The 72,089-nt window shown below is 39.4% G+C and overlaps 1 protein-coding gene and 1 long non-coding RNA gene across 2 annotated transcripts; both read left to right on the top strand.

Annotated features, from left to right (window-relative positions):
• Positions 1–13,378: 13,378 nt before the first annotated feature.
• LOC135730167 (uncharacterized) lies at positions 13,379–16,191 on the top strand. The gene is made up of 3 exons (XR_010525915.2): positions 13,379–13,508; positions 13,985–14,058; positions 16,113–16,191. It is a non-coding gene; the product is annotated as an uncharacterized lncRNA (long non-coding RNA).
• Positions 16,192–44,133: 27,942 nt separating this feature from the next.
• LOC135729894 (taste receptor type 1 member 1-like) lies at positions 44,134–62,613 on the top strand. Its single transcript, XM_065247783.1, has 7 exons — positions 44,134–44,249; positions 44,454–44,751; positions 51,798–52,538; positions 57,233–57,445; positions 58,135–58,255; positions 60,448–61,023; positions 62,258–62,613. The coding sequence occupies exons 2-7, from the start codon at positions 44,482–44,484 to the stop codon at positions 62,611–62,613; spliced, it is 2,277 nt and encodes a 758-aa protein (XP_065103855.1). The 5' UTR covers positions 44,134–44,249; positions 44,454–44,481.
• The last annotated feature ends 9,476 nt before the right edge of the window (positions 62,614–72,089 follow it).

Raw genomic sequence — 72,089 nt, 5'->3', positions numbered from 1 at the left:
GCCACCTGTGAACGTGATACCTGCCCAGAAAGCTGTAAACAGCAGAGCCGGTGAGAGATACTCGAAGTCTCAGTAACAGTGTCTTTGTGTTCTAGCGGCCACCTGTGGAGAGAGAGCAGAACGAGAGTAAATTATTGAAGAGCCACCTGTGAACGTGATACCTACCCAGAAAGCTGTAAACAGCAGAGCCGGTGAGGAATACTCGAAGTCTCAGTAACAGTGTCTTTGTGTTCTAGCGGCCACCTGTGGAGAGAGAGCAGAACGAGAGTGAATTATTGAAGAGCCACCTGTGAACGTGATACCTACCCAGAAAGCTGTAAACAGCAGAGCCGGTGAGAAATACTCGAAGTCTCAGCAACAGTGCCTTTGTGTTCTAGCGGCCACCGGTGGAGAGAGAGCAGAACGAGAGTGAATCATTGAAGAGCCACCTGTGAACGTGATACCTGCCCAGAAAGCTGTAAACAGCAGAGCCGGTGAGAGATACTCGAAGTCTCAGTAACAGTGTCTTTGTGTTCTAGCGGCCACCTGTGGAGAGAGAGCAGAACGAGAGTGAATTATTGCAGAGCCACCTGTGAACGTGATACCTACCCAGAAAGCTGTAAACAGCAGAGCCGGTGAGAAATACTCGAAGTCCCAGTGACAGTGCCTTTGTGTTCTAGCGGCCACCTGTGGAGAGAGAGCAGAACGAGAGTGAACCACTGAAGAGCAAACTGTGAACGTGATACTTACCCAGGGAGCTGTAAGCAGCAGAACCGGTGAGCAATACCCGAAGTCCAAGTAACAGTGTCATTTGTGTCCTAGAGACCGCCTGTGGAGAGCAAGGAGAAGCAATTAGGAAACAGACTGTGTAACGTGATACCCACCCAGAGAGCTGCAAGCAGCAGAGCCGGTGAGAGACACCTCAAGTGCAAGCTAACAGTGCTTTTGTGTAGCAGTGACTATCTGTGGGGCATAAGGAGAACGTGGACGGACGTACGACAGGGAACGTAAAGGCACGTGGGGCGAGGACCCCCTGCCGGCCCGAGGAAAGGTACACCGACAGTGGAGATCTTCCTTACCAGTCACACCAAAAATTATTCTGCCTCCAGGACGGAAGAAGGAGGGCGCCACGGTTAGCAGGGCCCAGGCCGGAGCCTGACGTTTCCCTTTTTCCCCAGCTTATGGTGGTTGACACCCTTGCGGCCCTTGGCCTGTCTGCCGTGGCTGCAGTCTCCCTGGAGGGAGAAGAAGAGCCCTATTAGTTTTAATTTCCCCTTACCCCAAATTCCCAGTTCTTTTAAATATTTAAACTAAATAAAGCTTGTTTTAAATTTTACTTACCTGTTCCCGTGTTTGTCTGGTCATTGGGTTGGCTTTGGGGACCTCCTCGAGGTGGGAGTTGCAAAGGGGCGTGGCTTTAGTTTAAAACAGCCAGCCCCTGGTGGTGACGCAGTCACAGCAGCATGTGACACAATACATTTATGAATCATGAAGACATTACAATTATATTAGTATTTAAATATTTTAATTTAAATTTGCTTCAAGAAATGTTTAACAACATTACAAATAAGTACATACATTTATTTTACACGATTTTGCACCATCTTGATTAAGTTTCAACATGTTAATGAAATAGACAAACGTAGTGCTATTTAAAAAAATAAGATGATGAGTCACATCATTTAGATTTTACTCACAAGCTGTTTATAAGAAAATACTAAAGTTTGCAAACACTTAGATAAAAATACTTTGATGATCAAGCCTGAACAAGATGATCAAGTTAAGTTGGATTTCTCCACTTACACACCACTGAAATGTTTCCATCTTTGTCACTTTCACATTTTGCTTGCTCATTGCTAACATTATGTTTTGGGTTAGGGTTTTATACTCTATTTATATCACTTTACATGTAATGATGTCACTGCAACTTTGTAGATACTTCGCAATTTTTATTGTAGATTTTATTTACATTTTATGGTATTTTATTTACTTATCAAACTGTAAAATGTAAAAGTGGCTCTACTTAAAAACTTACTTCAATTGGTAACACCTAATATTTAAACATTTTTAACTTTTATTATTTCACTTAAACTGAGAAATTTAAGTTGAAAAAACATAATTTTTTTTAGGAATTATCAATAATTTGATCCAACTTTAACTTTTTACAGTGTATATTAGTCAAATTTATATACCATTTAAGTATATACCATTGCTGTCTTGATAATCCCATAAAAAATCTTGGTACTGTGCAAGCACTTGAATAAGTTTCACTAATATACATCTTATACTGTATATTATATTGTGTAATATAATATACATTGTATAAAAACCCTATACTCTTTATATTCCATGTTATATTAATTCCTATCTACTGTCTATATACTACTAACATGTATATATTGTACATTTTCTGCTCTGCAACAATGCAACAATAATTTTTTTCAAAAGTGTTATCGAAATACATTTGAATTAAAGTAATTCTAACACATTCTTTGTTGTAAAGTGCATGATATTCACCTCTCTGCTGCCCTCTTGTTACTCTTAACTAGGTTAAGAGACCTCTCTAGCTCTTTTAAATAATTTAGGAGCTGAGACCTAGTCTTAACACTTAGTAGGCTTTATAAATCAAATGTATTTTTAAGTCTAGGAATAAGAGTAAAATGAGTCCATTCTTAGAATTTTGACACACTTAAGACTAAAATTTTACTTTGAGCGGCTTTATACATACGGCCCAGGTGTGTTAAATAAAGGAGACATACAGAATGTGCAGAGCAGTGGGCCTTGAGGAATACCGACGAAAACCACTGTTCTATAACAATACACAAAGTGTGTAAAACAATCCAATGAAAAAATATGATGTTGACAAATTACATTTTGATAAATGTACATTTAAATTCCATAATATTCCATGACTTGGAATAGACTTTTTAAAATTCCATGATGTTCCAGTATGTCAATGACACCTAGTGGCCTTTCTTGGTAAAACCAATATAAGTTTTATGTTGGTTTATTATTATAAAACCAATAAACAACTTTTTTTTTGTAATTTTATTGTGACATTATGATAGATAAAATTAGTTAAGATTTAATACATTTTTAGCATTGTTTTAACATAAATATGGAACATTATTATAATTTGTATTTCAAATATATATTGCATAATATTTACTTATTAACAAAACAAATGCCTATAACTATTTTTGTATTTCTTAAGAGACCAATCCTTAATACCAACCGTTTACACCAAGATGTACAGAACTGTAAAATGCAGGACATTCTAAGAAACACTTAGAAACACAGCCATCAGAATACATAAAATACATTAAAAAAATTCACCATGTCTTTGTTTGTTGCAAATGTCTTTTTACCTTTTCCACCCTAACAGAACACTTATAAATAAATTAAAAAAATGAAATCTCCTTAATGATAAAAATGCTTTTGTGTCAAATACTTATTTTTCCCGCTGTAAATTTGGTAGGAGCACGGTCATATCATACCAATCAGCACGAAGAGGTGCCTATAAATAGAAGTGCCTCACTACTATTCCTCACTCCTCACTACTATACTATAGGACTGATAAAAGCTTTGAAACGAGCACTATTAAACTAACATTTTCACGCAGGTTTAACACTCAGTTATATGACTGTCTCCTTTCAGTCTACTAACCATTTCCCATTAAGCCTCTCTCGTCCTCATTGAGTAAGCAAGGTTGCCGGGCCCAAATTTTGTGTCCTGCAGCTTCCACCCTACTCTGCAGAGTACCAAGTTTTTCCTTTGGGGTCTCACCACCGGTGTCAGGCGCTCGGCAGATCTGGGTCCTAGAGCACCAGCTTCAACCAGTTCCCTCGCCCGCATAACTGCGGGTCCTGCTTCCATTCCACCAAAGATTTCTGTTATATCCACCAGTCTGATCCTTCATTAACTTTTCCTCAGCGGTATTATGTGAAGCGGTAGGTGAAGCAGTTGTCAACAGGAGTCCACAGAAACATGTAAGTGTATTTGATTTTAGACTTGTGAAGTTTTAGCGCAGTGTTGTTGCTAAGAAACACTCTCTTGTTTACCTTTTACCTTCGCTTGCTTATAGAGCCTTATGTACCCTCTCGATCACTGCGCTCTGCCACCGAGCGACGGCTTGTGGTACCATCTCAAAAAGGGAAGAAAACACTAACGCGTACCTTCTCAGGAACTGTCCCACAACTGTGGAATGATCTGCCGGTCGTGACACGATCTGCTGACACTGTAGCTGTCTTTAAGACTCGGCTAAAAACCCATCTCTTCCACCATTACCTAACTTCCTAATTACAGGTCTACTATCTTTCTTTAGTTACCCCTCTCTTTATCTCTTTCTCTATTTTACCGTCCTCTTTATCAAAAATAAAAAAAATACTAACATACCTTTGGCTATGTATATTGTGTTGGACTTGATGAGGTTGCAGCGTGTAGTGGTATTTGAAACAAAGGTTGGACTATTGACGTCATCAGAGAGAGACTACTGACGTCATCAGAGAGAGACGTTGAGAGAGAGACGAGGAGAGGAGTCGCAAGCCCGAAGCTCCGTTGAGCTTATCAGCTAAATCCTATTTTTTAACTATGTTATTCCTATCTATATAATATATCTTATTGTTTATCTTAGGAATACTTTACCTATTACTAAGCGAAACGATTTTATCACTAGTAACACCCAGTGTTAGCATATAGCCCGCTAGCATCACCACTCGGTGCCGGTTAAAGCTAGCATTTCTTACCGTCTGTTTACTTAATCCTGCCTTCGTTGGCGATCTAATGGCGGATTCATCCGAAGTATGCTTTTCTGACCTGTCCACACCAGATCGGGAAGCTGTGAAGGAGGTGCTGCCGGCCTTCGCAGAGTCAGCGTGCCTCACATCACCCTGACCACAGACGCTCGTAGGCGGCTGAGGCCTGCTGCGAGCCAGCACCTGTCTCGATGCAGCTTCACGGACCGCGTTCCGGCGAACGGAGACGCCATCGCCCAGCATGAAAACGGTAAGACTCCGCTTGTCATTGTAACCTGCACCACTTGCCACATGTACAGTTTAGCTTCTTCCGTCAGCATAGAGGGGTTTACATGTGCTAAGTGTATTAAAGTAGTAAGGCTGACGGAGAAGGTTGCAGAACTAGAAGCGCGCATCCGAACGCTAGTTGAGGACAGTAAGACCGCTAATGTTAATGTTACAAACACTGTTTCGGGTGCGCCTAGTGTTAAGCGTAATACACATGGCTCGGTTCCGACTTCAGAGTCAAGGCGGCTGACTAACTGGGTGACTGTCAGGCGGCATAGTCGCATTCGGCACCCAAATCACGCTCCTGTTTTAATATCAAACAGATTTTCTCCACTCAGCAATACACCGGCTGAGACGTCTGTTAAAAGTGCCCTGGTTATTGGAGATTCTATACTCAGGAACGTTGACATTAGAGATCGACCGATATATCTGTTTTCCGATATTTTCCCCGATATTTGAGCATTTTCCGATGATCGGATATCTGTTTTGTAATATCGGATTGACCGATAAACAAGAAAATTGCGCGCTGGACGCATCTGAGGAGAGGAGCTCACAGCAGCAGCACCGTGCACAGCAAATATGACGGCGGAGTGACGCGACTTTATTAAAAGGACTTTGAGTATACTTACTTTGCATATGAGGCATTTATAGCACAGCTTATTTGTGCATTAATGTATGTTATGTTAAATAAGTTGATATATTAAAAGCAATGTATGCAGCTTGTCTAAGAATAGAGACGAACTCACAGAGTCACGCTGGCTGATCCATCAAATCCGGTCCCAATAACGACGTAGCTTTGCATGAATAAAACAGCCATGAATTAATGCTTTGTGGAATTAAAAACGCTAAATTAAATTCGTTTTTCTGTTATTTATGCTTATCATTAGCATCGTAAAATCACGTTCATATTGCTGATCACTTACCGGAGGCTAAAGCACATCTACCACTTTTAACAAGATTTACCCTATTAACATTTACCAGATAAACATTATTTTGCTAAAATATCTAAATAAATGTCTGTGGATATTAATTAATTATTTATTACCTCCGCAAGCGGTCACAGTTTAATACAGTTAATGCGCGAGTAAATGCATAGATAAACAGCGCTGTCTACAGCCATTTCATAAGCTAAAACAACTAAATATTAATTATTCTGAAATCAAATAATGTTACCAGTTAAGAAATTTGATGATATATAAGCCGTTTTGTTTGTTTCTTTCCTGAATGTAGTATTCCAGTCAGTGATATTATTTGTAAAATCTCTTTGCTAACTACTGGTTGGATTGCTGAAGGCTCAGGTTGCTGGTCAAAACAACGATATTATATCCCAAAAAAGGCACTTAATCCAACTGTTTTACTCTATAAACTATGTATAACAAGCAGCCAACTCCGCTATACTTTTCTCTCTCTCCCGCTCTGTTACCTGAAAACCGCAGCGCGAACTTTGGATCAGTCCATTTCTGACGAAATGATAGGGGTGTTTGGAATAGTCCATGTATTGGGAATATAGTTTCTACATTATTCATTAAATTAATATTATTCTTCACTCTTTAGACCCCTCTATTTATGACTTTGTATGCAAAGAGGGAGTGATTGTGATGATGATTATTATTATAAGGGTTTGTTCAGTTCAGTAGTGTAGTAATTATTATGTCAAAAACAGAAGTATAACAGTAAATAAAAATCGGTTCAGCATATCGGTTATCGGGCACATAAGCCTCCAAATATTTGTTATCGGCATCGGTTTGAAAAAATGAGTATCGGTCGATCTCTAGTTGACATTGAGGCACCAGCCACCATAGTCGATTGTATACCGGGAGCCAGAGCGTCTGACATTAGATCAAAACTTAAAGTGCTGGCTAATGCTAAACGTAAGTTTTCTAAGATTGTTATTCACGCCGGCACGAATGACACCAGACTCCGCCAGTCGGAGATCACCAAAGATACTATTAAAGAGGTGTGTGAAATTGCAAAAACAATGTCAGACAATGTAATTTGCTCTGGTCCCCTCCCCGCCTACCGGGGGGATGAAACTTACAGTAGATTAGTGTCTCTTCATGGCTGGATGTCAAAGTGGTGCCCTCAGCATAACATAGGGTTTATAGACAATTGGAAGCATTTCCGGGGAAGACCTGACCTGCTAAAGAGAGATGGCCTCCATCTGTCTCCGGAAGGAAGTGCTATACTCTCTAGAAATCTGACCAATAGTCTTACTTTTGATATTGTCTGACTATCCAGGGCCCAGGTCAGGAAACAGACAGATCGGCTTACCCATCAGTCTGTTAGCTGCCTTGACATGTCAAGATCACATATATCCCAGCACATAGAGCCTTTTTTACCAGAGTACCAACACATCTCGACTGTGTCTGTTCCTCGAACAAATAAATACAGAGCACCGTTTACCTCGTCGCGTTCAAATCTTATTAACATAAAATTAGAACACAATACATTAACAGATGAAACTCAAATGTTAAAATTCGGCCTTCTTAACATTAGATCGCTTGCCAATAAAGAACCTATTATCAATGAAATAATTACTGACCAAAACTTAGATGCACTCTGTTTAACAGAGACCTGGCTTAAAGCAGACGATTACATCAGTTTAAACGAATCCACCCCAGAAGACTATTATTATAAACACGTTCCTCGTCTAAAAGGGAGAGGGGGTGGTGTAGCTTCAATATACAACAAAATGTTCAAAGTAAACCATAAATCAGAACTAAAATTTAATTCGTTTGAAATAATACTGTTAAACATGGAAATAACTGATCGTAACAACAAACAGCTTTCGTTCATTTTAGCTACCATATATAGGCCTCCGGGCCACCACACAGATTTTCTAAAAGAAATAGCAGACTTCCTATCTGAGCTTACAGTCACTGTAGATAAAGCTCTTATCGTTGGTGATTTTAATATCCATGTGGATAACTCAAAAGATGCATTAGGACGTGCGTTTATGGATGTTCTAAATTCTCTCGGTATTAAACAAAACGTGTCAGGGCCCACGCATACTCGTAAGCACACATTAGACTTAATTCTGTCACTCGGACTCAATATTAATGACATCGAAATATCACCCCAGAGCGATGCCGTTTCAGACCATTGCCTTGTGTCATACACAATACTTCTAGATAGGACCGCTCAGTCTACAACATGCTACAGATTAGCCAGAACAATAATTTCCACCACTAAAGATAGCTTTATTAGCACTCTTACAGATCTGTCTCAGATCTGGTTGTTTCTGTAAACACATTGTTGGGTTGTTTATGCTGGGTCAAAATTCTGGGTTGTTTGGAGTACTTTAAACACACTGTTGGGTTGCTCATGCTGGGTCAAATGAAATGTAGTGGGTAATTTACAAATGAACACCTGGTTGGGTAAATTTGACCCAGCAAATGGTTTATTTTCCTTTCATTGGCCGGCCGTTTCTCAAGGCAGCCTTCACAATGTTTAAAATATTATCATTTAAATATTACCAAATGTAGTTTTAAGAGTTTTTTAGGCGACAATGTATGTGTGTAAAGTTCAAAACTTCGAGCGGTTTTTGAAGATAGCATATATTTAAAAATGTGCTCCGACGATGTCGAAGCTTCGAGATCCAGGCAATCACTGGGGGCTCTGCGTTGATGTACCCGTCCAACACAGCCTCACCTCGGCAAGTCATTCTGGAAATCACCGCTGGCTATGATGTCTCTGTAGTGTTTAGAACGGCGGATTTATTTTATTTCGGGTCTCATAAATCTATTATTTGTTGTGTATTTGAAAGGATGCAAGTTCTGCCATTTTTTGTCGAACTTTCTGGAGGACTCTTCATTTCTTCTGAAGCGAGGTGCACGCCACTCAAAGCGGGCAGTATTTTATGGTAAGTTGATGTCAATTTTTATAATATAAATGTTGTAGTTGTGGTAGGGGCAAGCGCATTGCTATTTTCATTCGCTTTTCCACAGATATGGGGGTAACGTTACTGTATGTAGGCTATGTTTGATAAAGTGCGTTTCATATTTAATCCAGAAGTTTGATCCATAGTATATGGTTTCGGAAGCGCGTTGTCACAGTAACACAATTTCAACGTAGTACGCTTAGCTACGTGGTGTGAACTCATGGTGTGAACTAAGGTAATTTATTTTTTAAATAATTTGCTTGTTATCAGACATAATCTACTCTCAGTTGACTATTTTGTTAATAATTATATACCGGAAGTTTAAAAGTTCGGATCACAAAAGCCTGTTTATGGCCGTTTCTGCCTGCAGCCTTCGGATGCCGCATTTGTTAGTGTTTGTAAGCTGCATACGTCATTATGACTGTCTTATTATAAAGTTGACTATTATTCTTAGTTTATTAACTGTAAACTGTTGTAATATGCTTATGACTTGCGAACCTAATGCTCAGTTAACTTAAATAAACAAGGCTTGATGACGTATGCAGCCTGCATATGCGACCTCCGCAGGCTGCAACCTTCGGATTGAGAAACGGCTTGTTGCTGAAACGAAACCGTCCGGTTAGCACACATGTAATTCCGGAGGTAAACATAATATTCACTACAGTTGTGTGCGGAAAGTATGTTGGCACATCTTATAGTTGTCAGAGGAAGCGATTGGGGCACGTTTAATGACAGTGTCTTCTGTTTCTGTCAAAGCCAGGATCATTTTAAAAAACAAACACCTGGTTGGGTTATTTTTGACCCAGCAATTGGTTTATTAATTGCCGCACTTTCTGGATTCTTCGCTTCTGACTGGATCACGCTACTCGGACCAGGTGGTATTTCATGGTGAGTTAATGTGAATTTTTACTTATTTTTGTAATAAGTTGTCGTAGGACAAAGCATATTTTATTGTTCAGAATAAATGCTTTGATGTGGGGGAGTGGGGTTAATGTTTTTTGTTCTGTGCCAACAGTTATGAGAAACATGCCTCATCGTTAAGTCTTAGTTGAAACCGAGCTATATCTGCATTCTTTTGAAATATTCAGTAAGTTATGTTATACATTATAAATTAATCACTACAAAATCGTATTTATCTATGAATAATTAAAAAAGTAAAAGGGGAATTCGTGTTTCATATTAAATCCAGACGGAGCGCTGTAAATTACCCCTTACCCTGATAGCAATAGGCTCCGGGGCGGATCCGCAACGGATCCAGACCGGAGCTGTCGGCTTCGGAGCAGATCCGTTGCAGATCCGTTCCGGAGCTTATTGCTATCAGGGTAGCCATCACACGTTAAATCCTGAGGTAAATTAACAGTCAGAAATATACACAGAAGTTCAATTTCACCATAGCGAAAACACGTTTCGTATTAAATCCACAAGTAGCTACTTATTTTAAATCGGGCGGGAAACTAGACTCAATAGTAAGTTGTGTGTGGAAAGTATTAGGGGAGTTTGATTGACAGGCGCCTGACCAATCATAACACTGATATTATTTGCCCCCGTTGCAATGCGCCATTTTGTCCGATAATCAAACCACAAAGTAGAGTAAGAGTTACACCGGCTGCACGCTAGAGTATGTGATTTTAAAGGGACACTCCACTTTTTAAAAAATATGCTAATTTTTCAGCTCTCCTAGAGTTAAAGCATCATGAAACCCCGAAAATATAATATTTTATTTAAACAAAGGTCAAGTAAACCTGTTATAGTTGAAATAAGAGCGTGTTTGAAGATAAGCAAAAGTCCTCAGGACATATCATAGTCCACCTGCCTCCCGAAGCTTTCCTGAGCAAATTCAGTTGATGGTGAGTCTAGCCCTGACAGCATCGCGGGGAAAATTATCCAACGTATTTACAGAGTGTGCGTAATGGCGCAGTCACATTTACTTTACTATACAGAACCGTATCCATGTGCGATCCTGAGCCCCAGACACCCCTCCCCCGACTGACCTGGCCGCACGGCGCACATGCACGCGCGCACACAAAAGCGAAACGTCTTCGCATTGGATAAGAACATGCTATCTTATAAATTATAAGGAGACACCGACAGTCAAAATGTACTAAAATGTTTATGCAATATGGAGTTTAGACCCGGAAGACAAAAATATCACAAAAAAGCTAAAAATTAACTAGTTTTGATCTAATGTTCAAAATTAACCGATACTAACATGGTCTTCTATGATGTGCAACACAACTAACTCTGTAAACATCTAAAAATGTTGGTTAGTGTTTCATGACGCTTTAAACATTTGATTCTTACCATTTTGAAATCGATTCAGCCGATCTCCGAGTCTGGCGCTACCACTTTTAGCATAACTTAGCACAATTCATTGAATCTGATTAAACCATTTAGCATCGCGCTCAAAAATAAGCAGAGTTTCAATATTTTTCCTATTTAAAACTTGACTCTTTTCTAGTTACATCGTGTACTAACTGTGCATTCAAACCGCCACCGGCGAGAGCGTCCAAGTGGCCGGAAGTCCTTCATTTTCAATGAGAGCCGGCGGCGAGCTCCGACGAGCAGCGGCGCGGCGCGTCATGTACAGCGTGAGCGTCGAGGAGAGTTGAAATCAGCTCAACTTTATGGTAATGAGATATGACGCGGTTCGGCGGCAACCAATCGGAAGGCGGAAATGTTCATCGGCAACCAATCGGAAGGCGGAAACCTCCGCCTGAGAGGAGTTCAGAGAATGCATTCGAGCGTCAGAGCATCCACAACAACTTTTCTTTAGCGTCGTTGTCAGGGCAGCCAGAGCTTTTATTGACGCTCTCGCCGGTGGTGGTCTGAATGCACAGTAAGACTGACGGAAAATTAAAAGTTGCTATTTTCTAGGCAGATATGGCTAGGAACTATACTCTCATTCGGGCTTAATAATCAAGGACTTTGCTGCCGTAACATGGCTGCATGTTTGCAATGATATTACACAGTGCCCGAAAATAGTCCCCTGCTATTGAAAGATACTATGGGGACTGTTTTCAGCTGCGTAATATCATTGCGCCTCCTGCAGCCATGTTACGTCCTTGATTATTACGCCAGTATGAGAGTATAGTTCCTATCCTATTCAATGGATTATGCTAAGCTTTGCTAAAAGTGGTAGCGCCAGACCCGGAGATCGGCTGCTGGATTCCAAATAGGGATGTCACGGTACCAAAAATCTAGTAGTCCGTACCAATACCACAAAAAGTACACGGTACTCGGTACCTAAGTCGGTACCACAGTGTGTAAAAAAAGAACAATCATACTTAAATATTTTTTTTTTTATTAAAACATTTCAACATTATAGAAAACTTTTGAGCCTTCTGTTTAGGTTGTCTGTGTTAATGTTTGTTGACTTTTCTCCTGACTCTCTAGGTGTACATCCTCCTCTGGCTGATACTGTTAAAAAGAGAGAGAATAAGAAATATATTTTATTTATTTAACATAATGTCTGACAATGACTAATAAATCAGCTAAAGCTACAGGTGCTAAGGTGCACTTATAAACACACGCACGTGCACGTGCACATACACATACTGTGAATGCAAGCATTAGTTTAATATCACTCACATTGTTGCAGGATGAAAATAGTTATTAAAAACCCTTAACATTTTAATACTTCATCCAGTGACATTAGGCTACATTTTGCTGACAGGATGACTAAATGGCGATGCATGGTCGCCCATTTAGTTTATAAAGTTGCAAATGCAGCGTCATTAACAAATAACTGACTTACACAAAGCATAACATCTAGCATAAAGTTAGCTGGTTACACGGCATTAATGACAGCTGCCTCAAACAAACATAATATAGGGTCTGGGTTTCAGTATAAAAATAAAGTTTTACAGTTTATATATAATGTTAATGTGAATTAAAACTTACCTTGAATTCTTTAAAGAGATCGGGGGGTCTGTCTTTCAAGAGCTTTGCCAAATTTTATGTTTGATAGCGACAAACTACTTCAGAGATATTCCCGTGTGCTCGTGAGAGGCGTTCTTCCTCATCTTTAACTCTTGTGGAGCGTCAAATACACACGCGCGTATATGCTGCCCCCATCAGTCCCGGAAGAGTATTGCAGTCTCGGTACCTCCAGTACCAGAGAAAGCAGGTACCGTCATGTTTAAAAAAATGTTGGTATCGACTTGGTACCGAAGTATCGGTTCTCGTGACATCCCTAATTCCAAAACATTAAGAATCAAATGTTTAACTCTAGGGGAGCTGGAAAATTAGCATATTAGCATATTTTCGAAAAAAGTGGAGTGTCCCTTTAAATATTCTTTCTTGATTTTTGTTCAATCCACCAACAGGGTTCAGTAGAATCCACTGAATTGACCCCAACAGATCATATCACCATGACAGTGGAACTTTTTTTAGCATTTGTAAGTATCGACTTTATTTGTATTGGGTATTAACTGAATAAAATTTCAATTCTAATGGACCTAAAAAGACATTGATTTTTGTTCTGTTTTTATAGGCAGTTCGTCAGATTTTGGAACGCACCCCTGAGAGGAAATCCGTATTAAACCGTTAGTGCAAGCAATTACCACCAAGCAGAGGAGGCTACTTGTGAGACTCCTTGCATCCCATCTGCTGGAAACCAATGGTGAAACGTGAGTAAGCTACATTTAAATAAGCCTGCAAACATATAGTAGCTAGCAAATGCTTAGAAAACGTAATTGACCAATCTCTTTTTTTATAGCGAGTCTTATGGGGGCGTACACACCAAACGCAAATTCAAAGATTTGCGCAAGTAAATTACATACAAAGTCAATGCAAAGACACAAACTTGCGCGTGATTGCCGCAAACATGTGCTATTTGTTTCAAACTTATCTGACACAATATATTCAACTCAAGTGGAAAATGCGCAGGACACAAAGTTAAATCTTGTAAGTAATCTTGAGTAAAGAGCTAGGAGCGTGATGCTTCAAGTTTGGTGTGTATGCAGCATTAGTGTTTGAACATGAAAATACCAACATTATTTTTAAGTAAATTCTGAGTAAGATCACACAGGCTTCTGCAATAGCTTACCATATTGCTGCTTTTTTGACAAAAGTTCATCATCAACTGCTATTGTCTACATAACAGGCCATCATCAGACACTAAGAAGGCCCGTGACAAGGCATTGGTGTATGAATTTCCTTGCCTGAAGGATAATACAGGTAAAACTGAAACTTAATATTTACACTTAATATTTACGCTTACACTTTTGGCACGTTTTTGCGCTGAAATACTGCCAAAAGCATTGCAGGTCTGCAAACAGTGCCGTGCAATCAAAAACACAGTTTCATGAGCGGCAAATACTAATTAATCGCGCATAATCTGTTTCTTTGTGTAAAATAAACCAGTTTTAAATGTGTAAATGACTTGTTGCGTACAGAGGTCAAAACATTTTCTGAAATAACTAGGGGTGGGAATCAATTGGACCCTCATGAATCGATTCGTAATCGATTTTTAGGGTCCCGATTCGATTCAGAATTATTCTTGACGTACTAATTTGCATATCTGTGACGTCATTACGTCACATTTGCTCTCAAAGCCAGGTTAATGTTTGCGCTTTTGCTACTAGTCTCTTAACTGTCATATACTGTACTTTAATGCAACTATGGGATAAATAATGTCATTCTTATATACATATATGTCCTGTTTCTGTTGTAAGACATTAAAACCAGTAAAAATAGTAATTAAACGTGACATATTAATTCTATATGTTAACCGGCATTAACTTCCACGAACTGACTAACGTTAAGCGTCTAATCATCATCATTATACACAGTGATTGGCAGCATTACTGTATTTATATAATGCAGCGCACCCAGTGACTGAATAACAAACTATGTGCATATTTTTACAGAAGTATATTCATGTTATATCTAAACAGTCAGTGGATGGTTTAGGGCAGGGGTGTCCAATACGTCGATCTCAAAGGCAATGCTGGTAGATCGCACATAAGTTAACTGCTGCTCCACGCGCGAAATTGTCATTATGGTCTTTTAGAGTAATTGTGAAACACGCAGGTCTTTTTGAGTTGCTGCGCCTTTCTTCTCAACTGTGTTTTTATAAATCTTATGCCAGGCCACTGCAGCTCAGTCGTCTTTAACTTCCAAAATTCACAAAGATCCGCATTCTTGCCTCACGCAGGAGCTGATCCACTCGCCCGGTGTGTGTGTGTGTGTGTGTGTGAGCGAGCAAACGAGAGAGAGGCAGCGTAGCGCTGATTTGTATGCTTCTGATACTGTTGTAATTTTCTAGTTTGTTTTACTAAACCGCATCTCCGCTATTTTAAGGAGTACTCGACTTGTACTCAAGGATTTTTTAAAACTCCTCAAAAAGAATAGAGTAATGGTGACAGCCCTAAATTCAATGTAGAGATATATGCAGTATAGTCCTACAAGCATTTAAATTTATCTTTCTCTTCTGCTCTTGTAAGCTCTGCTATGTGCTCTTGCAGTGCGCGCTCTGTTAAGTTGTCCGTGTGCATCACCGCTCCCCCAGTTGAGTTCCGCCTTTTGGTTCTGATAACGTCACTTTATTATTTTGTAAACTAACATTTAAGAATCGATTCTTGACATTTGTGAATCGATTCAGAATCGGCCCATGTCCGAATCGCGATTCATCTAAGAGACGATTTTTTGTCCCACCCCTAGAAATAACCCAACATCTACTGGTCCCTCTGTGCTTACAGTTTTGTCACGATTCTCTCACTCATTTGAGTTTGGAAGCGCGATTGGGAGGGCGGGCTATCAAATAAGGCTCCTGATGACTTCACACAGGGCGAAAGTGTTAACGCTTCTCATTTACTTTTAATGGGTGACGTCATGCGTTTGCCGAACTGAATTGTGGATCCACCAACTTCGCATCACTGCCGTTACTCACAGCAGAAGTTGAACATTTCTCAACTTCTCAAGCACCAAAGCGTGTGTCATCCAATCAGATCACCTTATGCAAATAACCTAGTGCGAGCCAGCCAATTATGTTTATGCAAGACCAGAGCATGTGTTGCGGCCACTGTGATTGGCCGCAACACAAGACAAGCCTTCCGTCAAGCGTTGACCCTTTCGCCCCGTGTGAATGCACCTTTATTTTTTTCTCTTTTCTGATTGGTTGAATAATGCCTGTGGTTGTCTCAGTATTACTACTTCATAAATATGAATTGTTATATACAGCAAACTATTTAAATGTTATTGAAACACTGTATTTGCTCAAAATTATTTAGCTGCTAAAGGGGAAACAGCACTGAAGATGCCAACTCTGCTAGCTCCATCCATTTACAGGGGAGGAGGAAAAGTCTTCAGATCTACCACTGTGGAGGCCCAGAGGTCCTTTATTGACATGCAACCTGTACGTTTTTGCTTAAGTGTTTCTACTTTGAAAAGGGTGGATGTTAGGGCTGTAACAATAAATCGCGTGTCCTATTAATAAGACCTGTCTGAAATCGATTCTGAATCGCAAGGCTGCGATTCTGTGTTTCATGTGCAGCTTGTGCGTGTACTATGGCGTTTTGGTCAGTAGGAAGTCCTCATCAATCTAAAATCATTTTGAGTCGGAGTCGTTTATAACGTGCATTACAAAATCATTCAAAATATTCTTTATTATCATGAAAATACCTGAAACAATCTGAAGAACGGTGATATAAATATTCTTTTAGACATTTCCTGGAATAGGGTTTGTAATGCTAGTTTCTGCATGAGAGCGCCCTCTGGCTTTTGGATGTGGCGGCATTTTACCGTAATTCATTCAAATTCATTCATTGAGAAAACGCGCATTTTCACGATTTATCGTTACAGCCCGTGCATGTTTGTAGTTATTGATATGTTTCGCATAATAGCCTGCTGTATATTTTAAAGGGATAGTTCTGCCAAAAATGATAATAAATCCATGATTTACTCACCCTCAAGCCATCCAAGATGCATATATCTATTTATCGGATGATCACATTTTTATTTTTTTATTTTTTGAAAATTCTAAAAGTTCTAGCTTTGAGAGTGTACGCACTTTGCAGTCTTTGCTGCTGCTCTGTGCCTCCGCATTTGTCATACGTCACAAAAAAAGTGCGTAGACTACACTAATACTCTCTCCTGAAAGAGGGGTGGTGTTACCAGAAGCTATTTATCTTAGTTTGTAAAGTTTTAAATATGGATATTTCTATCACAAAACCGCATGGATTACCCTCAGAAGGCCTTTGTTTATCTTCATGGAGCCGGTTGGATTACTTTTGTAAAGGATGGATGCACAATCTTTAGGCTTAAATGAGGTGTTTTAACTAAAATCTTTTAATTGTCTTCTAATTATAGTTTCACTGTAATATTAACATAATATTATATGTATTGTGATTATATTAATAATCCATAATATCATAATATGAGCAGTGAAATATTATACTTAATTAATAGAACTATTTTAATAATAAAGTTAGAATGAATGTTTGCAGTTTTTTTACTATATTTGTATTTTTTTGATACTTTCACAAAAATGCTTAACTTAAATCATCAGGTGTATGGCAACACTAAGTTGTGGTGTGTACTCAACAGGTGTGGACCAACATGGTGGACTATCTGCAAAATCAGAGATGACTGGAGCACTGTTGCATGTTTTGTGCCTTGGGGACGAGCCAAGAAGGACCTGCCAGACCTTTGCCATTGTTGGAGGCAATGCCTTTGAGACAGACTCTATGGTGAAAGATGTTGTTAATTTTTTTTGTCTTTGATGTTAACTACACAAAGCAATGTCTTCCCACCTGGGAGTTTCACCAGAATGCCATTTATCAGATTGATGGACATGCCTCATCTGTTAACATTTTGAGGACAACATTTAATCACTAATAATTAAAGAGCACCTATTTCATTGCTATGTTTGAAAGATTCGCCCACAATGCAATGCCAACAGGAGTTTACTTACAGGCTGTGAGTTCAAGCGGGAGGAATTATGATAATGTGGGTCTTGTCTACGTCACCAATCCCGGGAAGTAAACTGTTGCCTACAATCCGTGTGTTTGTTGTAGCGCAAGAAAAGAGATCACTTGCATCATTGTTTACTTTGGGGTTTGTACTAGGGATGCACCGATAGGATTTTTTTGGGCCGATACCGATACCGATTTAAGCAGACAACTTATGGCCGATACCGATGCCGATACCGATATTAAACACTTTTAGCCTACAATATTATACAGTTTGTCTATTAGCTAGTTTATTTCTGCATCAAATTATTTTTACTAAACATGGATTGGATCTAATTAACATTCAACTGACCAACATAATAAGAGGCACAAATTAAGCTAAAACAAATATAATAAGACAACATGACAACCTTCAAAGGTGGTTTTTGCTATTCAGCATTTCTTTTATTAACAACATTAACTAATTTTTTTTACATATATATTTGATTTCTTTAATAAACATAAATAATGCCAGTGCTATTGCTTTAAACAGAGTATAAATATTGCTACTTCAAAAAAGTTGGACTTCTTGCCCCACTAAAGTGCAGTCTGTTTCTTTTATTGTCCAAGACATTTGAGCCAGCTCAACAAAGGTTTTCTGTCGGTGCTTAAGTATAGTGCACACTAGGGCTGGACCAGAATGTTTGAATATTCGTTCCGTTGGTTGACATTCAATTTTCAGTTTTGAGATTCGAATATATATAAATATTTCACAGCGTTAATGCAGAGCTTTTGCCAAGCAGGAAGTGCGCTTCACGCTCCCGCTCTATAGGTGGCGCAGAGAGACCAACATCCATAGCAAACAGCCATCAAACGCCACCAGTAGAAGAGATCGCCTCGAACGGAAAGCGCGCTTCCTGCTTTGGCATTCACGCTAATAGTGTTGTAAATAACGTTCAGTTTCTTGCAAAAACTGATTGATTTCCTTCACAAGACATCAATATGTCACACGGAGTTATGGGGGATTACTTTTGTATTAGATATACATGTTTAAAGTGGCGGATCGGTTGACTTGCATGACGGAGCACTGGGGTTTCTGCAAAATATCTTCTTTATTGTTCTACTGATGAAAAACGTATTGGATGGTGTAAGTGTTAGTAAATAAACTTGATTTTGAAAGTATGCTACCGTTTTATTACAGTTTGTTGAACTTCATTCATTCGTTCATTTATTTACGTTGTTTTATTTAAATGGCCTAAGTTACCCTTTACGTTATCAGTAATTACTATGCTTCTAATTTCTGATACGGGAGTGTTTGTTTGTTAGAAAAATGTTAGGCTAACGTTACCTTATTAAAAGTATTGCTTGTGTTTTGTTTCACTAATGCTGTTCTCGCAGCACGCGTGACAGGCACGCCGCTACATACGCACACAGATTCCTGCCTTTATTAAAGAGAAAAATATGTTCAGCCCCTCCTTCCGAAGCTTTGAATATTTGATTTGATTTCTACTAGAGCTTTGAAGCTCAAAGAATTGTATTCGGAACAGCCCTAGTGCACACCCAAACATTAAATCATTTTAATTGAACAACAGACATGCAATTCATTGACTTTATGCGGTTAATTAATAAACAATCGGTATCGGCCTTTCTCGTGCTATTGCCGATATGCCGATGGTTTCAAATTCATCAAAAATCGGCCGATAAATATCGGCGGCCGATGCATCGGTGCATCACTAGTTTGTACCTTTTGCATATCGTTAACATGAACTAATACACAATTACACACCAAAGGAAATGTAAAAATGTGAATCGGACCATAGCTGCTCTTTAAAAAAAAAGTTTTGTTGCAGGGCTTCTTGTTTTTAAGAACATTTTTGATAAATGAAAATGTAAAGTAAATTAAATGGTAATCATAATAGTTTAAATATTAAGAGTTATGAAGTCTGTGGGGATTGTTTGATGTCATATGGGGGTTGTAACTTTTGTATTATACAAATATACAAAAATGTAATTAAAACATTGTATTAAATGTAAAAAAAAAATTAAATGGAATTTAAATCACATTTACAGGGGCCTCTCAGTTTTACAGGGGGTATTTGTTACATTTATTTTATATCTAACAATTTGTCACATTGGAATTTTAAGGTTCAATCTGACATTTTTGTCAAAATTCAGTTATTCACATATTCTTAATCTGTAACAATTTATTTACATTATGTGAAGTTATGTACATTTTTTGGGATGTTTTTTAGAAAACAAAAAGGTTCTGTCCAGTAAAACAAATGGAATGGGACAGCAAGAGTGTTAATTTTACCCACTGGTTGTGTCAAATTAAATAACCCAGCACTTGGGTAACATTTAACCCAGCAAGAGTGTTAATTTTACCCACTGGTTGGGTCAAATTAAATAACCCAGCACTTGAGTAACATTTAACCCAGCAAGAGTGTTAATTTTACCCACTGGTTGGGTCAAATTAAATAACCCAGCACTTGAGTAACATTTAACCCAGCAAGAGTGTTAATTGTACCCAAATGGTTGGGTCAAATGAACAACCCAGAATTCTGGGTTAAATGGTCTAACCCAGCAGTTGGGTCAAGCCAACCCAGCGCGTGTTCTGTCCAATAGTGACCCAGCAGTTGGGTTATGGTTGGGTTGTTTTTTAACCCAGCAGTTTTTAGAGTGTAAAGACAGGCTATTTAAACCGCCAGATCTACCTATCTCAGTACGCTTATTAAAGAAAATCATAACAACCCTCGTTTCCTCTTTAGTTGCGAAACTGACTAGAAACAAAGAACAAACAGAAACCAATAGTAAACTTCAACACAATAGTAACGACTTCATGAACTTCTTTACTAACAAAATTATGATTAGGGAAAACATAGAAACTAAGCAAGCAGCCACCACTCTACCCAATAGTACATTTACCACTAGATTATCATATGGACATTTTGAGTAATTTAAACCTACTACAATAGAAGAGCTCTCTAAATTAGTAACATCATCTAAATCATCTTCCTGTATATTAGACCCCGTTCCCACAAAATTACTAAAAGAGGTATTTCATGTAGTGTCCGACACGGTACTAAATATCTTTAACTCATTGCTAGAATTAGGATACGTTCCAACAGCTTTCAAACTAGCAGTTATTAGACCGCTCATTAAAAAACCAAACCTTGACCAGGGAGATCTTAATAACTTTAGACCAATCTCAAATCTATCTTTTCTTTCTAAAATATTAGAAAAAGTAGTAGCAAGCCAGCTACGCACATTCATAGCGAATAATAATACATATGAAAAGTTCCAATCAGGATTCAGGCCCCACCATAGCACAGAAACAGCGCTGCTTAGAGTTACAAATGACCTCCTATTTCGTGGTGAAATCTCAATCCTTATATTACTAGACCTTAGTGCAGCCTTCGACACAATAGATCACAGAATCCTACTCAATAGACTAGAAAACTATGTTGGCATCAGTGGTCAGGCGTTAGCCTGGTTTAGATCGTATCTAACCAATCGATATCACTTTGTTTATGTAAATGAGGAAGAGTCCTATTACTCCCCCGTTAAATACGGTGTACCTCAGGGATCAGTTCTAGGCCCTATCCTATTCTCGTTATATATGTTACCTCTAGGAGACATTATCAGGAAACATAACATAAGTTTTCACTGCTATGCGGATGATACCCAGCTTTACATCTCGTCACATCCGAGCGAAACACACCAGTTTGCTAAGCTAACAAACTGCATTAGTGATATTAGGGACTGGATGGCACATAACTTTCTTATGCTAAACTCCAATAAGACTGAGATACTTATTATTGAACCAAATCGCTCCAAACATAATATGTCAGATTACAAGTTGCCCATAGATGGCTGCACGGTGGTGCCATCTTCCACGGTTAAGAATTTAGGCGTAATGTTTGACAGCAATCTGTCTTTCGATAGTTATATCTCCAACGTCTGCCGCACAGCATTCTTCCATCTTAGAAATATCTCAAAAATATGCCATATGCTGTCTGCATCAGATGCAGAAAAGCTTATCCATGCTTTTATGACCTCTAGAATAGACTATTGTAACTCGTTACTCGGGGGATGCAATGCAAATCAGGTAAACAAGCTACAGCTGGTTCAAAATGCCACCGCAAGAGTGCTTACTCGATCTAAAAAGTATGACCACATTAGTCCAATTCTGGCATCTTTACACTGGCTACCAGTTAAATATTGCATACAATTTAAAATATTACTAATCACCTACAAAGCCTTAAATGGCCTAGCGCCCTCGTATATTAAAGAACTACTATCAGAATACAATCCACCACGTAAACTGCGATCACAAAATTCTGGTTACTTAATTATCCCTAGAATATCAAAAGTGTCTAAAGGTGGTAGATCCTTTTCCTACTTGGCCCCTAAGCTCTGGAATGACTTACCAAAAAATGTTCGAGCATCAGACACAGTCGAGCAATTTAAATCTAAACTTAAGACATTCTTCTTTAACAAAGCATTCACATAGAATGTCCAGTAAATGTACTTTTCCCCGCAGTAGTTATTTTGTCTAGAACAAAGCACTCACATACCTCATATGGGTAATTTACTCTTGCCGCAATAGTTAGCCTGTCTGGAACCGAGCTGAATTAAACCACTATAATGTATGACACTTGCATTACATGCGAACGGCCCCTACGCTAATAGACTTCTGTTTTTGTCTCCCTGTCTCGTCCTCGACCCCGAGGGCAATGAGACAAACAGACCCAGTTCCTGCTGCTGTGAAGGTCATCGCACCACTGATCTACTGGCTGTCCTTCAACGTGATGCCCAGCCGATGCGCGACCAACGACCACCGGCTGAACCAGTTTAATCCGCTTACCCGCTTCCTATCCCTACCGTGTCTATATATATATATATATATATATATATATTAATCTCTCCCTAGGGTTTTTTGTCCTTCTAGGATTTTTTCCCATTGGGTTTTCTCCTAGAGGGTTTTTTAGTCCCAGGGAGAGTCAGCCAACTTTGGCTTAACTTAGCACTTTACTGTAAACGTGACATTATTAATACGCTCGCTTACACGGTTTATCCTTAGCCGCTTTATTCTACTTCTTATACTATGTATTGATTTTCAGTGTTCTCCTCTACATCTACTCATGTAAAGCTGCTTTGCAACAATTAACAATTGTGAAAAGCGCTATATTAATAAAATTGAATTGAATTGAATATTTCCAGTGCATTTATGTAGTGCTGTTCTTATGTTGCCATAATTGCTTCTATTGTTTATCTCACTTGTAAGTCGCTTTAGACAAAAGCATCTGCTAAATGACAAAATGTAAATGTAATGTAAATGTATTATTCTTTATCCAAGACCGTTAACTTCAGGTGCTTCCTAGCGTGAGGTTGCCTCTGCTAGCGGCTCAACCCCTGACGCCACATTATCTTTTATATTCCACTGTCTTCACTTCACTGCTCCACGGCGGAGGCCCTCTGCTACTCCACTGTCCCGGCCCGCCCTGCTCCATGGTCCAGGCCTAGCATAGCCCCTCGGCTGAGGCCTGCCATAGTTTCATGGTCATTTAACCATTAATTTTTTTTTTTCAAGGAAACCACACCTGGAGTTAAATAATTTGCTTGTTTCCAACACCTGAGCATTCCTGATGTTATCCATCACATTATCATGCCACATTGGTGGTGATGAAGCTGGCAGTAGGAACATGCCAATTAAAATGTGTTGCTAACACAGTTAAAGCCATTCATGCTACCTAAGTGATATTAATTTTTCATAAAATATCAAAACTATATTTAGATATAAGTCCACCCGCCCAGACTCCAGGCATCCAATTACAATTGTCTAGGTGCATTTTCACCCTTTGGCTCGTCTACCACTCCCTCTACTACTCCGTCCATACTGCCGCATGCTGGACGTAGTGTTCATTTTGTGTTTTTGTTTTCGGTTTCCTTTGCTGCCCCGAATATGCAGTCACCTCAAATTTCAATCTAATCATCCACCCTACAATTTCAGATTAAAAAGTTTTAAAACCTCGATACCATCAAATTTTTCATCAAACGAAGTAAGACTTTCCAAATTAGGAAAGGACACTTTGTCTTTTTTCAATTTGCCGAACCCCATACAATCATATAATTCACGACTAAATTATCTGCAGTACAGACGATCCTGGTCAAAACTCCTCACGATCTTCCTTTTGTTGACGACTGTAATCAATAGGCTACAAGATTTTGGTTCCAAAAACATTTAAAATCAGTTTTAATCCAGTGTGGTATCCCATCAAGTTCTGCTCATTCGTTCTGCATCGTTGCCACAACCACTGCCGCTCAAAAAGGCTTCTCACATTTACAAATTCAGGCCTTCAGTCGCTTGTCATTCAAATCCTACATTAGATTCAACCAATTCCACATCAGAAAAGCTCATGTGTCACTAGTTTGTTCAACTGTGCATTCATTGAAATAAATAAATAATTGTATGTTTAATTTTTTATCTGCCTTTGCGTTTATACTCGTGAGAATATACTGTATGTAAAGTATATGTATATATATTTATAACCAGTTTATTTTTCACACACTTTACTGTGCATGTCGCTGTGTGGGCTCCCCGTTCGTAGGCTGTGCGGAATTTTCCTTCACCATTTTAAGTCTCGCCCCTTTGAATTGCTGGTCCAGCCCCATCACTCATTTTCATACCTTTGCTTTTTTCATTCGACTGCAACAGGACCTACCCGCCTGATGCTGTAAGCATCCCCGCAAAAGCTCCCATCGGATGCTACAAGGGTCCTCCTGGTCGGAAACAAAAATTTTTGCTCTTTTAAACCCTATTCTTGAGCATTCCTGTTTGCCTGCAGGCGGGACCTACCCATCAGATGCCGCGAGCATCTCAGCTCAAGCTCCCATCGGATGCTACGAGGGTCCACTCGGTTGGATGCTTAATTGAGCTTTTTTTTAAAACCTTATAGTTGATCATTCCCGTTTGACTGCAGGCAGGACCTACCCGTCCGATGCCCTGAGCATCTCAGCCAAAGCCCCCATCGGATGCTCCCTGGTCAAACGCCTAATCCAAATGTCTCGTTTCGCTCATCAAATTTCTCACTGTCCACACTAGCATTTTCCAGCTGCACGCAGAGCCATCTCATCCAATGCTGCAAGCATCTTAACCAAAGCTCCCGTTGGACACTGCGATGGCCTCCACAGTCAATTTGCCTAAACTTGTTTAACACCGCACCTCATTCTAGTTCATGAATGCGCTCCCCGTTTGACTGCCGGCGAGGCTTTTTCATCAGATGCTGCGAGCATCTCGGCCAAAGCAGATGCCTCGAGGGCCCTCCCAGTCAAACCACTTTTCGTAGGTCTTTACTCATACATTTTTGGAGATGTTTTTCTGGCTGCTGTCCATCATTTACATGGCTTTTTGGGGAGTACTCTGGGCTCGGGCTTAAATTCCAATCTCGGAGCCTTCTCCTCAGATAGCACGCCAAATATGCTTTGTCTCATTCCCTATTGATTACATGATAATGCGAATGCATGAAATGAAGTTTATTTATCTAAGTTGGTGCCTATAAAAAGCAGTCCCTCACCTCTTTCCCGTGACAGATTTTCTGCAACATCCCTCCTCCACCTCATCACCCCACTCTCATCTAGTTTCCTTTATCCCAGTTAAAGAGGGGGGAGTAGTCTGGGTTCGGGCTAAAATTCTGAGCTCGGAGCCCACTCCTCGGACAGCACGACAAATTATTTCATTTCCTATCGATTACATGTTAATGCGAAATAGCCTACTGTGTGAATCTTCTAAAATGACAATAAAAAAATTCAGAATTTGCAAATACATGTCTTAAGTACTTTAGACCGTATTCTTTATTGTTACACTTCCCTTGAATGCCGTATGTCTTAGCTGTGGCAATGTAGGCTACGCGTAGGATTTCATATATACTTTTATGTCATTTTTTTATAATTACATGTCATTTTCTTTCATGGGCTATGGAACCCCTTCAATAGTCTTGGCCACCCCATTTATAAAATTCTAGTTCCGCCACTGCATTACTGAGGTTTTATTTCAGCATATTAAAGGTGCAGTGTGTAAATTATAGCGGCATCTAATGGTGAGGTTGTGAATTGCAACCAGTGGCTCAGTCCACTGCTTACCTCTTGCTTTTGAAACACATAGAGAAACTATGGTAGCCGCTACCGGACAAACATGTCATCGCTGAAGACAACTTAGTAAAAAAGTTTGTCTGTTAAGGGCTTCTGTAGAAACATGGCTGCACAAAATGGCGGCTTCCATGTAAGGGGACCCTCTGTGTATGTAGATAAAACGTGTCATTCTAAGGCAATAAACACATAATGGTTCATTATGAAAGGTCTTTATACACCCCTGATAATATAGTTTTGTATATTATTTAGCATTTCTGTCAAGAGATCCTTCTAAAAATTACACACTGCACCTTTAAGTGTATAATAAGTGTGTGCATATTGTAAATTTATTATATAAACGTATTCTTGGTAGCCTTCTGTTAATTCACATGTCTAAGATAATTATCCTATATTCAGTTAGCCTATGTTTACTTTACAGCCCAGTGTGCCCAGGATGGTAAAATAATTATTACAATGTATTCCTAATAATCAACACACGTCTTCTGCATACGGACACGGTTTGAAATCTATAGTTATTTGATTCTTTCGTTCTCTGACGTATTAAAATTAATATATGTAGAGCATATGTGTTTGCTTTTTGTAGATGGATAAATAAAAAATTTTAAATGCTGAAGAGTACAGGGAGAGCAAACAGGTCTAGAAAGAGAAAGAGTAAGAGAGACTAAAGGGGTCAGAGACAGGTAGAGATGATGAATAATGTGAATGTAGCAGTTTCATATTCATGATACAGGTTATTAGCATCTAAAATAAACACCATTCCATTATTTACCCACCCTTATGTTGTTCCTTTTATTTTTTTTGGTCAGGAACTAAAGGGGTCATGTATGATTTATAGATGTATGTGTATAGTTTATGAATCAGGCTATGCATGCTACAGCATGTTAAGATTTCACTGGAAAGTAAAAAATGTGATTTATATAATGTATAAGAGAAGTACAGTCTGTTTTCATATAAGTTGTTTGTAAATATAGTATACACTATAAATTTACTGTACATACAATTAAAATAATCAGTAGTAAATCATAGTATAGAATAACTTTTATACCTTTATAGCTGTTTAAGAGCTTTGGTCACCATCACTACTAAACAATTAATACTAATCAATTAGATAATACTGCTCCCCATTTTAAACAGGCATCACAATGCATTTTTCACATCATCACTGAGGGCTAAGCCCCCTAAGAATAAAATGATGGGCTAGCAGCAAAGTTGGCCTGATGCTTGATGCGACTCTGCAGACCAGAGATACCACAATGCTCAATCTGTAAATTTGATTAAAAGGTAGTTAGATGTTTTTATACCATAAGCAGAGCCCATACAGTGCTCCATTCTGGGAAATCGCAAGGCTGTATGAAGCACTATGCAAAAGCATGCAAACAAGAATGGTGGTCACAAGTGAAGAGGAATCACACTTCAATGTGTGATCAGTGTGTTGGATAAAAACCACATGGCCAAGCCCTCTGCTTTAAATGGGGACAATGAAATGAGAGAACTGTGTGACCTTTTATAAACAGGATTATCTGGTGTTAAGCAAAGTTTAGGGATCATAAAGAGAATGTCAGAGTATCATTGCCAACGCCTCTTCTGAAACTTAAAGGTGCCATAGAATGAAAACTGTATTTAGTTAGGCATAGATGAATAATAAAAGTTTTGTACATGGTATTAACATATTGTGAGCCTCAAACACAATTTCCTCTTTATTTAAACTTTGTGCATAAAAAGACTGCTGGAAAACAGGGCAATCTCAACATAACACCAACTGTGGCGTTATAGTCGAGATGTACGCCCCAACAATAAATTACACATTAAATTAATTACAATGTTGTAACTAGGTGTGAAACAGATCACACTCGAACTGTGATACACACGGAGCAGGCCCCACGGATCAGCACGCATACAATCCGCAGATTAAAACGCAAATTTGAATAGGGAAATTTTATAATTTGCACGTGTTTCAAAGGCTTGCACTTTTTTATTTTAAACAATGTGATTGTGATTTTAAACAATTTAACCGCAAAAAAGGGACTAAAGTGACCAGTTTTTTTGATGCACAGACTCACATGCGGTTGAATTTGTCCAGTCCAACTCCAATAAGACGTCATCATCCCTATGCCCTTCTGTGGGGACACACACACTCACCTCAGTTTTATCTTTATTTAAAGATAGAAAGTTATGGGCTAGCCAAGCTTTAACTTCATCTAAACACAAAAAGAGAGACACCATGGATGAAGGGTCATTTTACTTAAAAGTAAGTAGATGTGGGTATCTTCCACATAAAGTGAAACGACCCCCATATTTCCTCAGAATGGTGCCGAGTGGTGGCATGTACAGGGAAAACAGAAGGCCCAAGAATTGAGCCTGAAGAAAGACCACAAGACAGTGGAGGAGAAAAATCACCCAGTTTAATTACATACTTTCTGTTTGATAGGTATGACTGAAACCATTTTAGAACCGTGCCTCAAGCAATAAGTGAAGAGTGGTCAACCGTATCAAATGGTGCAAATAAATCCAGTAAAAGCAAAAACCACAGAATCTCCAGAGTCAGTAGCTAGGAAAATGTCATTTAGCACTGTCAGAAGGGCAGATTTTGTGCTATGAGAAGTTTTAAAGCCATATTGAAAATTCTCTGATAAATTGTTATGGGTGAGAAATGACTGAAGTTGGTCAGAGACAATTTTTTCTAAAATCTTTGAGGTAAAAGGTAAGACAGATTTTTTTTTTGGGGGGGGGGGGGGTTAAGATAGATGGATCAAGTGAAAGATTCTTGAGAAGAAGGGTAACAGTAGCCACTTTTAAATCATACGGGACACAGCCAGTTAAAAGACATTTGTTGAAAAAGCTAAACCTGGACCAACCAATTCAGCAATCATTTTTAGAAATTTTGGATTAATGACATTGAGGGGAGTAGGGGGTGGTTTAATTTAGCGATGGTGTCCTTGGGTAAATTGAAGAGAGATTAGCCTAAAAGTGCCCCACGTGGCAGACGCCAGTTGAAGGTGTTATTTGTTCAATGGATAATGAGCTAGCTGTAGATCTCAAGATTTTTTTTTTCATTAAAAGATCTCAAGTACTGTAGCTTTCACAAAGAGTGTCAGAGAAAGCAGATAAAGTTCATACAGGTGGGTTAACAACAGAGTTTATTACTGGAAACAGCACCTTTGGTCTGGAGTGATTACGTAAAATTAAATTAAAAAAGTTTAATGCCTTGGCATATTTGGCAGATTGCTGATAGGCTCACAGACTGTCGTTAAAAAGCTGTAAGGAGATGTCTAAATTCTAATTTTCCACTTTCGCTCGGCCTTTCTAAACAACATGATCTCACAAATTTCCGTGAAATAGTCACGCATTATTTTGCTCAGTTTTGCGTGACATTCTCACGTATTTCCACCATATTACGTGCCCCTGACACCACTTTCTTTTCCATGACAGTTTCACGTATTGGTTACTCAACTGTTTTTCCTATTTTTAAACAATTGTCGCTTCGGTTTGGGGTTAGATTTACTGTTTGCGTTAGGATGTCACTTAATGTATTGGTTTATAAAAAACATTCGTATGCTTTTTAAACCATCGTCACCTGACATTGGGGCTAGAGTTGGGTTTGGGTAAGGATGTCATTTTCAGGGTTCCCGCGGGGTCATAAAATAAGGCCATAAAAAGTCTTAAAAATGGCCAAATTTTCATCCTAGGTCTAAAATTTAATTAATCCAAGTCTTAAATTTCTTACCTCCATTTATTCCCGAAAAGAATTGTCAGAAAAAAAAAATAGTAAATTAAAATGCTGTAGAACTAATCAGTGACGGAGGAAGAAAGTATTTGATGGGTGGGCCTCTAAAAAGAAAAGTTCTGCACTTCGTGTGTCACTGAATGTCACTTCAATCCAGTTTTTAATCATTATTTTTTAAAGAGGATACAAATGTAGGCTATTATAATCAATGCAATTCATGCCATAAGCTATATTTCAGGTGTTGTGATCTGACTTTATACTGTAGGTTTGGCGAGAAACAAACCTTAAATGCAGTTTTTTATAAGCAAAAATATTTTCTGTGTTAATTTAACCAACTAGCCCGTGGCTTACCTGCGAAAAAATCAACACTGCTTTATTGAAAATCAACTTAAACAGTCAGCCGTCGAGTCCCGAGCCACCAACAAGAAGTCAACTTTAGTGTTACACAGTTTTCACTTAGGCATATGCAGCCTACAAATGCAACCTCTGGAGCTACAGCCTTCGGATTTAGAAACGGCCTTGTTAGCAACACAAAACAAACCACGAACAGCCTTTTAATGGTAAATTTCCTTTTCATTTAATTATTGTTTAATTAGAGAGGCGAAGTTTATTGCAATGGCGGTATAGCGCATATTTATGCATATAACGTATGGGTGGAGAAAGTGTAAAACAGGTTAACAAGGCACATATCAGCAGCTGACCATACTGATCTTTCCATATTTGTGGATTTTTTTGTAAAAAAAAGATATAATAAAAATATTTTTTGAGAATTTCTGAGATCATTTTGTCACATTGGTCTTAAAGGTGACATAGAATGATTGAACGGGGTATTTATCCTTGTTCTGTGATGTGACACATAGACAAAAATGTTTTTGTTTGGGTCTGTAATGCCTTAAAAGCTTCCTAAAAACCTCTCTCAGATAGCTCTATTAGAGTGGGAGATTTTAAACAAGTGGTTTTGCACCTATTTGGCTCCCCCTACTGGCTTAACTTGCAATCACATTACTGATTGGCTGACTTTGCTGCCACTCAAAAAATGTAGCCAATTATTTTAAAGTGGAGGGGCAGTTAGATGCCTGTGATGTCATAAGCATCAGTTTTTCAGATTGGGCCGTTTTCTGGCTGACATTTCTAAAAGAGGAATTTCTATGAGACTGAGATGTTTAGCAAGTCTAGCACTTTTTGTATGTTCGTGAATGTGGGTAGACTACCATTATTCAACAAAGACAAGGTAAAAATGGGTTTTCATTCTCTGTCCCCTTTAAATTTCACTCATAATGGTCTTAAAAAGATCTTAAAAAGTCTTAAATTTGACTTGGTGAAACCTGCAGCAACCCTGATTTTATGTAACAGAAAGTTGTTCTAACCCCAAACCGAAGCGACAATTGTAAGAATGTCACATGTCGGAGCAGACCCGAGATAGCTAAAGGGTCACGCCCCTTCCTAGTTTCCACCTCGAGGAGGTTCCCAAAGCCACCCCAATGACCAGACACACAAGATACAAGTAAATTAAAATGCAACTTTATAAAATTATTTAAAATGAGATAATCAGGCAAGGGAAAGGGGACTTAAAATAAAGGCCTCTTCTAGCCTCCGGGCAAAGTTAAAAGAACGGGAAGGGGACGGGCCTTTTGGGGTTTCTTCTATCCGTGGCGCCCTCCGTTCTCCTGGAGGCAGAATTTCAGGTAACTGGTATCCATACACTGGTAGATCACACGGCGCCTTTAACTGCGACTTTCTCTCTTACTTGCGGGTGGCTAGTAGCAATGGATACGGTAAGTATTCTTCGGGTAACTGGTTCGTGGTCTTCCTCCTTTAGAGGGCTCAGGGCTGTAACACAAAATCACACGGCACCTTTAACTACGACTTTCTCTCTTACTTGTAGGTGGCTAGCAGCAATGGATACGGTAAGTATTCTTCGGGTAACTGGTTCGTAGTCTTCCTCCTTTAGAGGGTTCAGGGCTGTAACACAAGATCACACGGCACCTTTAACTGTGGCTTTCTCTCTCTTCCAGATGGGCTGACAACAGTGGATACGGTGGGTACTTGTACAGGTAACTGGTTTGCAGTTTTCCTCCTTTAGAGGGTTCAGGGCTGTAACACAAGATCACACGGCACCTTTAACTGTGGCTTTCTCTCTCTTACAGATGGGCTGACAACAGTGGATACGGTGAGTACTTTTACAGGTAACTGGTTCTAAGTCTTCCTCCTTTAGAGGGTTCAGGGCTGTTACACAAGATCACACGACACCTTTAACTGTGGCTTTCTCTCTCTTACAGATGGGCTGACAACAGTGGATACGGTGGGTACTTGTACAGGTAACTGGTTCGCAGTTTTCCTCCTTTAGAGGGTTCAGGGCTGTAACACAAGATCACACGGCACCTTTAACTGTGGCTTTCTCTCTCTTACAGATGGGCTGACAACAGTGGATACGGTGAGTACTTTTACAGGTAACTGGTTCTAAGTCTTCCTCCTTTAGAGGGTTCAGGGCTGTAACACAAGATCACACGACACCTTTAACTGTGGCTTTCTCTCTCTTACAGATGGGCTGACAACAGTGGATACGGTGGGTACTTGTACAGGTAACTGGTTTGCAGTTTTCCTCCTTTAGAGGGTTCAGGGCTGTAACACAAGATCACACGGCACCTTTAACTGTGGCGTTCTCTCTCTTACAGATGGGCTGACAACAGTGGATACGGTGAGTACTTTTACAGGTAACTGGTTCGCAGTGTTCCTCCTTTACAGGGTTCAGGGCTGTAACACAAGATCACACAACACCTTTAACTGTGGCTTTCTCTCTCTTACAGGTGGGCTGGTAGCAGTGGATACGGTGACATCCAACTCGTACTTATATGGGACTTTTGATAGCCTACGGTGTATGTAGTGGATGGATTTACACACAGACCTCCCGTGGTAAGATGGTTACTTGTGGCCTTTACCTCCAAGGCCTCCGTCACAACGAGGGGGTAAGATGCTGTCACGTCAAGCCGAACGCTGCCCTCTCCTCTCCGTACATGTAGCTCCAGAGATCTGGACAGGGGCGCAACTTTGAAGAGGCTCCGTGACAGACAGGTTACTACACACTGCACTTTCCTTCACATATGTATCAGCATTCAAATCTCTACTCACGCAAAGGTCTGGGTCTTCTGTATAATCCACTACCGACTTCACTTTCTCCACACAGGGGCTCTTTATGCCACACCCGTCTCCACACTGAATTACTGCACAGCATATGATTTATTAGCTCTTCGCCCACCGCACGGCATCTTCACTCACGGCCGACTCACTATAATGGCTCCTGACAACAAATACACAGCACAACACTGCACGACATCAAGTGTACACACTCAGCAAAGTCAAGACTCACCCACGACACACTTCAAGTGACAAATAGTAAGGTCAGGCCAAGATCTTCCCGGAGTCAGCTGTGGATCGGCGGGGCGTTGTAATCGAAGGCTGGTGGTTGAAAGTAGCTACTGCAATGACCCTCCTTCCTTATAATGCTACACTGACGGCTCGCCCACCACTCTACTCCGTGACAGGGCCGCTATCTTCGCTCGCTGGTGGCTTACACACAGATGAGACAACGTACTCTCAATAAATACATCCAGCAGTAAATTCCTTATACTCACGGTAAGTTGTCACACTCTCTCCCTTGGTCTCCGTGGTATCCACACGGGCTAATTCTTTCCTTGTTGTATGAAATCCAGTCGTATTTATCCAACGATTTCACTGCGGACATACATGTCAAATGCTCTCACAGCATCAATAACTTTCAATATACTCAGCCAACGATTTCTCCTCTTCTTCTGTTTCCAGCTCACGTCACATTTAATCCTCCGTCGGTACACCACAGTAGCACAGTATCCACTTCACCACCACATCTAACAGCATCCACCGAATATAATGAACCCAGCCAGCACAGCAAACCCGATGGGCAAAACGAAGCACACAACCTTTGGTTTTCCTCTCCTCTTTATACTCCTTTGCTTCCATGTATCCTCCAATCCCTGATCGGATTTTCCCGGAAGTTCCGGTGTCTCCACTCATGCCGCCGGGTGGAACTCAACTCCGAGCGGAACCAATCTTCTCGAGTTTTTGGTTCCGCCCCATGTGTTCGTCACCGTGTGACAAGAAAATAGGAAAAACAGTTGAGTAACCAATACGTGAAACTGTCACGGAAAAGAAAGTCGTGTCATGGGCACGTAATATGGTGGAAATACGTGAGACTGTCACGCAAAACTGAGCAAAATAATGCGTGACTATTTCACGTATTTTGTGAGATCAGGCTGTTCTACAGGCTTGTGTTAGCAGCAGAGTCTCAGCAGTGTTCCAAAATTCAGATTTAAGTTTGGGATTAAAAAGTGGAGCAGTCACATTTATCACATCAAGCCAGACAGATTTTAATAGACTTATGCAGGGTTCACACCAGACGCGTAGAGGCGGCAAATGGTGTTTTATTAACGTAGTTCGGGGGGAGCACGTCAAATAAACCACTTAAGTACTTCCAGCTGTCTATAATCAGTAATCAACAAATACTCTAGTACCACCAGCTGTCCACAATCAGTAATCATCATATCTACCCAATCAGCACAAAAGCAAGCCATAAATAATAAATAAATAATAAATAAAGAAGCTCTAGAGTAGACCATGGGTCTCCAAACGTTTTGTAAGCAAGGGCTACCACAATGGATAAAACAATCTGGAGGGCTACTTTTTGATATAGTCTACTCAAAACTTTTTGTTTTACTTGTTGATATGTTTTAGTATTGTTTAAAATGTTAACATATGTGAACCAATCCAAGCTAATATAAAAAATATGTAATAAATAAATAAATATTACAATTGAGACTATTAATAGAATGTGCTTTGCTTAGACCCTTGCTTTAGAGTAGACGTTACAGTCTCCAGGACGGCCGGATCATGCTATGGATCGTCAGCAACAGCCATCGGCAATGCATGGCGACCTCGCAGTGTGAGCATGGCGACCTCACAGCATGAGCATGGCTCCGCTAGCGGCTCAGACCCAGGATCCTTCTCATTCTAATCATGTTCCGACTGAAAACTGTAGCGCGAGGCTGCCTCCGCTACCGGCACAAGCCCGGACACCCTATTTTCTTCCTCAGCTCCCTTCTTCCACTATTCGCCATTCCGAAGCGTGAGCATGTCTCCGCTAGTGGAACAGGCTTCTCCTCCTAATCCTGTCCTCTGGCTGTGGCCTGACCGAAAACTGTAGCATGAGGCTGCCTCCGCTACCAGTACAGGCCCAGACGCCCTATATTCTTCTTCTCTTCCTCAGCTACCTTCTATTCTCTTGCCCCCCAAGCAAGAGCCTACCTCTGCTTGGTGCAATTTGTATAAAGTGTCTAGTACGTTTTCACCAGCAGTTGGTGCCATATCTAGGCTTTTCTAGTACTTAGAAACAGTGAATCATTGTTGAAGCAATTGGATTCGAAGCTTCGCTTAACCATCAGTATTCATTGCCTGGCCTCGAGCACGGTTTAAACCCGGCTACGTTGAAAGCCTCCCGTCCCAAAATACTATTTGTGACGACTAATGATGTCTGTTTAGTTTGTGAATGAATCATTATCTTGAACTGGTTCTTTAAGGCAAACAAGTTAAAACCGTTCTCCAAATCGGACTGAATAGTTTTAAACATTTGAGTCTCCAAACAGCAACAATCCAGAAGTTAATCACTTTCAGACCTGCTCAACAGCCACCCGACTTGAAATAAGACAATATTCCCGTGCATAATCTGTATTCACCATACAGCTTGTGCATGCATGTAACCAATAGTAAATGTTCAACATCAGTAAGCTACCATGCTAATACCATTTTGCATAAACTGAGGAGATGACTGACGGGCGAAATGTATGTTTATTTAATAAATTTATGAAAAAACGCAAAATAAACAGGGTTTTCATTAAAACATGTAACAGGTTTTAACCCTGATGGCACAGGTACACCTCGAAGACGTCTATTGGTTGTCTGCGTTTACATCTGCAAGACGTATTTAGATTTTTTGCTCATCTGCAACGCGTCTCTGACACGTTTCCTAAAATATGTCATATCGACATGATGAAGATGTCTGCAAGACGTTTTTTGATTTAGAATGTATATAATGCAGCTCTTTCTAAAACCTTTGTAAGATGTTTTACACACCAGATGTGTTCCAGATCTCCAGATCTTTAATAGACATCTTGCAAACGTACCTATCTGGGAGAGTTAAACGCATTCAACATTACTGTCGTATAAAGTATATATTTTAGTTACTTAAACACGGCTTTTGTTAAACGCTATCCAAGATTTTATCTTTACTATCATAACATTGATCAAGTTGTCACCCTGATCAAAAACACCGTCTGGCAAAGTAGGTATCACCTGTGCATTTAAAGTGATGCTCAGTCATCTGGATTTATGGCACAGAGAATTTTTACTTGCCTGCAAAGATACCCGAGATTATTTATATGCTACTAGAAGCATTTGATGGGTTCTCCTTAACAACTTTGCAATTCCTACATCGTTCACCTTTTAGATGATTTTTTTAACATCTCGATCCCAGACTGCATTAGCTTGATGCTAAACCTGCAGCCACAACTTCATCCATCTGTGATTTACAGCAGAACCGGACATGATAGCTTTTAAAAACAATATACGATTATCAACCTTGCGTGTGTGTGTATATATTGAGGTCGCGCACTTGCTTGTCCATGCATGGTTTGAATCTGTCATTCAGCGCCAGGAAGATCGTTTTCAAGTTTCATCTATCTCAATAACTTTTTAACACCAATCAAGTTCCAAACTTTATATCTTAATAACGCCTTTTAACATTAAGCAAGTCCTGCATTTTATTTTCAAAACAAAAAATATGCAGTGGAGTCGCCGGTGTTGAATATATGCTGCTGGTGTTTATATGAGTGCCACCAGACCTGGTGGTGCCCGTGTGTGCGCAGGCGGAGTGGATTTGATGCTGGTGATTTAGCTGTGTTCAGATTCAAAAATTTTGAGATCGTTACGAATACAAATACCGACTCCGCTGCTCACCCCTAGTCCACATACACCGACCATAAAACATAAAACAATATACCATACAATACAAACTATACAAGTGCACAAAACATTTACAATTTATAAATATCATCATTATTATTAACCAATGTCTATTCAAAAGTCTGATCGACGTAGGTACAAGGATTTTTTTAAAGCAACTACATTTACACACAACCAGCTATATTGTATATATACTCAATAATTTTCCTATTGCTGCAACAATTATGGTTTCCATGCTCCCGCAGAAGTTTTGTTTTTCCATCGAAGCAGTGATGTTTCCTATGCTCCAACGGAGGGTCAGTTTTTCCCACTGCTCCGGTAGTGATGCTTGCTCTAACTGCTTCCACATCAAAAAAGCGCACCAAACCCTTATCCGCTAAACCACCTCTAACCCGTAAGATTGTCGGCAGGGCTTACCCATACGATCGCAGGGAGTATTGAACCCCCGTAGGATGGTGCTAGAGCACTCCCAATCGGTAATAACTTAACATATTCAAGTCTACATCAACGGGGGCTTACCCGTCCGATCGCAGCGAGTATTGAACTCCCGTCAGACGCGGCAAAAGATCTCACAATCTAAAATAACCAAACATCCACCTCGTTGTCAGCGAGGGCTTACCTGTCCGATCGCAGTGAGTATTGAACTCCCGTCGGACGCCGCAAAGCCTTTCCAATACAAATCGTCCACCTGTCCGACAAACAGGGTTTCACCTGTCCGATCGCAGCGAGTATTTAACTCCCGTCGGATGGGTTCCGATTGCAGCGAGTACTGAATTCCCGTCGGATGCTGCAAAGCCCTCCTGATATAAATCGCCCACCCCATCATCAGTGAGGGCTTACTCGTCTGATCGCAGCGAGTATTGAACTCCCGTCGGACGGGTTCCGATCAGAGTGAGTATTGAACTCCCGCCGGATGCCGCAAGACCCTCCCAATAAAATTCATCCACCCCATCATCAGTGGGGGCTTACCCGTCCGATCGCAGTGAGTATTGAACTCCTGTCGGATGGCTCCGATTTCAGCAAGTATTGAACTCCCGTCGGAGACCGCAAAAAAGCCCTCCAAATATAAACTGTCCACATAATTTTCAACGAAGGCTTTCCTGTACAATCACAGTGAGTATTGAACTTCCGTCAGACAGTTCCAATCGCGGGGAGGATTGAACTCCCATCGGATGCACAGCAAACATCAGCCACATCATTTCTATTTTTGGGGGTACAGTTGCCGGCTGCTGTCTGAATAAGTTAATTTTGCTTTTTGGGGGGATACTCTGCGTTCGGGCCCATTTCCAAACTCAGAGCCCTCTCCCCGGACAGCACGCCAAATACGTTTACTAATTTAATCTATCTATTTAGTCACTGCAAAGACGCGATTAGGTCTTACAGCGGTGAGTTCAAATGTTCATCTGAATAGGCCTCTGTAAAGCACTGATTATAATCTTTAGTGGAGCTTTAGTGGAAAAGGAGGTGAGACTGGGTAAGGACCAGGGGCGTTGTTAGGCCAAATTCTTCTCAGCCCCCCTAAAAACTTTGCTATGTTAGCTTCATAAACTGTTCTTGAATTTGTGATCGCTTCAGTCCCCTTTAAATTTTATTTGAAAATGGCAGCAGCGCAGACTTCAGCTCTTTTCCCTCTGCGACTTTTAGCATGTTCAGCCCATCTATTCAATACAGTGGAATACTTCAGTATGGTGGTGGACCTACAGGGGGGTCTGGGGTGTCCAAATTGAATGCGATACTTTCACTCCCTCAAAAAAAAAAAAAAATTCTAAAGGGAAATTTCCCGGTTGGAACATTAATCTTTATTGAAAGTGGTCATATTTGTAGTCGAAATGTAACATAAATTTAGAATTTGGTGCCTATTTGACTGAGAAAAGACAGAACGTGACTTTAGGGAGCATTTGTATGGAAATCTAACACTCCCACTAATCCAGAACACTGCTCAGCTGTATGTTAGTACATGTGTAATTAATCCCAAAGAAGAAAATGCAGCACCCTACACACAAACGCGTCCACCGCACAATATGTTTACTCCACAGACGCGCCTTGGCACAGTGCCTGTGCTCGTGAGCCGAAACGCATCTGTGAAACAAACACGCTTTGCAACAAACAAGCCCGTACTCAAAGTTCCTCTCTTCCCCCGGACCTTTCACCACACAAACGTCCATATCCTGACCTGATGCAGAAATTTTGTCCAGAAAGCACACAGAGAGAGTACAGGCACTACTAGTCCGTCCAAGCTTGAGCCAGTCCGGGCTCCTCTACCCAGCCGAAGCTGCGGCCTCCTCCCTGGGCTCTTCTACGAAGCTGAGGCTGCGGCCTTCTTTCCGGACTTCACAACGTAGCTGCCTCCTGTTCCTTCATCTGCCTCAGCTTTTCGCTGTATTGTGGCTAATAAAGGTAGCCACGTACGGCAAATTAGAGCATCACGCTTGCAAAATCACCCTGATGGCGGTTGTATTGCTTCTTTTCATAAAGAAGTGGTATTTCTTTTCGCAAATCCCACCCACTGATTTGTAATAGGTCTGTGGTGTGAGTGGGTCTCACTGATAGCCCCCCTGGAAAAATGAGTGTTTGTAGTCTTACACCCTGACTAAGATATAGCACTTCCTTCTTTCAATGACCCAAAATGATGGTTTTTACATCACTGAAAGAAGTAAGTGCAACATCGAAATCTGTATTTCTCCCATCTCAGGGGAAACTGAGGAAATGATGCACGACCATTCAAAAACATGACTGGGTTTCTAATGATACAAAGCTTAATGCAAATTAGTGTAATTGACATGTTTATTTCGATGTACTGCAGCACACCACACTGTTAAAAACAAAAATGTTAAAAATTAACGTACGTTGCAAATTTTAAATAATGATTTCATTGTAGGCTGGAAGAGGGTGCATAGTATTTGTCTTGCAGAACTTGACGGTAATGCATTCTTTTCCAAAATGGACTTTGGGATATTATAACGTGGAAATGCATGAGGATGACAAGAGATTCACAGCTCTTATAAACACCATTTAGTCTCTATGAATATAACAGACTTCCTCAAGGCCTGTGCAACAGACCAGCTAAATTCATGAGAATGATAATTGGTATATTCACCAATCAGAACTTAATGAGCATGCTGTGTTATCTTGATGGGTTCTCACTCCATCTCCTACCTGGAGATCCCTAACATGTACAGTATGTGGCATGCAATATATAAAGTAACTGTGATGAAAAAGGCAGGGAGAATTGATGAGGAGAAGGGAAAAATTGCCATTGTTAAGCAGTGTATTTATGGGTTTATTTCTAGTGCAACTGATTTTGATATTTTGAGCATTGTTTGTTGATTAGCTGAATACTTTGTGAATACTTACCTGTTGTGTTTGATTGTATTTGTTGAGGAGAAAAAAGGATAACTTATGGTATAAGTCTTCAACAGGTATGCAAACAATAAAAGTTTAGCCTATATTATTGTAATGTAAAAACTGTAAATTGTTACATTATTTAGACCACTAGAGAAAAAAGCTTTTCAGGGCAGAAGTAAACAAAATTTGGCAGCCACAGTTCTGTCAGACCCATGACACTATCAAGCTTACCACTATCTTTTTGTCACACAGTATCAGTAAGATACAGGAAAGAAAGAGGCAGGAGAAGATTGATACCTTTTTCAAGAGAAATCCTGTAAGTGAAGTTGAAAGCTGAAAGATGTTAACATTAAACAACAGTAGCATATTACCATAATATATTGTTGCATTAATTTCATCATATTACTTTTCAATATTCACTATAGGTCTGCTAGTTCCACAGCCTTATTTCTTAACCAATGCAACCTTGTTTAGGAGAGGAGGTTGCTGGAGGCATTATTGTTAGAGAGAGCACAGGAAGGTTCACAGGTGAGCAATAAAACATGAATGTTACAGTTTGTAAAAGAGGTCTATGAAACAGAGATGGGGACTCGAGTTTGAGACTCGGACTCGAGTGCGACTTAAGTCGCACACACAGTGACTTCAGACTTGAATTGAGACTCGTCCTCAAAGACTTCAGACTCGACTCGGACTCGACCCGCGCGACTCGTGAACAATGTTTATTTTTAGGAAACGTCTGATAAGCTCGCTGTTATTCCCCTCCCTCCGTTACCTACAACCTGCCCACAATGTAACATGTGACGTATCTGCTCTAAGGGTGTATTTTCGATTTATCGTCAGAATTTTGGGAAAGAAATGACATAGTGAGACCTATTTTCTAAAATGCCACAGGTCCAAAGGTGGGCCCATGTTGTTATTATATATTGGTAACACGAATACCCTATCTAAACCTAAAATTTCTTGACAAACTATATATCATTGGAAAGCTCTGAGAGTGTAGTTTTCATATTTTATCACCATTTTGGATAAATAATGAGAGAGTGAGAGTCAGTTTCTAAAATGTCATCGGGCCACAGGTGAACCCAGTTTGTTTTTACATATGTATAGCAATAATACCCTATTCCAAACCTTAACAATTTTGACAAACTATATATCATTGGTAAGCTCTAAGAGTGTAGTTATCATATATCTTCACCATTTTGAGAAAAAAATTATGTAGTGAGAGTCAGTTTCAAAAAGGTCACGGGCCCACATGTAGGCCCAATATGTTTTACATTTTTCTAACACTAAACCCCCCACCCTAAACCCCAAAAATCTTGATAAACTATATATCACTGGAAAGCTCTCAGAATGTAGTTTTCATATGTCAAAGTCATCTGATGATAGAAATAAATTAGTGACAGTTTTTTGTTACATGCCACCCCCCCCCCCATAGGAATGCATATTAATTTTCTATATTCATAACACTATATACTAGTATAAATCTACAAAAATGTTGACAAACTATATATCATTGGAAAGCTCTTAGAATGTAGTTTTCATATTTCAAAATGTTTTAGCAGTAATAATAATGCAGTGACAGCAATTGATTCATTTATGACAAGAGTATGCAGCAAACCGTTGACACCTACTGGCCGTTGTTGGTAAAACCACTAAAACTGTGATACAAACCTCATTTTTTGTGATTTTAACTTGAAATTTGGATCACAACTGCTTGAGACATGTGGCTTCATGTTTACATTATTACTTTTTTGAAAAAATTACCTTTTTATAATTTTTTGAATAAAATTAATATTTTATTGGATTATTTGTATTTATTAAAATAAATTTAAACTGCTATAACAATTTTTCTGTTAAATATTTTCACCTGCTTACAGTCAAAAACCTTGAATTGTCTTCTTTAAAACAAGATAAAGATTAGGCTTCTAGACCAAAAAATGCCAGAGTTATATTCATTTGAACATGCACTTCAATTTTTCACCCCCCACTCTAAAGGATTGGATGACGCTTAAGACAACCCAAGACAAACAGAAAATCACTTCTATTGCTCTAAAAATAATAATAATATTTAATTTGTACAATAAAGACAGTGTGATTATCCAATTAATTTCATTTCTGTACCTAATGCTAATTTTAGACCTTACTTAATGTACCTTTTTTATAAATGTTTGTAATTTCTTTATTTGTTATTAGAGTTTTATTTGTTACAACGAGACTTGAGACTTGACTTGGACTCGAGCTCAAAGACTTCAGACTTGACTTGGACTCGAGCTCAAAGACTTCAGACTTGACTTGGACTCGAGCTCAAAGACTTCAGACTTGACTTGGACTCGAGCTCAAAGACTTCAGACTTGACTCGGACGAGCTCAGAGACTTGTGAGCATCTCTGCAATAAAGGAAGAGAGCATGTGTGTGAGTTTGTGTCATGGGTGGTGCTTATTTCCATCCCAGGTGTACGTACGTGTGTATCTGGTGTGTTTGTCAAATAAAAAATTTCATCCATCCATTCCCCGCACTTTTGAAAAGCTTGCTACGCCCCTGGTAATGGGGCTGTAAAAAGGTTAAAATGCGCACTGGGCAATATGATTCGTGCTTTGACATTCACAAACGAAGCATTTATGGCTTCAAATATTTTTGCTATAATGCAACCATCCCAGTCCCGGCGCCATGGGCGGGCTTTAGGGGGCCGGGCCCGCCCTGTGAGTCACCAGTGCCCGCCCTGGACGAACCTGCGGTCTCCCTACACCTGTTCACCAGCTCCATGTTTTTATCAATAGGCCACTGTTATTAATTAAAAGTTATTGTTTTAATAAGTCGGATGACTTCAAAGTACCGCAAGACCTATTCAAGAAATCTTAGTATAATTTTCGACTCGCTCTGATGGTACTTTGACGTCATCCGCCTGTCAGTTCTTGCAGCGCAGCATAAAGTCGAACACACACAAAAGTCACACAAAGATTGTTGAATTTGTTATCTAATTGGCTACATGTTTCAAATCTTACCCTGGAGGGATGGAGCACTACAGAGTTTCGCTCCAACCCTAATCAAAATTACCTACCTGTGATTTTCTAGTGATCATGAAGACCTTAATTAGCTTGCTCAGGTGTGTTTGATCAGGGTTGGAGTTAAACTCTGCAATGCTTCAGCCCTCCAGGGTAAGATTTGAGGAACCCTGCCTTAGGGCAAACAGTTCAAACCCCTTGTATGTTTTGATCCTTGATCTGAATCTGATCTATATCAAAAGTCCTTCACAAAAATGCAATTATCTCAGTTTTTGGATCAAAATTTTGTATATTTGAAGATACCTACCCATATTTGAGAGGTGATAAAATAAAATAAAAACAATTTAAAGCAGAGAGTCTGTTCTTGATATATTTTATGTTTATATATTTAAAGAAGAACATTTTCTGGAAGGCATTAAACTTTTGTGAAAATCATAAAAAATGCTGGGCTGGCTGGGAACTTATTTAAGGGGAAAGACCTACCCACTTTTTTGCTTCCAATGCCCATGCATTCAGCTAGGTATATTCTTCCCACTAAGATGTGGTTTGACTCAAAAACAACAGTTTTTGACCTGCAAATGAAAACAGCATAGCAGAGACCAAAATGTAGGAACACATGATATAACTGCTAAAAGAAAAACTCATATTGCAAAGAATTTGGTTAGCAATCACTGTATTTAGTAATTAAAATAATTTATATGATATAATTATAAATATTTTCTACTTTTAAATACAATATAAGTGTTTTGCTCTCACTGGATGCTTGATTAAATAAAAAAGAAACAAAAAAGTAACTCAATATTTTTCTAAGTCATGCTTATAAATATGCTTACATGTTTTAATTTAACTAAGCCCTAGTCCTGGCTTTAGCTAAACCGTCTGTAAAAGCAGGCCTAAGAGTGATGCCCAGACCTGTGAATAAACCTTGTGGTTCAAGCAAATTAAATGTGTTTTAAGCAAATTAATCTGTAGTATAAGAACCACCACACATCTCTGTTTCATGATAAACAATTCATTTTAAATCATGTTTCTGAGTTGCATTTACACTTTCCTTGTGGCCTTTACTACTTCTATCTTTTTCAAAGTTTCTTGTTCATCATCTGAGTTCAGTTTAGATGGAGATTACTTATTGGGTGGACTTTTTACAGTACATGAAGCTGAACATGCAGGACCTCTGTTCTCCCCAGAGGCCATTGAATGTTTCAGGTAAGCAAGAATATTTATTTTATTTATCAGGTTGATTTAACAAGCTTATTGTCTGGATGAATATTACACTTTTAGTTTATTAATCTGAATTTTTGTAAATTTGTAAAAAAAAAAGACACACTACATCAGCATTTATTTAAAACTATTGCTTCTGAGACAACATTTAACTGCAATGTTCTACCGTACAAATCTTTTCTACTGTAGGCACACTTTCTCAGACCAAGGCTATCAGATGTTTCAAGTAATGAGGTTTGCTGTTGAGGAGATTAATAACTCAACCACTCTGCTGCCCAATGTCTCTCTGGGTTATGAAGTTTTTGATCATTGTTCTGACACCAAGAATTTCCCTTCAGTCTTAAGTTTTATTTCACAGAACAGATCAATAAATCCTCAAGAAAAACTTAACAACCATCAGACTAAAGTCATTGCTTTAACAGGACCATATGGAAACATGAGAACTATTACTATTGCACCACTGATCACACTGGACCTCATACCACTGGTAAATTATTAATGTTTAATAACAAACACACAAACTTCATAACCTCCATCCAGTGCTGCCAGATTTCATCGCTTTAACACAGAGACACATTAACAGTGGGTAAAATAAGTATTGAACACGTCACCATTTCTTCATTAAATATATTTCTAAAGGTGCTTTTGACATGCATATTTCACACATGCAAAGAAATCAAACCACACAAATCTATGGAAAGAACATCTTGGTTACATATGCAACCTTGGATCCCTGAGAAAGGGAATGAGATGCTGCGTCATGAAGTGAAGTTTTATTTCAGGGAATCAACCAATCAATGAAGAGAAGAACGGTATATAAAGCCGTCTCTCACCTCTATCCCGCGACAAGTTCAACAGCATTTTGGCCCGCCCCTTTTTTGCTGTCATGTCTGAAATCGACCTGTACCCTTCGGACAACGACTCTTTCGTGACGGTGGAGTCTCCACCTCAACCCGCCGCTCCAAGGAATGCCCCTTCTCCAATCGCCAACATTGTCGAGACCCGGTCCTCAAACAGGGGACGCCAGCCCACACGTTCCACTCCACGGATGCCAAGACGTTTACCTCCACCTCCAGTCCATCCAAACATCCCTGCCATAGGAAAATGGACTGTCAAAGGGCTAAGACAAGCTCTCATTAATTCCGACGTAAACTTCTCACAAAGATTAAATAAAGCGGAATTATAAAAATTTTTACATTTTTCTGCAATCCACTCACCCTTCTCCTACAGCTTCCACTCCTTCCGTGCGAGCGAGCAAGGCCCGCCGGGCCTCTTCCTCGCGTCCTGCAGCTTCTTCACCTCCCTCTCACGCAGTGCCGGGTCCGCTCCCTGCGCCAAGCCGTAGCAGGCCTTCTGCCAGCCTGGGCCGAGCTCCAGAGCCCGTAGGGGGTGGACTCCAAACTTTACCCGCTCAGTTTTTTTCCACAGCTCCTCCCACCACTCCACAGCACAGCTAAACTACTTGCCATGCAAACTACACCACTTCTCAAACCCAACCTTTTCTTCCTACTTCTTACCCTTTTCCCTATCACTATCTTCCAGCACCAAGTGCTCAACCTAGCGTGAGGATGCCTCCGTTAGCAGCACAAGGACCGACGTTTTTCCCCTCCCTTCCAGTCCCTACCTCCTCATCTCAGCTTACACTTCCTCCTGTCCCGGGAGCCGACTTTTGCGTGAGGATGCGGGTCTTTACTATCTTTATTCCCTCCATTAGAGTCCAATCGCCAGGTGTGGCGATATTTCTGTAACTCTAAAAAATACTACACAGACTTCCTCACGCATTCTGTCTTTGGCAGAATTTTGTATCGCTTTTAGCCGTTATACTGAAATAATATGCTCTGCCTTTCCCCATAGACGGCGCGACCTGAATGATTATCTTTCCATCATAGCGGAGCTCGCGCTGTCCTATGGGGGTAGCCATTTTTATACGTATCACAAACTCTTTTCCGTGAAATGCGCCGTCCGCGTTTCACAATGGAATCAGTGTCCTTATTAGGGGGGCGTTGGACACTGATCTCCATAACAGAGTTTTTCTGGGTTGCCGAAACATCTCTTGCGCAATATGCAGACCCGTTAACCACGCAACATCTCCTTGTCCCCAAATTAATCCTTCAATACCTCCCTGCCCGGAAGCAGACAAGTTTGTAATAATTTTAACGAAGGGAAATGCCCAAGACAGCGTTGCACTATCTGCATATTTGTAATTACTGCGGCGGTGCTCACGCCCGCACCGTATGTCCAGTAATGAAATCTGCAAATAAAAGTGCAAAAAACTATCTTTTGACTCCTGTGAGTTGACTCCTGGTTCTTGCCTAGCTGATGAATTATTACACCACCCTGACGTTACATTTACAAACTATCTCTTGTCTGGTCTTGAACATGGTTTTAAACCCGGTGTAGAATGTCAGCCCACTCAGAATTATTTGCGATAATCTTCAAACTAATAAAAAAGGAAATCGAATCGGGGTTTATGATAGGTCCATTCGAATCGCCCCCCTTCCAAACGTTTCGTATCAGCCCCATAGGCGTAGTTACCAGAAAGTTTTCAGGGAAAAAGCGCATGATAATAGATCTCTCTGCGCCTCACAACTCTCCATTTCCAAGCATCAATAGTCTTATTCCACTTGAAGAATATTCTCTCCATTACCACGATATCGAGCAAGCAATAACAATGATTAAAATCGTTGGCCGCGGGGCATGGCTAGCAAAGGTAGATATCACATCAGCTTTCAAAGTTATGCCAATACACCCGGATTCGTGGCATCTATACGGCGTTCGCTGGCGCAATTAGTTTTATTTCACTGTACGTCTAACCTTTGGTTGCAAAAGCAGCCAAAAAATATTCGACACGCTTTCTGAAGCAATATGCTGGATTCTATCCAACAATTACGCAATTCCCCTTCTCCTTCATTTGCTAGATGATTTCTTAATTATCTCACATCATGACACTATCCCCGCAGCGCATCTCCTCACGGTGCAACAGGTTTTCGCAAAGCTAGGGATTCCGATAGCTCAAGAGAAAACAATGGGCCCATCAACATCCATCGAATTTTTGGGCATCAACTTAAACTCAGTAAAATTCCAGGCTTCACTGCCTAAGGAGAAAATCAATAGAACCATTTTGGTCGCGTCCGATTTTCTAACCCGCACAAACTGTTCCAAACGCGAACTTCTCTCTTTACTTGGTCATCTAAACTTTGCTATGCGCATAATTCCACAGGGTCGCCCCTTTATCACGCATCTCCTGGCCCTCGCATCCTCGGTTCTCGCACTAGAAGACGAAATAATTTTATCCTACGAATGCAAAAACGAGCTAAGCCTCTGGATAACTTTCCTTAATCAGTGGAACGGCTTAACTTTTTTCTATGACAATTGCATTTCTTTCCCCCTTGACATTAATCTGTTTACCGACGCAGCCCCCTCAATTGGTTTCGGGGGATTTTATCAAGGACGCTGGTTCGAGTCCTCCTGGCCACCCCAGCTTCTAGTCTTGCCTCAGTCCTCAGCCCTTTTCGAGCTCTATCCGATCATCGTCGCAGCTTTCCTATGGGGGAAAGAGTGGTCATCAAAAAGCATTTTAGTCCATTGTGACAACGAAGCCACTGTATACTGCACACATAACAAAGGCCGTTCTCACTCCCTTGCGTTAATGCCATTCATCAGACGGCTAATTTGGATTTGCGCATGCGATCAGTTTATTATAACTGCTAAACACATTCCAGGCTCAAAGAACCAAATCGCTGACTCTCTTTCCCGTTTTTCGTTTCAGAAATTCAGGACGCTGGCACCAGATGCGGACCCAGTTCCAACCCCAGTCCCTCATTATTCTCAGCTGATCTTCCCATAAATCACGCGTTAAAATCCCTTCTGAGCACTTCTATCAATACCATCCTCCAAGCAGTCTCACCTAGAAACCTTCAAACATATTTCACAGCATGGAAATCTTTCAAATCTTTTCACCCGTCTTACAACCTGCCGTTTCCCAATTTCTCGTATCCATTACGTCATTCATATCTTACCTTAACAGCAAGCCGGGTCCATTAAAGGCTATCTAAGCGGCATCCAATTCTTCCATAAATTATCTTACGGTAAACCCGCCCCAGCCATAAACCACTCTCAAACTTCCCTCTTAATAAAAGGAATTCAAAGAACCCATCCCACCCGCCCAGATACCAGACAGCCTATTACTATCGACATACTCACCAAATGCATCTCCACACTTCGTCTCGGCTACCATTCCATCAACACGTCCAACTTCAACACTAAAATCCACCCTACAATTTCAGATTTACAAGTTGTAGAAAACTGAGAAACTAGAAAAGCAAAACTGATCGAGCAAAAAAGGGTCACTTAATTTACATTTTCAATCTGCCAACTCCCATTCAGCCGTACCACTCTCTATTAAATTACATGTATTACAGACGTTCCATAATTAAATCCCAATCAGATCCACTCTTCGCCGACGATTTCAATAATCCAGCTACAAGATTTTGGTTTCAAAAACACCTAAAAGCAGTTCTCACCCAGTCTGGTATCGCAGCAAATCAATTTTCAAGTCATTCTTTCCGCATCGGAGCAGCAACTACAGCCACCCAAAACGGTCTTTCACAGGAACAAATTCAAATCCTAGGTCGATGGTCATCACACGCTTTCAAAACCTACATCAGATCCAGCCGCTTTCACATGAGAAACGCACAACAAGCATTAACTAATTAATACCCGTAAATTCGTACCACCTGCGTTAATTTTTGACATCGTCAGACGCTCATGTTCGCGTGTCACAACCCCTTCAAAGCGCTGGTTGAACCCTCCCGACCGAATGTATTGGGGCTCCCGACCGAATGTATTGGGGCTCCCTCCGTTCGACTGCAGGCAGGGCCTACCTGTCCAATGCCGTGAGCATGTCTTTCAAAGCTCCCGTTGGATGCTGCGAGGGCCCTCCTGGTCAAACAGCTAAACTCGATCCCGAATGGTGCGTACGCTAAAAGCTTTCCGTTCAACTGCTGGCGGGGCTTACCCGTCCGACGCCGTGAGCATTAAGCCCTGTCGGATGCTGCGAGAGCCCTCCTGGTCGAACGGCCAAGCCCAGACTAATTTTTGTAAATACTTCTCAAGCCCTTCACTTTATTGGGGGGTTAATTTCACTACGTTTTTACCTGTGCTGTCCTGCCCTTACTTTGCTTTTATGGGGGAGTTCTCTGGGTTCGGGCCATATTCCGAGCTCGGAGCCCTCCCTGCACAGCACGCCAAATACGCATAAATTAATATATATGAATTACCCAAATTACGATTTCATGTACGTGTAAACTCGTGAAATTAAGTTTTATTTTAACAAAGTTTGGGAGGTGCACGTTCAGGGAATCAACCAATCAATGAAGAGAAGACCGGTATATAAAGCCGTCTCTCACCTCTATCCCGCGACAAGTTCAACAGCATCCCTCCACCACCCCCTCACCTCACTCTAGCCTGGGTTCTTCTCCCAGTGATTAAAAGGGGGAGAGTTCTCTGGGTTCGGGCCATATTGTGAGCTCGGAGCCCTCCCCGGACAGCACGCCAAATACGCATAAATTAATATATATGAATTACCCAAATTACGATTTCATGTACGTGTAAACTCGTGAAATGACAATATGGAAACACGGCAACAGCGTGTGCTCATGTGAAATCTTTGTACAACTATATGAAGCCCTTATAAAGACGCGTAGTGATGACGTCACAAGTGACGGAAGATCGTAAGTTATAAAAGGGAGGTGTAAACATAACATACTAGCTTGGCAACATAAGTTTCATCCTATTTTCATTTGTTCTCTTTTTATAACCTCTTAAATATGGGTTTCTTCTAAAGTACCAAATTTTTATCAAAAAGCTGAAATAATTGCATTTTTTGTAAAGAAATTTTGTTAGCAATCAGATTCAGAGTTTAACATTAATTCAATTAGTGTTTGCTTGAGTTTTTTATAAATTGGGTAAGAGCGCCATTTAATGGATACTTAAAGATTACTGTAAAACTTATCAGGAAAGCGTAATTGGCATAAAAATAACTCGTCAATGGCGGTGAAAGAGTACAGGGTGCAAGACCTGATGAAAAACAATCTTGAAGAATCTCCAGAACTGATTATCTGAATATAGTAGTCTATCACTACACCAAAGGGTGAAATCCTCAATTTTTATGTATGAAGTTTCCTGGTGTATGGAGCTTGAGAGTTCAAAATAGTCTCTACAACCTTATTAGGGAGACCCTGGTCTATAAGTTCATGCCCTTTAAGTGGCCAATCACATAGTTTCCACATGTGTGTACCACAGGCCCAACAGGGCTGGATAAGTCAGAGAAAACCATAACTGGCAGTAGGTTGTCTCTCGGAATGCGAACAGGTCTACTTCAACTTGACTATATCTCTCCCAAATCTACTCCACCACCTCTGGGTGGAGTCTCCATTCTCTGTGTCTCAACCCCTGTTTCAACAGGATGTTTGCTCTCACATTCTGGATTCCAGGGATATACATGGCTCTGAGTGACAAAAACTTATCCTGGGCCCAAGAAGAACCTGATGTGCTAGTCTGCATAGAGGTACCTGCACGTAACGCCTGATTATTCTAAATGGGTTGACCATTTGCTTTTGAGCCACCACTATAATGGCCTCATCTGAAGCAGACCAAAGAGACCCTATAATATTTGAAAATATTTTACAGTGTAGGCCTAACCTTGCTTCATCCTGGATACTGTTAACATGATGGATTGGACTCGCACAGGAGACACGTGCCTGCATACATATACATTTTACATACCATGCCTGAAGTAACATGAAGGGCTTAGAGAATAAGCTAATCCTACTGCTCGACTTTAGGTAGCGTGCCATATACTGTACATGGTTTTTGTACCCCTGTATGTGTGAGAAACTTTAGGGTTAGGTTAGGGTTAGCCACTTTAGTGTGCAGATCAGGAAAAAAGGGGGGCCTCTGCGCTGTGGTTGTACTTTTTTCTTCAGAAACCTCTCGTCCAGTTAACTCATTTTCTCACTCTCTTGACTTTCGACTGGCCAGTTTCTCAACTGCGTGAGTTATAACCTCCACCAGCTCATCAGATTTCTTTGGATGTGTGGATTGCATGGGTTGTTACCAACATCTGGTGAAGATTAAGTCAATAGCACCTTTAAAATTATGTTAAATGGTGGCGTGTTCAATACTTAATTTACCTGCATTAAGTCATTTTGTGCCTAAAACTAAACTAAACACTGAGGGGTGGTTTCCTGGACAAGGATTAGCTTAAGACAGGACTTAGTTTAATTAGGAAATATAAATAGTTTAAATAAACATGCCTTACTAAAAACATTACTTGTGTGCATGTTGAGGCAACAAAGAGTACTGATGTATTTTAAGCTATTTTAGTGCAAGTTGTTTTCAGTTTGTACAGCTCTTACATTTATTTTACTCTAGGACTAGTCAAATCCCTGTTCAGGAAACCGCCCCTGAATGTGTATGATAAATGTAACATGTCAGGCAAATATTATTTTTAAATGTTCTTCTTTCTTAAAGGTGAATTATGGAGCTTCTAGTTATGAACTAAGTAATAAACTTCAGTATCCATCTTTCATAAGAACAATCCCTTGCAACAAAGACCTGATACGGATGATTATTCACATCATCCAGTGGTTTAGATGGAACTGGGTTGCTTTTCTTGGAGATCCAGACAGTGAAGATGGCCTACAACTGTTTAACAATTATATCAGAAATACTGGCATTTGTTTGGCTTATCAAGAGATTCTCAGTCAAAGTGCAAACGACAGTCTAACTCTTAAAAATATTGATAAGCTTAACATCAATGTCATTGTGGTTTTCACTGTGCCACAATATGCAAAAAATATAATCAAAGCAGCCATAACAAACAACATCCGAGACAAAGTTTGGATTGCAAGTGAAACATGGTCCATGAATCAGCAGCTTCTAAAAGAGCCAGGAATTGAGAAAATTGGAACAATTATTGGCATTGCAGACAGATTTTTGTCATTGACTGGATTTAATGAATTCATTTATAAAACCAAAGGAACAACTGAGGTTTATTTTAATGATAACACTGAGAGTGAAATCCACACAAAGACATGTAATCAAGATTGTGACAACTGCTCATTGGTGACAGCAGAGGAAATTATAAATGAAGATCCCACATTCTCTTTTGCCATCTACGCTGCCATATACACCATAGCTCATGCATTACATAAAGTTCTACGCTGCAACATGAACCAATGCAGCAAAAATACAACAGTTAAGCCATATGTGGTGAGTAAATGCATTGAAATATGTATTTAACCCTCAAATGGTGTTAATTACAACTGCTGTTAGTGGATAAAATTGATTCCACTTAAATTTTGCATAAATGTTAAAAATTATATGCATTTAAAGTTAAAGTTATGCATTTATTGTAACCTTTGTTATTGTTGTTTTACCTTAATTACCTAAATAACTCAATTTATTTGAATGTAAATAAAGCTTTTTTATGTTTTTTACACAAAATTCACTTTTTGGATTTTGATAAAAAAATCTTCATTCCACTAATTAAATTACATTTAATTTCAATGTCTGTAGTACTGGTTCTATACTAGTGATAATGTTTGGTTGCATAGGCTGAAATCTATACACAGGGCTGGATTAACAAATTCTGGGCACAAAGGCATCATGGGCCCCTCCCACCCCTCTTCCTAGCAACTCAACCTCAGCTAGTTATATATTTAAAACTTTGTCGGTTACAAAATGCAATTGATTGTTCAGTAGGCTACAGCAGCCAAAGAAAAATGAACAGCACACCATCTATAAATGTAATTAAATCATACAAACCAGTAGCAAGCATAATAGCATGTAATAATAAGGAAACATGCCTTTAACCTTAGAAGATTGGCCTCTTTCTTGATTTCTTCCTTGAGAATTCAGTCACCACGTCATCAAAGTCCAGTTCTCTGACAAGTTCAGACTCAATAGCCATCAATGAAAGTGCACTAAGGGGTTTCTGACACATACTTGTTCTGAGTTTGTTTTTAATTCTTGCCTTTGCGAAAACGATCGTTCACCCTTACAATTAGTTACATGTAGAGTCAAAATATGTCTTAGGGCAACAAACAGGTTTGGAAAGGTTGATTGAAGGCCATTTCTTAACACAATCTGCAGCAGTTTTGAGGGTGAATTATCTTGCTCATCTCTTACAAAGAATTTAAATTGAATGAGCTCGTCTGCAAAGCTCTGATTCAAATCAGTTGGGTAAGCAGAGGAAAGTGTATTGGCATCCTTACAAATATCACTGGTGTCAGACTCCTTGCCATCAAACAGAACTCCAAAGCAATCATTCAGAGGCCTGTATGCATCCAGTCGTTGATTGAGACAGCTGAGTAACTGATCAATAATCACGTTGAAAGTCTCAACTTGAAATTTATGGCTCCCCTCAATTGTGACTTCATACTCCCTGGTTTCATCTGCAAATGCTTTCCGTTTCCTTAACCGATGAAGGTCGTGCTGATAGGTCTGGCACACATCTCTTACACCCATGGCAGTCTTTTCAAAGTCTGAAAACTGATCCCGAAGTGATGCCACAAATGACAGCAAAGACTCCAGTAGTCGCACAGCAGTCTTTAAATCAATGTCACTTTTCTGCAACAGCTCACTTGTCATCTTAAACCTGTGTAGGACGGCATCCCAGAAATGGGCCATGAAGGCCTTTTCCATGCGTTCCATTTTGTCACACAACGAACATCATGTATCAAAAGCTTCATGCATGTCACCTGACAAACTGACCAAAGCATCCCTTATTGAGCTTTTTGTGTGTGTGGACCACTATTTGTAATCAAGAATTTTCGCGGACCACCTCATAATACTCATTATAAAATATGTCTACACAAAGTCCTGAATTAATCTGCACATCTAAATAGTCTTACTAGCACTAAATATAACTGGTCATCACATCAGTACAACAGGTTTCTTTACCTTATATCATAATTATTTATATACATATACTCAGTGTTGGGAAAGTTCAATTTCTACATGAACGAGATTAGTTCACAGTTCACAAATTTTTTAATTAACTCATTCAGTTCATAGTTCATATTTGAAAATGTTGAACTAGGTCACAGTTCCAAAAATGAACTAATTTATAGTTATTTTTTTTCCCATATTCTTTTTTTTAAATGATTGCCATTATAGCCCATATAGAACCACCACAGACAGCAATTATTTGATCAGTTTTAACACTGAAGCTAAATGCGTCAGATTTCATTGTCATATCCAACTTTAAATCCTTATACAACCAGGGTTTACATTAGCTTTGACTGTCTTTTAATTTTTGTATTCGCTTGCACATACCTTGAAAGGCTAGCCGGGTGGGGGTCGCACCCCGGGCGAGAAGCGCTGCGAGGCATTGCGTGTATGACAACTCGCAGGTATTGCACACCACACGTGCACGTTAAATAGCGTGAGCTTAGTCAAAGTCTATTTCAAGATCCGGAATATGCGTTAGCAGCCTATGTTAATCGTTAACGATTTAGGACAAATATGATGTTATTTAATGTTAAACTATTTGAGTGGCGCGGTAGGAATTTCAGCAGCGTCTGTGTTGTTTTGATGACGCATGCAGCCTGACTGGTAAACACTGACTGGTGGCGGTGTTGCCAGATTGGGTGTTTTTTCCGCTACACATTAAGGCCTGTTTACAGTGTGTTTTAGTCGGGTTTTCGCCTGGAAGAATATACAAATCTGGCACCTTATTGAACGACGTTAAACTGAGAGAGCGTGCCGTTTACAGGCACTAGAATGAATGAGTTCACAGTAACGTTCATTAGGCAGCAGTACAGGGCCGTGCACAGGGGGGTGGCTCGGTGGCTAGAGCAACTGCCCCTCTGCCCTAATCAGCTGAGGTGCCCCTCTCACCAACCGCCAACCCGGGTCAAAGTGTTCTGTTACCGCTCGAATAAGGATCCACCTTTTCTGGTAATCCACTTCGTGATTTCCCGCCCGCTAGCATCTCTCACAATCTGTGTCCACTCTTTGAAGGGCGGAGACGACAGTTTGTCATATTAACAGGTAGATTCATTACATTACCTCAGTTGTTAAGCTGCTCAATTAGTAATTTGGTAGTTTGAAGCCGAGAGGTCGTGTACTATATTTATTTTTGCTTGGTTGTTTTCTCGTGATCACGACTTAATTTTCTCGTTATCTCGAGATAACAGTTGTATTCTTGTGATGTGATTAAAGCTTACAAAAGAACATAATTTTTAGACAGCAAAAGCATATTTAGCTAAATTAGCATGAATGAACAAATTAGATTTGACTTGGATCAGGGATTCGCTCAAGATGAAACAGATTTGCCAATAATTGACCATTTGATAGCGCGGTGAATTTAGGGAACATCTATAAAGTATCTCCATATACGTTTCTACTTAAACAGCATTAAAATGGAGTTACTTAAAGTCAACAAACAGTCACAAAATCAACTGTAAAGTGTTCATGTGGTTGTCAACTATACACACTTTTTTAGATTTTTTATTTTTGTTCAAATAAACTGTTAAATACTATTGAAGATAGAAACGTGTACATTGTTACTTTAAAGATGGTCCCTAAATTCACGAACATCAAACTTTATTTATTTATTAAGTCTATCGACAATGAGCTACGCGTGGTAACCCAACTCATATATGCATCAGCAGCCACTTCAAAATAAATGAATATTATGGACAGGAAATTACATTATGGCATTTGGATTATCATGTCAGGATAACATGAAAACAACTTTTGTTATCTCGAGATCATGAGAAAACAAGCAGCAAAAATAAAAATGTGGATGACCTCTCTTGGCTTTCGTATGTTTTTGTATTTCTGTGGGTAATGATTTGCTCTTGGTCTTCTAAAAGTGCTAACAACTTAGCAAGTAAACATTCTTAGAATTACAGTGATTGTCTAATATAAATAACACCAAATTTGCTGTTGTTGGCACACTTTGTAGACAAAAAAAATAAAAAACAATGTTTTCACAAAAAAAAGAAGACTGCAAAGGAAGGCTGCAAAAGCTCTTCAAAATTGTAAACATGGATTCAAAGCTTCAGCACGTAAATCATATAGAATATTAAGCAGTTTTTTCACACTTTAATTCTTGTTATTAAGTATATTTTCTATTATAATCACTTCTCTTTTTCTGATACTAATCTATAACACATCATATTGTTAAAACCATATAAATTGTGCCCTCCCCCAGTGCCCCCTTTTTGGTTTGGGCCACTGCCCCTCAAAATGTCTGTGCACGGCCCTGCAGCAGTACACGTTCGCCCAAAATATGAAAGAGTTTGTATATTAAAATATACATATTCTTATTTTGCCTTTACACGGACCACCTGCAGTACCCTCACGGACCACTAGTGGTCCGCGGACCACAGTTTGGGAATGGCCGATCTACACCATCCAACTCAGAACTCTCTTCATTTCCCTCTCAGAGAGTTGGCTCCAGAGATTAGATATCTCATTCTGCAGACGTTCCTTTTCAAACACTTTATCAAATGTATTCAATATCCTCGAAAGCCATCCTTCGGGGCATCAAATCTCATCACCCCATATTCACACTTATCAATGGCTTATAGCTACAAACAAAAATCTTACCTAACCTCTAAATCCTTAGCAATAACAACAGACCTGTTTACTCTTGCCCAGCTGGCCCAGTTTGTGGTGATAAGTCTTTCCACAGACAGTGCATGTTAACGAAACGCCCATTGAAATTATAATGGCACATTACTGCTAAACCAACATCTTGCTACATGCTTAATAAATTATCCAAGTAATAAGAATGCTAAACAATTCATAGATTTAAATCATGAGTGCTTTGGCGAGATGACAGGTTAATGCAATGTTCTATATTCAAAAACAGATGAAGATGTGCTTTCTCTTATTCATGTGCACATTCATGTAAAACATTTTGTGAAAATTTCTTTTTCACTTCACAACAGCTTCTGGAAGAAATTAAGAATTTGGATTTCACACTCAATAACCATCAAGTGAAATATGATGTTAATGGTGATCCATTTGTCAGTTATGCAGTCGTGGTCTGGCACACTGTAACAAATTCTCCATGGATTGAGATGGTGGGCACTTATGACACATATCCAGAAATTAATTTTACCATTGACAACTCACTCATGCCCTGGCATAACAACACTTCTGTAAGTTACCCTTTATTACTCTTGGTCATGGGCTTCATAACCATTCTATTTAAGACCAATGATATATGACCCACTTACTTTTTCTCTTACTTAGCACATCTGTTCACTTAGAGAGCCTTTAGTCAAATCCATTCCACTAGAGGAATTCCTAAATAAATTTAACTCAATTTCAGCTACAGCCTTTACTTCCACACTGCTGCTTCCTGAAATCTGTTTCACTTGGCTCATTAAGGGGAGGTTTCCCTGACAGGAATTAGCTTAAGACAAGACTAGGCATTAGTTTTATTAGGAAATATAACTAGTTTTTCAAACATGCCTTACTAAAAATTTTACTTGTGTGCATTTTCAGGCAAAACAAAGGGAACTGATGTATTGTATGTACTGTATGTCAATGCAAGATGCTTTCAGTTTGGACAGTACTTAAGTTTATTTCAGTCTAGGACTAGTCTAAACCCTGTCCAGGAAACCGCCTCATAGAGTCCATATAAATTATTATCCTTTTTTGTGTTTTCACTACTCACGCCTGCTGCACTCCGCAACACAGCAAGGAAAACAAAGCTTGTAATACAAGAAAATAGGATCTGCTCCAGGAAAGGTTTTTTGCTTATGATGCCCATGGTCTTTGAAGCCTTCAATTTTAACAGTTGCAATCAGGATTAACTTTTAACACTCTTTATTATTCTATAAAGGTTCCTTTCTCAAACTGCTCTGTTGAGTGTAAGGAGGGATTTTCAAGAGAAAACATGGGATATCATGATTGCTGCTTTCGGTGTAAAAAATGTCCACAAAACAGCTATGTGAATTATTCTCGTAAGTACCTTAAAGTGATAGTTCGGCCAAAAACGATAATAAACCCATGATTTACTCACCCCCAAGCTGTCCAAGTTGCATATTAGGGGTGTGCAAAAAATCGATTCACATTTGAATCGCGATTCAAGCTTTGCCGATTCTGAATCGATTCATAGAATTCCAAAAATCGATTCATACATTTTTTTGTAATGCCGTTTTACTACTGTGTGTTTCCCACACATTGACTTTACTTGGGTGCTGTGCCTAGTTATATTAACAAGTGCCCAAGTATTTCTGGCGTCAAATTTTGTCTTTTTTGTTTTTCTGTGATGATGACACTCTTTAATAATGACATTTTGTGTGCGACATGATGAGCTCGGTGTCCGTTCATGTGCTCTCTGTTTCGCAATGAATTGGGATGCGACGCGAACAAGCTCGTGTCACATTGTATCCTTCATGTTTCTGAACTTGAGCAGAGTTTTACCATTAGAGAACTTCACGGAGCACCCGCGACCCGTATGGTTCCGGGTTTGTATTTGACATGGTCAGTCAGGTCCGGGTCAGTCAAAGTTAAATTACTTCGGGTCCCGAGTCTGATTAGTGAGTAAAACCCGAGTCGATCGGAGAATGACCGTGAGCGCTAGCGTGCTAAAGCTCGCGTACAGTTTCAGCGTGCCGACGGTTTCTATGGCGATAAAATCGGGCTCTTTTCTAACATTATTAATAAACCATATCTTTTCCAAAATCTATTCCACTGAACGAGCAAAGCTCAAGCTGACTCAAGATTTACAAAACGCAAAGCTGTAATGTAAAGTCCCCTGTCACTGGGACAGCAAGTAGACTTTTGAATCTGAAATAATGAGTGGATTTAGCTTTTTTTAATTGGCAAGAGAGAAATAGAGAGGCACTTTCCTTGCTTCTGCTCTATCTAATAGAAATAATAACCATTATAACACCAGTAACATTTATAATCTATAGACCTGCACTGTCTATCATTTATATACTATATTATTGTATTTTTTGAGTTTGATAAAAGGGGTCATCTAATTGCTTCATATCAGTTTTTATTTTTGCATAAAGACATAAAGTAATATCAAACTACATTTAATTTGTTGTGTTTCTTTTCTTTAAAATTGTATATCTCCTACAATCAGTCACATAGGAAGAAGTAAACTACATTTACATACTGTGAATCGTTTTTTAAAATCAAGAATAGTTTTTTAATCGAAAATCGATTTTGAATCGAATCTTGGGCCTAAAAATCGGAATCGGATCGAATCTTGAAATTTTCTGAATCGTGCACCCCTATTGCATATGTCCATCGTTTTTCAGACAAACACATTTTCGGATATTTTAGAAAATATTTTAGATCTTTCAGTTGATTAAATGTAATGTTACGGGGTCCAGCCATAGTCCACGACCTTTAAGTCCAAAAAAAGTGCGTCCATCCTTCACAAATTAAATCCAAAAGGCTCCAGGATGATAAACAAAGGTCTTATGTGGGTAATCCGTGCGGTGTTGTTGTAGAAATATCCATATTTAAAATTTTATTAACGTAATTAACTACCTTCCTGTAGCGCCGCCATCTTAGACTCAGGAGAGAGTATTAGCGTAGTGTACGCACTTTTCTTAGTGACGTATGACAAATTCGGAGGGCGGGGGGACAGAACAGCAGCAGAGAAACCTCCGTGCGCTGCGTAAAGCTCTCATCCTGAATGCGGACGTGACTAATATGGTGGCGCTACCGGAAGTTAATTACGTTAATAAAATGTTAAATATGAATATTTCTACAACAACACCGCACGGATTACCCTCAGAAGACCTTTGTTTATCATCCTGGAGCCGTTTGGATTTAATTTGTGAAGGATGGACGCACTTTTTTTGGACTTGAAGGTCGTGGACTATGGCTGGACCCCGTTACATTACATTTAATCAACTGAAAGATCTAAAATATTTTCTAAAATTTCCGAAAATGTGTTTGTCTGAAAAACGATGGACATATGCAACTCGGACAGCTTGGGGGTGAGTAAATCATGGGTTTAATATAGTTTTTGGCCGAACTATCCCTTTAAGTAGGGAGTCCTTGATATTTAGGCTTCATAAATCCAGGACACCACTTTAATACTATATTATTATATTATACAGATTTTTTCATCACAAGATTGATATTTCGCCTGTTTTACCAAACATTCATATCTTTGTTTTTATTCCAGGGGACCCCTATACCTGTTTTTCATGTGCAGCGAATGAATGGTCTGATGGCAGTGCGACATGTCAGACACGTTCTGTTATCTATCTACAGTTCACAGATATCCCCTCCATTGCACTTATATTTTCTAATGTATGCTTGATTACTCTTCTCATTATCACGGTATTCATTTTCGCTTACAATTACAACACACCAGTGGTGAGGTCTGCTGGTGGCAACATGTCTTTCCTAATGTTAGTGTGTATGATTATCTCTTGCCTAAGTACGTTCTTTTTCTTTGGTGAACCCACATTAGAAAAATGTGCTTATAGAAGTGCCTTTTATTCTTTATTAAACTCTGTCTGTCTCTCCTGTTTGTTTGTCCGTGCCTTTCAAATAGTTTGTGTCTTTAAAATGAATGAGTTCCCTAATGTGCACAGGTGGTGGATAAAGTACAACGGCCAGTGGGTGTTTGTTACCTCTCTCTGTGTCTTTTTATTTATTGTTTGTTTTTTGTGGATAAATCTCGGACCTCCCAAACCTTACATGGACTTACTGTCTTTTAAAAATCAGATTTTTTTCACCTGTGGAAGGGCACATATTGGGCTCTATCTTACACCCGGCGCAATGCAGCGCAATGCGCGACGCAAGTGTCTTTCGCTAGTTTCCACCCTAATTTTCACGTTTAGCGCCGCGTTGTTTAAATAGCAATTGCATTTGCGCCCCCTTTTGCGCCCATGGGCGTTCTGGTCTGAAAACGAGGTGTGTTCAGGCGCATTGTTGGCGCGTTGCTATTTTGAGGCAACTAAAATAGACTACGCCATTGACCAACAAAAACCTGGTCTAAAGTCTAAAGTCAATGGCGCAATGTGTTTTATGTTATTTAAAGAGCGCATTAGTAAAATGCGCCTAAACACGGGAGGACAACGCGGGTTTGCTTATCACAAGGTACATAATGCGCAGCAGCACAAAAATGCTTTTAAATATGAAAGATTAAAGGATTGAATGTAAAAGATTATTATTGAATCTCTTGGACATAAATGAGGACAGATTATGAGACGTTAGAAGGCGCAAAGAGCTGCTTCACCTGCAGCCTGCTAAGTAAATAAATGCTTTGCTTTAAACAAATGCGTCTGTTTTTAAATGTTTTTTTTTTTAATGCTACCTCACGGATTTATTGTCTATGATGACTCTGTACCTGTGGATATGGTGAGATGAGAAACATTTTTAAGTAATGCTTAAAAAAACTCTTTGCTAAAAAAAACGCTGTCCAAAGTGCTGAAACGTGAGGAGAGCCGTTTGTAAATTCTTTATCTCCTGTTTATTACAAATAAAGTATTTTTAGAGTACAAACCTTATCTTACATGCTTGTAAATAATTTTTTGATGATATTGGATAGCCATACATTAAAAGCAATTACAAGCCTGCTTTTTACTTCCATGACTAAAAGAAAACGGGTTTTAAAGGTTTTGATAAAAAAATAACAATTTCAATACAAGTGAAAAACAACACAATTATTTAACATTAATCTTAAACTGGGGATCTTCTTCCTCCGCTTATTTTTTCAGTTTACAAAGTCCGTCATCTAAATAGGGATTAGACATAACGCCAGCGCAACTAGCTTTTAAAGGGGATGAGAGCAGAGACTCTCATTGGTTTATTGCACGTTACGCCCAAAATACTCCCATTACAATAGGACCTACCCTTTTCGACCATGCGCTCGGCGCAAAATCCATTTTTCCCGTCGTTAAATTAGCAAAAGTGGATTCGGACACGCCCATTTAGATGTTGCGCTGTGCGCTTTAGACAATGCGCTTAGATCGTTAAAATAGGGCCCATTATATTTGTTATCATAGCTGCTTTTGTGAATATGTTTCCTGGTGCCTTGTGTATCTGGTTTTCTTACATGGCAAGAGATCTTCCCAAAAATTACAATGAGGCCAAATCAATAACCTTTAGTATAGTGTTTTTAATTGTGGTCTGGATTTTATACTTCACAGTTTACTTTTTAATCAACAGCAAAGACATCCTGTTTGTTAATGCACTGGCCCAAATGTCCAGTACATATGGAATTCTCTTTAGCTATTTTATACCAAAATCTTACATCATGTTATTTCAACCGAAGAAAAACACTGCTGCGTACTTTCAAACATCTATTCAAAATTACACACAAACTATTAGTAGAAGTTAAACCACAGCAATGATGCTGGACAGATGCAGATCAAATGTTTCACGTGGATATTCTGATTGCTTTCTGTTTTAGATAGTTGTACAAATACTGTAGATATATTACAGATACATTACAGATTAGAAAACATGTTTTCTTTTCTCACCTGGTTAGGTAAACTCATGCAAAGTAAAATGATCTAGTATCTCTGAACCAGCATGTGGTTAAAATCATTGATCAAGGGCTCAGTGGTAACAAAAACACTTTACCTATTGATGTATCTCTTATACTGTATGTTAAAAGCTTTCATCCTTGACTATTATTTACATTATTTACATGTGGTTTATGAAAATAAAAGGCACTGATCCAATAAGCTGTTACTTAACTCTTTCCTCACCATTGATGAGTTATCACATTTCGCTGCCAATGACGCTTTCCTGACAAGTTTTTAGATTTAATATTGGTAGAGGAATAAGGCAAGGTTGTGGAAGCTCTCCCTTGTTATTTATAATGGTTGCAGAAATTCTATCTATTTTTATTAAAAATAGTATAATAGAAGGATTGAATGTAAAGGGCAAACAAATAATTATAAATCAGTTGGCTGACGATACAACTTTGTTTCTTAAAAACGAGTTGCAAATACCCATAGCATTACATGCTATTAATATTTTTGCAAAAGCTTCTGGTCTCCAATTAAACTTAAACAAATGTGAGTTATTACCCTTAAAAGATCAATCCATGCAATCATTATACAATATTAAGGTTAAAAAGGAAGTCAAATACTTAGGCATTGTGGTGACTAAGGATAAAAAGATATCTGAAAAACGAAACCTTGTAGACAATGTTGCGAATTGTAAATCTCATCTGAATAGATGGCTACAAAGAGATATTTCAATTTTTGGTAGAATATTGTTGACTAAAATGGATAGTTTATCTAGATTAATATATCCAGCTTACTCTCTTCCAGTAGCACCCCAAATAATTAAAAATATCAACAAGTTAAATTTTGATTTCATTTGGCGAAATAAATGTCATTATATATCTAAGCAGGATTTAATTAGAAATTATGAAGATGGAGGTGGTAATGCAATAGATTTTGATTGCATGAATGGTATGCTGAAAATTAGATAGTTGAAAAGCTATATACAAAATCAAAATTCATTATGGTATTATATTCCTAATTGGATTTTTGAAAAAGTAGGTGGCATTAATTTTCTCCTAAAATGTGATTTTGACTTTAAGAAACTTCCTATAAAGCTTTCAGATTTCCACCAACAGGTCCTTATGTATTGGAAGCTAATATTCAAACATAATTTCACACCACATAATCACCTATTTGGAATAACAGGTATATTTTAGTAAATAGAAAATCTCTGTTTATACAAGAATGGTTTTCTAAAGGTGTCTGGGCAATTGGTCACTTTATGGATATGGAAGGAAATATGTTACAACATGGTGAATTCTGTAACAAATTTCAAATCAGCTGTACTCAAAAGATGTTTAATCGGATTGTGAAAGCTCTCCCAGTATCATTGGTAGCTATGATTAAGCAGGATATTATATACTCAAAGATCATTCCTAGCCTAAGACAACTTTGCATCAATGGTATTAATTTTCATGATTATAAATGTGACAACAAGTTTTTAAGAAATTGTTTACTTAACTGCCAAATAAATTCTCTCAAAAGAGATTATATTCTAAAAGATTTTGGTAAGGAGTGTCAGGCACAAGAAAACAGAAGAGATCCCAATGCAGTAAACAGAAGGTTTTATTAACAATAACGTGGGTAAACAGACAATAGCGCGTCTGGGCATAAAGCCACACCAGGGCAGACGGCTGAGGCGGGGAGCACACACAAGCACCGGGGAGGAGAGCCACACACGTTCGGGCTCCGGCCAGACAGCGAACGGTGGGAGAGAGTATATGTGGGGGCCAGCCACAAAAGGCCAGGAACAGGGAGACAAAACCGGCTACAGGCACTCGAGGCAGATGGAAAGATGAGATCCTGCGGCGGGCAGTGAGAGAGAGAGCGTTAGTGGTGCTGAAGGGAGAAGCCGTGCAGCTTCAGTGCTGAAGGGCCCTCCTGCTGGACAGCGGCTATGCCGCGGCGAGGGTGCGCTGCTGTAAGCACAAAAACAGTCAATAGAACAGGCAGGCAGTTAAGCAGGCAGATGGAGGGCCATTTCAGAGAGTCGTCGAATAATCAAAATCCACAGCAAAAACTCCCGGATAACAGACAGCACAGACTGGGGTAGGGAAGATTAAGTCACTAAACTGGAAACAGAGACAGGAACAAAATCCACAGCAAAAACTCCCGGGTAGCAGGGAGCACAAACTGGGATGGGGAGATGTTAAATCAAAAACTGGAAACAAGGACAGGACAGAACTGGTTGCTAGCAGAGCTAGTAAATTGGCGAGTACACACAAAGTGACAGACAAGTATATAGACAAGGTGACAGGCGAGTATATCGACAAACGGACTTGCAAAGACACACTAGACACACAGGGATTAAATACACAGATCAGACGAGAGGATAACAAGCAACAGGTGAGGAAGACGAGAGGCGGCAATCACACTGAACAGGAACACCTGTGAGGGAAGCACACGTGAACCTGTAAAACACATACAAGCACAAGACAACCACAGTACCAACAAGACAAAACCATAAATATATTTATATATATAAATATATATAAATATATATATATATGCATGAAAACAGAACACTAGACTTAAACAAGACATAAAAACAAAGACTGGAAAATGCAAGGGAGCGGGGAAAAATAACACACAATGACAAGAGAATACAAGGGAGCGGGGAAAAGTCACAAGACACGGGAAAAACGTGGTCTGATATGACAATACCAAAACCACATTCTCCCACACAAAACATTGTACTGTCAGGACCCTGCCATACACAACTAGATATAATTACCCAACAAGATTATGGCAGAGTCCTCACAAGGAGACAATAAGAAAGATTAGATGTAAATACTTAAAATTCCCGGTCCCACCAAAGATGAAAGAAATGCAATTTAAAATTTTGAATAGGATTTATCCAACCAATGATTTCTTAAAAAACAGATTCAAACTGGATGTAGGAAATTGTAGCTTTTGTGATAAGGAACCAGAAGATTTATAAATGCCGTTTTTTTCAAATTACGTCCTAACATAACACATTGGAGGAATGAACTAAATCTCTTTTATAAATCTTTGAAATGGTGTAATAATAAGAACGCTGTAAAACTGGCGTCTTTTATAAACATTCTTATTGATTGATTGCCCCTGTGATTTGGTTTCTTTTGAATATATATTTTATTTATGTGTTGTTGTTGTTTTTTGCCTTATTTCTATGCCCCATGTTCTTCTACCCTTTATGTATGTATTTGATAAGATACAAATGATTTATAGAAAGAAGTTATATTGTACCTATTTTGTTTGTAATTGCTTTGTAAATAAAAAAATACCGTTTCAGTTGCACTAAAGTCATTGTGACTTTTCTGGACCAACATTTCTGACTCCTGTTTTATTTGATGTTACTGCCATGTCTCTGATTGTTATTGCAAACTGCAGTTCATTCACAAAAATAAATGTTTGATTAAAAAAACGAATTGAAAATAACGTGCCATTTTGACACTATGCATATATTTGTACATCAGTATTGTTGACCTCTTATTGTAATAACTACATACCTACTTCTTTAGCCAAATCAAAAAATACAATACATTTTATCAGGAAATGTGAGAAAATTGTTAACAAGAGAAAGTGCTTGTAAAAGATTAGTTAAAAATACACACATCGGATCACCCATTACCTTATATTTTGTAGGGGTGCACGGTTCAGAAAATTTCACGATTCGATTCGATTCCGATTTTTAGCATCGAGATTTGATTCAAAATCGATTTTCGATTCAAAAACGATTCTCAATTTAAAAAAACGATTCACAGTATGTAAATGTAGTTTACTTTTTCCTATGTGACTGATTGTAGTAGATATACAATTTTAAAGAAAAGAAACACAACAAATTAAATGTAGTTTGATATTACTTTATGTCTTTATGCAAAAATAAAAACTGTTATGAAGCAATTAGATGACCCCTTTTATCAAACTATTAAATACAATAGTATATTAATGATAGACAGTGCAGGTCTATATATTATAAATGTGACTGGTGTTATAATGGTTATTTTTTCTATTAGATAGAGCAGAAGCAAGGAAAGTGCCTCTCTTTCTATTTCTCTCTTGCCCATTAAAAAAAGCTAAATCCACTCATTATTTCAGATTCAAAAGTCTGCTTGCTGTCCCAGTGACAGGGGACTTTACATTACAGCTTTGCGTTTTGTAAATCTTGAGTCAGCTTGAGCTTTGCTCGGTCAGTGCAATAGATTTTAGAAAAGATATGGTTTATTAATAATAATAGAAAAGAGCCAGTTGTTATCGCCATGGAAACCGCAGGCACGCTGAAACTGCACGCGAGCTTTAGCGCGGTAGCGCTCACGGCCATTCTCCGTTCGACTCGGGTTTTACACACAATATTAATCAGACTTTGGGACCCGAAGTTATTTAACTATGACTGACCCGGAACCGACTGACCATTTCAAATACAAACCCGGAACCATACGGTCTGCGGGTGCTCCGTAAAGTCTTCTAATGTTAAAAATCTGCTCAAGTCATTGAGCTTGTTCGCGTCGCATCCCAATTCATTGAGAAACAGAGACACAAAATGTCATTATTAAAGAGTGTCATCATCACGGACAAACAAAAAAGTTTGACAGATATACTTGGGCACTTGTTAATATAACTGGGCAGCGCGCACAAGTAAAGTCAATATGTGGGAAACACTGTGACAAGAGTGCAGGCGTCAGAGTGAATACGACGCTGCGCCATCTATGGGAATACTGAGATATATTTATATTATTAACACACCGTTTTCAAAATGGTAATTATAATGACTATAACACCAATGCACAGTTTGCTTTTATCTGAAAAGATCATGGTTCACATGATCATACTGTCAAGTAGCTGATGGTGAGTCCTGATGGTGAGTTGAAGTAGTCTTTGTACAGTTGCTGTTGCTAGAAATCGAGCTGCTACTAGTAATATCCATGTTTTGTTAAAAGCAAGCATATGACTTGTTATTGACTAGCGTGTGGCTTTCTTCTTCTGTGTGACAAGTGAGTGTCAGAACAGAAGCATAAAGTTTTGCAGCGCCCCCTTGTGTACCGGCATATATCTGTTTTGTATTAAGCGCCATCTAATGTCCAGGGGGTGAATTTGCACCTCACTCGGCTCAGCGCCAGTAAAAATCGTTTGGGTGTGAAAGCAGAAAAATGTCACGTTAAACGCTGACGATAAACGCGCACGAAAAACGTCCCGGTGTGTCAAGACCTTTAAACCAATTTGCACTTGGTTTCCGAAGACACTATACACAGATTCAATGAATTATTCTGCTTTAACCAGAGTAAGACTTTATTTCAAAATATTTTATGGCCCCCTTGCTCTCAAGTTCATGCGTCACTGAAAAAGTCATAATTTGTTATTTGGCTGTCATCAGTCTGAAACCTTTCCATTGATAACAGAGACCTATAGGTACTATTGGTACATACTGTAACAGTTTTAAACAGATCACACACTGTAAGCACTACCATGCGGCAAAATCTTGCTGGCCCATGTGAAAGAAAGGCAAGAAACATTTCAGCTTAAATTTTACAGACCCAAACACAACACCAATGTTAAAGCACATAATATAAAAAACACTTTGAATAGTGAGTAAAGCAAACATCTTTTATCTTTCACCACATATAACATTTTAAAAACTTAGTGCCTTTATTACACAAAACTATATGGTGAACTTTATGCATTCTGTAATTAAATGTTGTTCTCTCACACTAAAATAAAAAATGCATAACATATGACAGGACATTAGTATTGGGAATCCCAAAAGAAGTGCACATTTGACCCAAGAAGCCATCTTCGAGCAAGATATTATTCAAAATTTGAAATCAAATTTGACCTTTTGTAGATCTTTCACTTTCTAATTTAGTGCCATTTGTCTGGTTTTCTGCTATCAAAATAATAATAATAATGAATTCCTATTAAACATTTATATATGCATTTGCTCTCTTAACTGTCACCCATCTCGAATATTGGACACCTAATTTACTTCAATATTTTTATGTACATTTTAATCTATCATGACAAACTATATATTGTGGAAAGGTCTAAGCCTCTAGAATACATATTTCAACAGTGTTTTATTATATAAATTATGTAGGGAGAGTAATTGATTCATTAAGAAGAGAGTGTGCTTAACATTTATATCCGACTAAATGACACTGTCCTGCCAGCGGGACGCCTATGTTTACTTCAGTGTTTTGCATATGAATTCTTATCTAATCATGACTATATATCTTTAGAACAGTGGCGGCTGGTCAATAGGGGGGTGCTGGGGTGCCGCCCAACTTAAAGTTGGCCAGTAAAGAAAGAGCTTTGGTAACGCTTTAGATTACAGCCCGGAAAGTACTGCGTAAGTACAGCGAATTTACAGCGTATGTTCCTGTAGTTATAGTATACTTATGAAGTACGTATGTGTAATTATAAGGGAACAATTTATAATATTTGGGGAATAAAGGGGTAACAACCAGGAAAATAAAAATAATATATGCAGTAAAGTACTGTGTAAGTACAGCAAATTTACAGCGTATGTTTCTGTAATTATAGTATACTTATGAAGTATTTACGTGTAATTATAAGGGAACAATTTATAATATTTGGGTAAAAAGGGGTAACAACCAGGGAAAATACAAATAATATGTAGTAAGTATTTTATAACTAAGGGCTAACTATTTTAATACTACATGGTATGTATGACTTATATGCTAAAAACGTGGGAAATTACAAATTATTGATACAGTAAGTAGTTCATAACTTCGGACTAATGATTCAAATATTAGGCCTACGTGATATGGCATAGGCTACATGCAAAACAATCTTATGTTTGAGAGTAATTTAGCGAGAACACACACATTCACTGAATTGGCTCGATCACACTCCTCTCCACATATAGCTGGTGCATGGTGATCGCACTGGCGTCATACCATGGCTGCTTTCACATGGATTCTGCAAACTGGATCTTTATTCAATCATAGTCATAGACCACATATATTTTTGGAATAATATAGGTAGGGTATTAAAATATATTTAGGCATAGACTAAGTATTTTTTTTAACCACAGGGGTACATATTTTATCATTTCATGATGCATGATGATGGAGATTACTATACAACAAAACTTGAAATTCAGTTAATGTGTTTATGCTATTTATTAGTACGATACAATTTATTTAGAATTTTCAATAAAGGTTACTTCCCTTAAAGGTGCCATTTGTAATAATTGAGGTAAAAGATTTTAAAAAATGAGCTACACGCATCTAAAGAATGAGAAGAAATAAGGGCAAAGATGTCATTAAAAAAATGACAAGGTATAGTGCTGCAGAAATATCAATCTGAATTAGCATGCTAAATAACTAGCTACAGCCCGACTGGTGTTGTAATACCAGTTTCGACCATGGGAGGCGGTATGTGGGCCACGCACATAACCCCCAGCCAAACTGCAATACACGAATAAGTCGCATGTGTGGGAGTACAGCCCTCTACTACAACCGCTGCGTCCGAAAACTAAGGCAGCTGACTTGTTGACTTAAGAGGCATGAAGGCAGCTCAGAGAAATGCAATTCGGACAGCCATGGATTCGGACATGCCATGATGCCTTCCTGCCTTGCAATAGGGTTTTCTGACGTATTTCAGTTCAGGGAAGAGAGCGGAAGAATGGCTAAAGCAAGAGACATTTACCACTACCACAACCATTTGCTGCAGGGAACAACGCGCTCGGAATCACAAATAAAATATGATAAATAAAGGAACCGAACCAGAGTAAATGCTGGCACTGCTTTTCATCGCTGGAGACAACTAATGGACATGAAAGAAATGAGGTTCGACTTCGAAATGACAACATTTCTTTTCGATTAGTAAGTAAGATGCTGTTAGCATTTCGCTAGAAGTTCACTTATAATAGGCATTGCGATAACTTATGCTCAGCTTGTACATGAACTACGGCTTTGTGCAGTAAATGTGGCTCGATCTGAAAGCAGCTGATGGCGATTCACTTTTAATCAAGAAACCGGCTTCACTGACGAGAAGCGCAATGACTATCGCATGCAAATTATCGCGCATCCTTATCTGTTAGCGTTTAATAGCTAGCTCTACCCACGGATCCGATCTGGTTTTCACCCGTTATCTACCAAGCTGATGCTAAAATGTAACATTAGCTAAGAAGCTTGAAATGTCTTCGATGATAATGAACACCAAATGGACGCACGAAACGTAGCGGAAAACATTGCAATTTTAATGAAACCGAATGTTTTTTTGTGACTAATGATAACTTAGTTGCTAATGTAAATCAAACTTGATATATGCTGCTAAATTAAAATAGACCAACTCACTTTCTGAAAGGTATACTGCCCCCGTCTGTTTGGAGTGTGGAGTATGAATTGATTTTTTTTGGCGAACATTTTAAATGGTCCCTTTAAGAAAGAAAAAGAGTACAGGAATTTGTTGGGTCATCGAGCAAAATTAAAAATAGGCAAGGCAACTATGGTGAAAACAAAGCAAGCAAAACTAGAACTATTTCCTGTAGTTACTGTGTAAATATACCTGTCATGATAAATTATGAGAGATGAGGAAGCAGTTGCGAGTGAACAATGAAAGTTTATTAAAGCACACTTTAAACAGGAAACACAGGAACGAAGGACAACGGTGGAGCCTGAGTGCGGGTGAAGGTGACGGCGTTGGTGGAGTGATGATCAGTGGTGTAAATCCAAACTGATGACCGGAAACATCCACGCGGAGACGAGACGACACGACACAATAACAGGTACATCCACAAACGGATAAGTCCAAGCTTGAGTATCCAACTGTTGTGTGTAAGGATCTGGCAGAGAAACAGAGAAACTGGTGAGTATATATGGAGTGATGTAATGATGAACAGCTGTGCCGGTGATTAGGGTCTAGTGAGAGTGCAGACAGGTGAAGACACTTATCCCCGGCAGGAACAGTCTGCTGACTGTGACAGTACCCCCCCCTTGAGGAGTGGCTACCAGACACTTCCAGAGGCTAGAGATCAGGTGGGAGGTGGACTGGTGGAAGAGCAGGGGGAGGGACGGAGGGCCAGGCCCGGGAAGAGGCCAGGATCCGGGAAACCAGGACGAGGCTGACCGATCAGGGGGCCAAGGAGAAGCCGCCGACGGGATCAGAGGCCAAGGTGGAGCCACAGATGGGACCAAAGACCAAGGCGGAGCCGCAGGCGGAGCCAGAGACCAGTACGGACGTAGAGACCATGGTGGGGCTGGTGGTAACAGGAACCTGGGTAGAGGGCGGAAGCAAACAGAGGCCCTCTGAGCCATGTTAGTGGTGGCAGAAAACTTGTGGAGCTCAGGATCGG

The sequence above is a fragment of the Paramisgurnus dabryanus genome, chromosome 11 (genome assembly GCF_030506205.2).
Source record: "Paramisgurnus dabryanus chromosome 11, PD_genome_1.1, whole genome shotgun sequence".
NCBI lineage: Eukaryota > Metazoa > Chordata > Actinopteri > Cypriniformes > Cobitidae > Paramisgurnus > Paramisgurnus dabryanus.
This window is presented reverse-complemented; position numbering and strand designations above follow the sequence as displayed.

Excerpts from the sequence above, each read along its gene's own strand:
- LOC135729894 (XM_065247783.1), top strand. The coding sequence starts at position 44,482 with ATGTTTCAAGTAATGAGGTTTGCTGTTGAGGAGATTAATAACTCAACC. Across the intron at positions 52,539-57,232 it reads CAACAGTTAAGCCATATGTG|CTTCTGGAAGAAATTAAGAA; the intron begins GTGAGTAAATGC and ends ACTTCACAACAG. Across the intron at positions 58,256-60,447 it reads CAGCTATGTGAATTATTCTC|GGGACCCCTATACCTGTTTT; the intron begins GTAAGTACCTTA and ends TTTTTATTCCAG.